Here is a 72089-nt window from a genome sequence, read left to right on the forward strand (position 1 = left end):
TCTGACTTGGCCCCGCCCTGGGGTACCAGAATTTCTATATACTTATGAAGTAAAATCTTTAAAACTCTTTTCTGAAACCGCAAGGCACAGTCCCGTGATATTTTGCATGTAGCCTTATGAAATGAAAGGTCCTTTACCAAGACTGTTCAAAATATGTTCCTAAGGTCAAAGCTGGCCCCGCCTCCGATGTCCCAGGTTGTCTATATACTAACATAGTAAACTTTCGAAAATCTCTGAAACTGACTGGCCAAGACCGTACGTATATATTTGGTATGTAGCCACATGTAGTGGTCTCCACAAAATGTTCAAATAATACCCCTGTGGTCAAAGCTAGCCACGCCCATGGGGCTATATTCATAAGACATAAGTAGGATTTAAAGAAAAATAAATATGAAGTAATGTATATTTCATAACATTAATGTAAATAACGTACATGTGTCTAAGACTTCATTAAGTTGATATATATTATGACCAGTGAGATACTATGCACCAGTCAACTGTAACTACGCCCCGCCTCCCCAGGTCCGGGGAATAGCGGGGATTTTGACTTTCGGTCCAGCCAACCCCGGCTAAAATCCCAGCACTGCGGGGACGAACGGATGGTAAAATCCCCGCCAAATGCCCCCGCACCCCAGGGTCCCTAGGTAAGGCCCATTCCCCGCTATATTTAAAGCGCATTCACCCGGCACTGCGGGGCCACCTGAAAGGTAAAAACACGGCCCATTTCCCGGGCTATCCCCGGTATACCCCCGGACCTGGGGGGGGGGGGGGGGCGTGGTTACAATTGACTGGTGCATTCAATTATTAGCAACGTGACTCCAGTTAAGAAATAACTAAGATGGTTTATGGATACCAGCACAGGTGTCCCAGGTTTTCTATATACTTTAAAGTAAAATCTTGGAACATCTTTTCTGAAACTGCAAGGCCCTGGAGCCATGATTACGAACAGTCTCAAGTCCAAGTCTAGACTCAGAAAAGCATTTTTATAAAGGAAAAAAAATCATATTTATTTCATTTCTTTTACAAAAAAATATATGTAAATAATAGTTAAACATTCAAAAACTGATATATTTCAGCAAATTTTCACCATCAATGCTTTGATAGAAGGAAAATTACAATGAAATGAAGTTTTGCGATAATGAGTCTTGAGTCTGAACTCTGACTTGAGACTGTTCATAATCATTGCCCCAGACCCTTGATACTTGGTATGTAGACTCAGGTAGTCGTTATTCTATCTACATCCATAGCAACCAATGATTTCCTTAGCAAACAGTGACTTCCTAAGCACAAAATGGCCTTCTTTCCGTTCCCTAACTGAGCATTTAAATCAAAGACCGATTTCACCCTTTATCAAATACACCATCCGGAACTTTTCAAGTGAAAAAACAACAATAAAATGAATAAGCACAAATCTGCACTTGCTTTGGATACACGAACACTTTCGCGAGAAACACATGTTTATACTATTTTAATGTGTTTTACAAGTAGTTCATCGGATCCACCATGGCACTTTGTCGTTTTTTCCCTGCCAGTTAAGTAGGTTTAAAATGCACACTAAACAAGAATCTGACACGGCCTTACAAGAACTCCCAATGATGTATATGTAACTTTATATGTTAAACCAAGGTGTCCTCAGACAATTCAATCAAACAACGCAATTTACAAGATTCAACGATTTTAATGGAAACATATCGTAACAATTACAAAATGAAATATGTACAGCTATATACATGCATATTACAAAATCATGGTTATCAAGTTAAAAAAAATCAAAACAAGCACGATTGAACAGTACATCTTAATTTGTTTCGTCAAAATATATTAATTATATACATAAAAATAATTTCCTTCAAAAGAATAATTTTAAATAGTTATGACAATGTAAAAACGCTCAGAAATCTTGGTCAGTTTCTTTCAGTGATTTGCATATTTGCATAAGAACTTTTTGATAATTTTGTAGAACGTGAACTGAGACACTGTAAGAATGAATAAAAACAGTTCTTTTGAAATAAAATCCGTAAATATTTGTCATATAAACTTTTTAAAATCCAATCTAAAGTGTTCAGCAGGACTATGATTGTAGTGAGTTGAGACTTGCAGACCAGATCCAAACTGTCTTGGTTAGAATCATTACATTCAGTGTTGTAATTTGATTACTCCAGAAATATGCAAATAATCAATGTAAATATAAACAGTAAAAAATGAAAATGGCCGTTCCTATGTGTTTGAAATGAACTGGTAAATCATTGTGACTTTATGCACTAGTCAATTGTATCCACGCCCCCCCGGTCCGGGTGTATACCGGGGAAAAGGGCCGTGTTTCCGCAGGGCGGGGATTTTACCCGGGGTTGGCTGACCAAAAGTCAAAGTCCCGGCTATTCCCTGGACCTGGGGGGCCGTGGTTACAAATGACTGGTGCATTTCTTACCCAACACTGGCTAATTGCTTTCATACACCGCGATGCACATTCAAACATTCAATTCATAATTGAAAGACAACAGGTCAGTACTGTATCATACAACACAACACAAATAGCATCACTTTTGATACGAGTGCAATGCCTACACATATGAAGACTAAATCTAGCTTTAAGGATCAATATCTTTCAGAACATAATACAAAAAATACATTAACTTAGTGCAATTAATCGTAAACTTCATGGTCCGATTTTCTACAATGATCAAGTACCTTGGCCCCTATTCAGAAAAACAACACAGAGCAAATCCCCTTTCCCAAAATAATCGTTACCTTTACATGTTGTTTAGGCCTTCTATAGTACATATACATGCTTATTTATTTTTTATATGTTGCAATAAGCCATAATAGGCTGGCCCTAATTTATCGTCATTAGTTTAGCTTTAGACGTTTTAGTAGCATATTTCATTCAGCCAATTTTTTCACTTAATTTTGATTTTATTAAACGAAAAAACAACAACAGTTTATCGTGATAACCTCACGATAATTTCCTTGAGAAGTCCAGAAACTATTCAGAACATTAATATAACACAACTTTTACCAAACGAAAAAGAGGGGTAAGCTGAATCCATTTATAGAGAAATTAAGTTATTTCCAGAATTTGGGGCTTGAGTTGTCGTGAGTGATGATGAAGAAAAAATGGTATGCAACATGCCGTGAGTTAGTTTTGCGGATTGTGTTGACTTGGGTCAACTTTCTTGAGTGTTTGGCAATGTTTGATTGTTCGAGACACTCTCTCTGTATGACCTTCATCCCATAAACACCATCGTGTGCAAAACTTTTCTGTTGATTTTGTGTTCAAAGTCCTGGATAATTTCATCAATTTCATTGTCGATATCATCGCATTCAGACAACTGGAACAGAAAAGGGTTACATGAAAGTATGCAAACCATTGAGAACAGCTTTTGTACTTTATATAATATTATTATTATTATTATTATTAGACCAGATTTGTTGAGCGCCCTTTTCATAAAAAAAATACGTTCAAGGGCGCTTTACAATTAAACATGTGACATATCGCAGATATGTGGAAATCACCAAAAGTGACATATTTTAACATATTAAACCAATTCAAGTGAAACTCATATGTTGTCAAAAAAACACACACACATAAAGTGTCTAAAAATGCTATATGCAATAAAATAAGCATAAAAAAGTAAAATAAGAATAAGAAATCAACAACATGAAACCAAATATATATATATATATATATATATATATATATATATATACATATACATATACAGTTACTGTAGTTCTGTATCGTAAAAATAAGTAGGGATAAAAACAGTCACAGTTGTTATCTATACGTTGTAGGAAGTTTTGAACTAATATAACTAATAGTTTTCTGGCGGAATTTTACGGAAAAGAAATGAGTATCATAACTAAGTCATTTACTGTTGATAGGGTTTACAGCGGCTTATAGCTATCACAGTATTAGTACTCTAACCAATTTTGAGCAGAAATTAATCCTTTAACCGATCTATTTTCTCAAATGTAACAGAAATAAATTAATAGGGGATATATGATGCTTTCAGTCTAAGATAGTTTTCACGAGTGTCATTAAAAACATATTTTCACGAGTGACAATGAAGAGACAGAACATAAGAAAATAGGTTGATAAAAGAAATCGGGCCCTAAACCGTTTTATAGAAGAGTGGATGTATTCTTATCTCATTTTATTATCCTTTCTGTCCAGTTTTAAAAGCATTCTTGTTCATGGATAATATTCAGGGGCGTAGCTAGCCCTCCATTCATATGGTTTCATACTTGTGGTAGGAGTTCCGGGGGCATGCCCCCTCGGAAAATTTTGAAAAAAAACATGGTACAATCTGGTGCATTCTGATGTGCCTTATCTAGTACTGGAAAATGTGACAGTTTTTGGGTTATGATGTCATATTTTTGTCCAAATTATGTGGAATCAACCGCGTACTTGCGGCCATTTCTATAATAAAACTTCCAAAACTGCACAGCAGGATACTCAGGTCGGAGATTTGATAAGAGGGCACAAGGCAATTGGATTAAGATCAATACACAGAGGTTGTGTACTGTACACAGATTGGGGGGGGGGAGGGGGGGTTCACTTATAGAAGGCTTAAACTAGGCCTTAAATCACCATAAAACCCACCTCGATAACAAGATCCTTGATTATGAAAGCCCCTAATGTTGCTTCCTCGTGGTTGTCTTGGATGTCAATGTTGATCACGTGCACGGGATGAGACTCGTCAGTATCACGGTTTGCAAGGTCTGTTGTGAACAAATAAGTAAAAGTGTGCCTTTTTTCTACTCTTGACTTATATAACATTCGGTAAAACTGCGTTATTCTTTGTTTATATAATTTCCTGATGTTTGTTTACTCGGATTACATTGAGTGTATGGATAATCTTTGAACTTTGATATGAATACTTCGTTACACTTTTCCAGTTATGGCAAACATCGATTTTGCACGACGTCAACGTCCAACATTCAAACGCAACAAACACATCGACTTCCATAAACAATCGTATTGACAAGTTTCTATAAATGATGAATCATATATGATGTGTATATTAAAATACAAACCCTCAATAATTTGATCGAACACGCGCTCTTCGCACGCGATGATGACGTCAAATGTATCCCGGTTTGACTGGAAGCGTTCTGGCATCTGCTTTATCCTTCTGTTCCTGTCGAGCATGTGTAGAATGCCGTTTGTTTTATATCTGAGGTCAATGGTTAAGGAAATTTGGATCCAATTTTAAAATTATTTGTATTGATCATATTTGCTGTACAACTACATATGGCAACTACATACATACCCGTCCGAAGCTGCACCGACGTAAACAAAAGGTACGTTACGGTAGTCAGACGTCCGATTTATGTTATATTCTTACGTCGATTTGCTTGCTTTTGCAAGTCGCCGTGCTTGACCCCTTCTGACGTCATCATCTGAAATTGGAAATTAATATGACGTCAGAAAGCAGATTATATTTACTGTTGAATTTAACTTAGAAGTAATTAAGTCTCCAGCAGTCGTATGTACATACTTAAGTAATCACTCAAATCACACGATGGGATAAGAATTTAAAAATTGGAAATCACTTAATGTCGAGGATGTAAGCAATCTTTGAAACATATCCTTTAACAAAGGCGTTTTTTCCCGTTAAGCTCTGAATGCAACAAACTGTCATCATTATTGGCGTAAATCTATATTTCCATAACGTGACACGTAGACCCACGGTATACTTTCGGTATATATAACTGTCAAAATCCACGACCCCTATGTTAGTTATGCACCAGTCAATTGTAACCACGGTCCCCCAGGTCCGGGGAATAACCGGGACTTTAACTTTCGGTCTAGCCAACCCCGGGTAAAATCTCCGCCCTGCGTGAACGAACTGATGGTTAAATCCCGGCCAAATGCCCCCGCACCCCAGAGATATAAGGCCCAATCTCCACTAAATTTGGCGCTATTTTAAAACCAGAGCGGTCACCCGGCCATGCGGGGGCACCTGGAAAGTAAAAAAACGGCTTCATCATCACTGCTCCAATAATATTAACATGGCCGAATAAATGTGCAGTATCTCGCCGACTACTGGCCATACAAATGCACCGTGTCTCGCCGACAACTGGCCATACAAATGTGCCGTGTCTCGCCGACTTCTGGCGGTACAAATGCGCCGTGTCTCGCTGACAACTGGCCGTACAAATGTGCCAGTGTCTCGCAGACTACTGGTCGTACAAATGCACCGTGTCTCGCCGACTACTGACCGTACCAATGTGCCGTACCTTGCCGACTACTGGCCGTACAAATTTGCCGTGTCTCGCCGACTACTGGCGATACACATGTGCCAGTGTCTCGCCGACTACTGGCCGTACAAATGTTTCGTGTCACACCGACTACTGACCATACACGAGCCGTGTCTCGCCGACTACTGGCCGTACAAATGTGCAGTGTCTCACCGACTACTGGCATTACAAATGTCCCGTGTCTCGCCGACTACTGGCTGTGCAAATCTGCCGTGTCTCGCCGACTACTTGCCTTACAAATGTGCCGTGTATCCTCGACTACTTGCCTTACAAATGTGCCGTGTCTCGCCGACTTCTGGCCATATAAATGTGTCGTGTCTCGCCGACTACTGGCTGTACAAATGTGCCGTGTCTCGCCCACTACTGGCCGTACATGTGCCGTGTCTCGCCAACTACTGGCCGTGCAAATGTGCCGTGTCTCGCCGACTACTTGCCTTACAAATGTGCCGTGTATCCTCGACTACTTGCCTTACAAATGTGCCGTGTCTCGCCGACTTCTGGCCATACACATGTGCCGTGTCTCGCCGACTTCTGGCCATATAAATGTGCCGTGTCTCGCCGACAACTGGCTGTACAAATGTGCCGTGTATCCTCGACTACTTGCCTTACAAATGTGCCGTGTCTCGCCGACTTCTGGCCATACACATGTGCCGTGTCTCGCCGACTTCTGGTCATATAAATGTGCCGTGTCTCGCCGACTACTGGCCGTGCAAATGTGCCGTGTCTCGTCAACTGCTTTCCTTACAAATGTGCCGTGTCTCGCAGACTACTGCCCGTACAAATGTGCCGTGTCTCGCCGACTACTGGCCGTACAAATGTGCCGTGTCTCGCCGACTACTGCCCGTACAAATGTGCCGTGTCTCGCCGACTACTGGCCGAACACATGTGCCGTGTCTCGCCGACTACTGGCCGTACAAATGTGCCGTGTCTCGCCGACTACTGGCCGTACAAATGTGCCGTGTCTCGCCGACTAATGGCCGTACCCATGTGCCGTGTCTCGCCGACTAATGGCCGTACCCATGTGCCGTGTCTCGCCGACTACTGGCCGTACCCATGTGCCGTGTCTCGCCGACTACTGGCCGAACACATGTGCCGTGTCTCGCCGACTACTGGCCGTACAAATGGGCCGTGTCTCGCCGACTACTGGCCGTACAAATGTGCCGTATACATGTGCCGATCTTGCCGACTATTGGCCGTATCCCGCCGACTACTATATTCACCCACAAAATCCGGTTTAGTGCTGCATAATTGACAAAATCAATGACAAATTACGAGTTAAAAAATGCCATTTACAAATACTTCCTGTAAGACAATATGTACACATATTTTACAGAGTTCAATAAATTACACTGGAGCTAATTTTAAATCACTATGTTCTACACATGTAGATCCTTCTTCTGCCAAGGTAGTTCAAGGTTGGTTACAACCTTTAGCTGACCCTTGAATCTCAGATATATGTAAACTACTTTTCGAAACATGGTTCACGGGTAGATTAAGAGCCAGTAACACATCATTTCAACATATTTATCAGCGCGGTATAACCAAAGGACAGCTCCTGTTCCGGCAAAGCAGAGTATGCTAATATTTAAATATTTATACGCACGCTACATTTTGAACGATGTCATTGAAAGTATAATAATATGGTATTAAACAGTGACTATATCCACCATCGTGTCAGACTATCTGATGATACGGGATGTGGAAGCAGCAAGTAATATAATTTCGATTTTGCAATATTAATGACGTGCCCCATGACGAAATCGCTCACATGATAAAGGGGAATAACAAACATCTACTTAAAGAAAAGAAATTACGTTCGCCTCCCTTGAATTAATGTAGAACGAGCGTGCCCCTCTCCCTGCCGAAAAGATGACAAAAAGGATGTTGGAAATTTTTTTTAGAAATTCTACCCCAATTCCTGCCTAACGCATACTTAAACTACACACTGGTGTTATCACAATTCACGATTGCAAATCCATTTAAACAATTAAAATAACTCGGGTCAATTGGCATTACGTTCAAATTTGACGACGCTCTACGTCAACCCTCGCATCTGACTATTTCCTAATACGTGATGAGACAGCAGCTAGTTAAGTTCGAGTTTTCCAGATTACGTTACGTGCTCTGTGTCGAAATCGCTCACATGAGATTTACTTTTACCAAGAGGAACAACCAACATCTACTTAAAGAATGTAAATTACGTTAGCCTCCCTTGAATGAATTACGGACGTGCGTACCCCTCTCCCCGATGAAATACGGGATGAAAAAAAATTGGATATGCTAAGAAAACTAGAAACTCTGCCCTATTCCAAATCTGATTCCTGCCAATCTACACACTGGGTTAATCACAATTTTCGATTGCAATGTCACCATTAAAAGTCAATTGTAATAACTAAAATAGCGCAGTCAATTTTGGCAACGTAAAATTTGAACCACGTGCTACAAGAGAATCTGAACGTACACGTGTAATCCATCTGACACTCTAATAAGAAACATGCCCCACAATTGAGCATCTCGAAACGTTTTCAATGTCTAAGACTTGGTAGTGTTGCAACATATTTGTCCCTTGTGGCAGCTTGAACTTGAGAGGGCTTAAATTGCATTACGTTGATTTAAAGTTGGTCCAAAAGCTTAACCTTTTTCAGCCATTTTCTTGTTTTCATAGGCGAAGGTAAGTTATGCCATAAACGGTTTGATACACGGTTGATATGATCTTGTGAATCGCTGCTACTGTCTCTCAAATCACTCTCCGGTCCATTATTTCCAGTGTCAGTTATTTCTCATTGACATCACTGGTAGTCTTCACCCACCGCATATCCCCTTCCCCCATTTCTATAAGCATTACCCCGACTGCCCCCGCTACTTCTCCTTCCGTTGCTGCCCCTCACGTCGCCGTTTGCATACTTATACAACTACCCAACCGGTCTTCATTTACAGCCCATGGATTCCGTCTTCATACTAATAATTTCAACTCACAACCCGCCCGTCGTCGTAACTACAACACTCTGCTCCTTTAATATTAACGACTACCCGTCCGTCTGTGTAACTACCTCTCCCTTATCCGATTCTTAACCACTCGACTCCATTACTACAGCAAATACCCGCAGTTACTGGCCCTCGCGTCTCCTCCAATTTTTCAGTCGCCATTAACACTACAACTAACCGCTTGCCGGCGTTACTGCTCCCACTTCTTATACTGCCCGCCCAGCGCCATAAATACCTGATAATACCAAAAGATGCACTTTGTTTGCCGTTAACACAACTACATACCGAACGACATAACTGTACCTCACTTCGTCGTAAATTGTTCTCCGATCGACCCTGCTGTCGTCGTTACTGCCCCTCCCTTACAAATACAACTACCCACCTGTTGCCATTACTGCCGCTCACATCTCCCTTAATGCTGCAACTTCTCGCCCGTCGCCGTTAGTTCTCCGATTGCCCCCCCCCCCCACCCGGTTACTACTGAAACTATCCGCTGGCCCCGTAACTGCCTCTCACGTTTCCCTTAACGCCAGAACTAGCCACCCGACGGCATTACTGCCTTTCACTTCGCCGTTAGTACTTCTCTGGTTCGCTTTCCCCTCACCGTTACTGCCTCTTTCTTATTACTACAACCAACCATCTGTAGCTGTTACAGCCCTTTCTATCAGTTTCTACTACAACTACCCTTCAGTCTCCGAAACCGCACCTAACGATTGGCTTTCCCGTCGCCGTTACTGCCCATTTCTTTAGTTTCTACTACAACTACTCCTCACAACTTACGTCCATCACGTCACCAAGTAATTCTCCGATTGGCCCTCCCGTCGCCGTTTCAACTACAACTACCCTCGAGTCGCCGCAACTACTACAACTACCTTTGGGTCGCCTTTACTGCCGCTCCCGTCGCCGTCACTACTTAACTACCCTCGGGTCGCCATTACAACTACAACTACCATGAAGTCGCCATTACCGCCGCCGTTACAACTACCCTAAGGTCGCCATTACTGCCGCTCCCGTCGCCGTTACAACTACAATTACCCTAAGGTCGCCATTACTGCCCCTCCCGTCGTCGTAACAACTACACTTAAGTCGCCATTACAACTACAACTACCATAAAGTCGCCTTTACCGCCGCCGTTACAACTACAACAACCCTTAGGTCGCCATTACTGCCGCTCGCGTCGCCGTTCCAACTACCCTTGGGTCGACATTTCTGCAGCTCCCGTCGCCGTTACAACTACAACTACCCGAAGTCGCCTTTACAATAACAAATACCCTTAGGTCGCCATGAATGCCCCTCCCGTCGCCTTTAATGCTTCTTCCGTCGCCATTTCAACTAAAACTACAGTTCAGTCGCCATTCGTCGTTTTTAACCTTCCCGTCGCCGTAACTGCACTTTCCTTACTGCTAAAACCACCCACATATTAATGCCCCGAAAGTCTCCTTTACAGCAACAACAATCCTAGAAAATGCTTCTTCCGTCTTCTACAAGCCTTGCCTGTCGCCGTTCCTGAACCTTCCGTCGCCGTCAATACTACAACTACCCGCCCAACGCCATTAATGCCCCTAACGTCGCCATTTCTCAGATTGGTCCTCCCGTCGCGGTTACTGCACCTCATTTACGACTGCTCCCCCATAGCCGTTACTGCCCCTCCCCAACTTCAATCACCCGCCCGTCACCCTTACTGCATCTTCCGTCGCCGTTATTACCACTGCTATCCAATATGAAACATCACATTTAAACAAGATTAAACTTTGCCAGAAAAATAGTAAGACGGCCTAAAATTAAATAGAACATTCTTTTCATAACACGATAACCGTTTCAAAACGTTTGATGGCCAAAATTTAATTTAAGATTTAACTATAGCAACAGGCAGTATTATACAGAAACAACTAAAAATTAAAAGACTAGCTACCCTGATGGTTAACAAGAATTTCGCACTCGGATTTAACTCGTAAGGCTATCATTTAAAATATTTGCAAACAATATAGATGTTCATGATCACCTATAGGATAGTGGCAACGCCGTGAAATAGGACATAGAATAATATAAAAACAGAGCCAGTGATTTCCTCAATGTAGGACGAGAACGATTGGAATGTTGGTCACCATCAGTGGCTAGTGCACAAAGCTGTGCAACTTGAAAGACGTGGCGACTTTTCTGCTAATTATATTTTTTCTGCTATAAGTGGACAAACTGATTGGTTTTCAGTCATGGATATTCCAGTATAAAAGCCAACGGTTGCAGTAAGTTTGTCATTGTGAAACAAGTTCATAAATATACCCTGCCTTTTTGTTTTATCGTCAGTGTACAACATGAAGCAAGTCTCGTTTTAAACACAAGTTGAAACGATGCATTGACAATATGCTTAATCTAAAAGGAAAATTACCAATATCAAGATGTGATTTCCTTTCGCATCTATGACGGCATTTGAATTGTAGCGTTATATTAGTGTTTTGTTTAGAAGATTGTATCAAACACATTTTGTGAAAAAGAAGTTATATATTTACACCTCAACTTCCATTTCTTCAGTGAACGACCTTACGGCAACTGCAAATATTTTCCAATGAACACAACATCTTTGGATATGTTCGAATCGCGAATCATCGCGTATTAATATAAAAAGCGTACTATCCGCAGACGAAATATTTAAAAAAAATTGAACATCAGCGTTTCAATTTTGAATTAAAGTGTTTTTAATTTGGAACTATTTTGTCCGCAGCAATGAAATGTGTAAACCTGTCTGATCGGTCTTTTTACCGCATGGTTGAGGAAGTTTTCTTAAATTACTTTTGATTAACAATTCTAGAAAGAAACAATCAGTTATTGGTGTAAATATAAGCATTGAATTGCATGACTGATGTCATTATTGGTGATATGAACGCAGTTGGGCGGGTTCAAGTATGCGTGAACCCGACACACTTAAACCGATCTACTGCGTTCATACGCTGATAATGACATGAATCACGCATTTTATTGTTAAGGATTTGTTAATAGTTAAACTGCAAACAGTCCTCTTATTTAACAGAAGCTAATGCAAAACTGGCTCCTTCATGGACGTAACAAGCATTTATTATGTTCATTGAACAGACAATAGCATTAGCAGAGTTGCAACCAGGTTCAAGAACAGATTAATCTTCAATATGAGTGCACCATTTCTAAAATAGAGGGGGCCACACACACACACACACACACACACACATATATATATATATATAGTAGTTTGCATTTTGTTGAAAAGCAAGACTTTGAGCATGGTCATCCCATAAGCATATCAATGCAGGTTCAAACGAGGTGCGAGGACCCCTGGGCTTATGATGTGTGCAGTAGTTCTTGGCAATAATGAGGTTATATCATTAAATAAAAGTTTATGAATTCATTTCAGTAATTTATAATTACTTCTTTTTTTTCTGAAATCCAAATCTAGTTTGCTCCTCAAGTCCAATCAGGTGTACCTAATATCATCTGAAATGCTGCCAAAAAGATGGCCCGGATTCCATCGCACCAAAAGGGGGAACACCAGTTTTACCCTACAAACATTGAACTGTACACATTAAATACTGATAAATAATGGATACTTTTTCTATTGCTTGAATTAATTATAAACATTACCGGCAACATTTAAATATAGATAATTCTTGCTATACCACTGATGAAGACCAACATCCAATTCCATTGTTTTCCTATCAAAATGGCGTACATGTTATGTAAATTGGGAGACCTAGATCACTGAAAATGGTCTCCAATTCGCATGGCCACTGTTCATAAATCTGAATAAAGTTACTGCCCCATTTCTGATAAAGTTTAGTATGTATCAAGACCGAAGAGAACAAAATAAATGCATATACTGTTAAGGTGGTCGCCATATTCATCATTTTACTAGTCATCAGATAAAAAAACCATTTAGATTTAACAATCATGTTTTGATGCATGTGTATAGCAGCAGTTTAAATTCTTCCCGAGCTGTTTGAAGTCATCAAATCTTCACCGGTGCCCCAAATTGTGTTCACCTTTCTTCAAAAATGTCTGCACACTCGGATGTATAAGATTCCAAACCTTTCAATAAAATATCTCCTTCATGGGTGTAATCGACACCTTCAAATAATGCATGTTGTAAAACTTTTTTCTTCAGCAAGAAAATTATCAACAAGGGGCCAAATCCTTGATCACTTTGATGTAGTGATCTCCCTTTAATTACCTAAAATATTGCATTTTCCTAACATTTGAATTCACACATTCAACTTTATACCATAAATTTCTTTCAACATATTACCCATCTCGTAAATACCTTATTGAAACTAATATTGTTTTCATTATTACTAAACATAAGTTTATACTCGGAAATAATGTATCCATGTTGCGCACCAACACATATACAGGACAACGCTGCATGTAATGGAACCAGAGTGTCATTATACCCCGGACAAAGGGCGATCACATGTACCTGCTCAGGTCTGAACCAAAACAGGCTCATAATGGGGCTTGAAACACTGACTACTACTACAACTACCACTAATAGAACAGAAGACTCTATCCTTGCTCCACAGAGCTATGGGCTTGGACTCATCAGCAGTCTCTTCTCTACAGCTGGCTGTTGCAACTTTGTGGCTCTCACTTGCAGTTACATTGTTCTTGACAATACATAGGTTGCCATATAAAATATATGGTAAACCTAGAACAGCACCAGCCTACGATTTTCATTCTGAAAAGACAGTCTTAAGCACATCCACACGATTAACTACATGACTTTTTGTGAGCTCTTCAATAAAATGAAATTGAAGTCATAAAAAAGATGCTCATTGAATAACTAAAACATATATACCACTTTCATCACCAATATGGCTTTTATATAAGTTTCACTATAAACCATTAAATGAAGCAAGTAAAAGAACTTGTTACACGTCTATAACTGGGAGAGAAATTAATCAAGAACAACAATTCAAACATTTTTTTGCGAGTTAAAAACATATTTTAAATAATGTTACCAGGTAGATATAGTAAAAAAGTACTAAGTAACACAATGTGAATTTAACTACGCACGTGTTAGAAATAAAATGTTAATAGAGGACTGTCAAGCCGTCTGATCCTTCGCAATCAGTCTTAAATGTTTGCAAGCAGCACACCAATCTGAAATATATGCATGATTTTTTTTCTAATAATTTATACATGACAAAACCAGAGAACAACCTACAATTCCAACCAACAAAATGGCACATCAGCCTTCAACAAGTACCTGGCATTGAAACCATGTTGTTGATTTACAATTTAAAAGATGTCAAAATTTGGTTCACCCCCTCCTGAAAACTGGTTACAATCCAAGACATTTAAAAAAAATAGGGAAAATCACCAAGAGGGGCTTAGCCCTTATGATATATATCATCATTAAGATTTTACTTAATGCATTTTAACAATTACATTGTCCATTCTGTCAATAGAAAATATTTATTGTTATAAATCTTACTTTATGCACCGGTCAATTGTAACCACAGCTCCCCCAGGTCTAGGAAACAGCGAGGACTTTGACTTTCGGTCCAGACAAGCCCGGGTAAAATCCCCGCCCTGCGGAAACAAACTAATGGTTAAATCCCCGCCAAATGCACCCGGAACCCAGGGATCCTAGGTAAGGCCCACATGTCCCCACTATATTTGGCGCAAAGACAAACCACTGCATTCACCCAGCACTGTGGGGCCACCTGGAAGATAAAAAACACAGCTCATTTCCCAGGTATACCCCTAGAGGGGGGGGGCTGTGGTTACAATACATTTGACTGGTGCATTTCATGTATCGTGTTTCAATGTGAAATAATAAAATGAAATTGTAAATCAAAGAAAAAGTATAAAAAAAATCACAATATAGTCAATATTCTTTGATATCCAAAATTCAATTCAATTTATAATGACCAATACATGATCCTTTTATAAATTCAGTTTATTTTTCAAAGATATTAGCACTCCTTCAATATCAAGTTGGGTAAAATAATGCATTTCTTATAGGATACAATTCAGCATCTTTTCGCATAAGATCTTTGTAGATCTCATCATATGTTGTGTTGAAATCATAAACGTTTGGCATATTTGGAGCAGGTCCTGGCAACTTCACTTGGTTTCCAGTGCCATATGACTTGACGTTGAAGCCCTTTTTGCTGAAAGCAGGAAACGATTAATAAATTATGTATCAGACAAAACCAGTTCATGCTTACATAGTTGAACAGGTACAAATAGGTGTATGTCTTCCAAATGTTTTGAAATTGTTCAACTATAAATGCAGACATATTCTATGTCCACCTTTAACTGATGGAGACATGAGCACCAACACTAATCATTGAATAAACCGTATTGAAAAGTTCATTAGTAGAGCTTATTTACATTTCAGACCATCCCTTAGCTACATCAAATTACAGAATTGCTTCCCTTAAATGTCATCAAAAAGGTCAAGGTCAACTAATGATAAATCCCATTTTCTATTGTCACTTGTGTGACCGATTTAAGAACAAGTAACACACAAATCAGAATATAAACCTTTATTTTGACATATATACACCGTATAGCAGAGAAAAATAACAACAATTTTTCCATGATTGAAACATTTACCTTAAACAGCTGTGGGCTTCCATACTTCTATTTTGATTGCTAGAGCAAACAACAGCGATTCGCAGATCAGACATTTTTAAGTAGAATGACTAATTAGCTGCAAAAATAGAAATACATAGAAAAGTGTAAAATAACAGGGAAAGTTTTCATATAAAACTTTGTTGTTTATTTTGTTTTGATGTTATTGATATTGCTCGATATATTTTCTCGGTCTCAGATGAAACACAGCAATGAGTTTTATGATTTCGTAAAGGTATAAGATTGTTGTTGTAATAATAAACGAAAAATGTTTCCAATGTAATATTTTTCATATAACCAGTGAAAGAATTTACTAGTCTTTACTATAAGACGACCTCTTAATCATAGTAATATAGTAATGATTACCTTTCTTTTAAAAAGGGAAAAAATATTATGGTATCTTTTAGAAAACTATCTCGAATTCTTCTTTAATAATTTCGTCTACGGAATTTTGTTTTTTGACTTCATCTTCAAAAATTGTTCACATGGCGTCCTTCCGGAAAATTCATTAAAAACCTTAAAATGGATTGGGGAATATGAGATCTTCTTTTACAAACAGTAAGTTTATACAGAGGAGAGTAAATATTTTCTTTAACTTAAACATTATTGGGATCTTGACATTTCGTAACCTCTCCCGTTCGTACAGTATCAGGGGCCCAGTATTAGCTACAATAATGAGCGATCAGGGATACTTTTTTTTTTATTATTTTGACATTTCTTATGTATCCCTGTAACGCTACAACTCTCTACCATTTAACAACGGGCGAACTGATATACTGTAATAATATGCATTGATGTTGAATAATAATGACAAAGTTTTTCAATTTTTATCAGACAGTGATCTGAACTGGATTTAATTTGTCATTAGAGTTGTTATTTTCACATTAATATATTATGGGTCACGAGTACTCTTATATGTGTACACAACCAGTCAGATGGATGTCACGAGTCTGCCATATTAAAACCAATCGTCAAAAGGCTCGTTGACGGCCATTTAGGTGGACTAGGACCCAGTATCAGCTGGTAAACCTTTAAGTTTAACTGTTGAGGTGGTCAATTCCCGTCAATTTGTTACTAATTTCGTAACCATTAAGAAATCAGTTGTCATATCGTTAGCATCAGTCGAAAGTCATGAAAGCTATTTCAAATACTTAACAAGCTGGAAAGTGTGTGGCTGTCATTAACACCTTGTTCAACAATCCACCTTTATAAGTGTCAAAGGTGTGACATTCCTAATTCACATGACACTGCTAGTCTAAAATAATAGATATGTTAGACGGGATTCTTCCAATCCCTAATGTCTAAACGGGTTTGTGCATAAAAAGGGGGTGTTTGAAATATATTGAAATTGTATTAAGTAAAGTATTTTATGGTTGAAATTGATCATAAAGGTTTATATTCATATTTTACCATGTAAGTGAAAAGTTATTTTGCACAAAACAAGCATTTAATGCATTAAAACACTGTTAACCTTTCCAATAAAACGAAAGTTTACTGACACAGACAACAATTATGCCAAGCGGAACAACTCGATCCAGTCGTACGCAATCGCCGCCTCTGACAAACTTCGAGATAGACCTCGTAAATACAATCTTAACAACTCGGCCATGGCCGAAATGTTTTGATTGTTTTAAAATTGTGCCCTAAAGTGCTTTACAGGTGCCCTTCATGTATATATCGTTAGGTTTTGACAGAATGAAATGAAGAAAACCCGTCAAACTCATGATTATTCGTTGGATATTTATTTTTTGTGTACGGAACTAATATAAAATCACATTATCTGGTAATATTTCTTGTTTTTATGATATTTTATAGATGCAGTATGCTTTAACCCGGAATCCCGATCAGAATAACTACCCAATTTTCGTATAAAACAATTTGTACGTGAAGGATTTGCCATATTTAAAAATCGTAAAAAAAAATCTGTCAATGTACAATTATTTAGACTAATGACGCGGCCTCTCAGTCAAACTGGCCAGACGATATCATACCCAACCAGGCTTACCAGTTGCTATCAGCCATGACCTCCGACAATCTGCACTTATCAACAGTAGTGTGATTACTGTCAATAAAATATTTAATATGTTTTTTTTATAACTGAGACAGTGCTCCAGCCAGGATTTGAAAAGGGCAGGGTGGAGTTTTGAAAAGGGCAAGCTACATGAGTCATGTAGGAGCGATTGGGGGTGGTCGTGGGAGGGGTCCACCCCTGTCACAAGGTTTTTTTTTTGGGGGGGGGTCTCCCCCTAGAATTTGTTTTGTTTACATACTCAATTTCAATCATTTTCCATGATTTTTAGACTTATACAAAATGGTGTTGTTTTTTCTCTAAAATTAGAAGGGTGTGTTTTAATATCAAAATTAAAATTTGTCTTTTTGTCTGTGGTAGTATGATTGTACTTGTTTGGCATCTTCTTTAGTGCAATGTCACATATTTCTCTTAAAAATTATGTAAAATGAAGAAAAAAACAAACACAGTTAAACATTTGAAGCAATAAAATAAATAGATACACCAAAAAAAAAAAATGTAGGGGACGAATCTTAGTTTGGTACGATCGGGATTGGGTACGAATGTTACATTCAGCCTGGCTGTTATTTAATTGTCTTTGGTAAAATAATGTTTAATATGCTGATGTTTTAGAATAAAATGACAATAAAAATTACTTCCCTGGTTTAAAAAATCACTTATAAAACATAGAGCATTGATAAAATAACTCCGAAAATCGTTCTGACAAAATGACGGTTTCCGCGAATTTTGACAAGATCGTGGACATGATAGATAAATGCTACATAAAACATCAACATATTTTTGTTGGTAACAAAGAAATTTTCATCATGAATATTTTACAAACAAACTTTCAAAACTTTTACTGAAAAGGTGATGTATTTGATTATGTCAGCGCCACCTTTCTTATGTTTACAAATCGGCAGTGACCGTCTGCTTCAAATCAACAATTTTTAATTAAAATGGCGAGTATCGTCAGTACAATACAATTAACATTTATTTTTAAAGATTTGTGCTTGACAACTTTTTTCACCATCCCGTTACATTTTCTATCGCATTTTACGAACTTTCATGATTGAATGAACGAGTTCTCAATGTATATTCTGATTGGCTGACATTCAATTGCCCCGCCTCCCGCCGATGTTTCCGTATTTGGCTCTACCTAATTATTGGATTAGAAGATGACCGATTATGAATACACAGGTCGTCTGCTCACTACACAAATACACACTTAGCTGTCATATGACTTGGACAAGGCACATAGGAAGGTGAAAGGGCAGTAAGGCATATTTTGAGCAGACAATGGGGGCATGGTGACACCTAGCTGGAACACTATTATTACGTAATTTGTCTAAATTATGACAGCGGATTAAGGGCTGCTGCTCTTTCATAATGATTTCAATAGTAATGGAATAATTGGCTCTAACATAGTATTTGTCAAAAGGGCACTACTCAAAAAAAGGGAGCAGTAAGAAAAAGGGCACGGGCGCTGCGCCATTGAAAAACAGGCTAGCTGGAGCACTGTGAGAGATCGTAAAGACCATTAAGGAAATCCATAATACTGATATTTTTCCTCAAATTATGACATTTCGGTAGACTATTTCAACCCTCCAGATTCTTAATGTGACCGTAAATATGATAACATATCTTTTTCCTTATAGTCTTAAGTGATTTTTTTCGTGAAATTTACTGCCGGATAACGTCATATTTTCCAAAGAAAAAGGTAATCAATTCCCCTCAGAAATGAATAAAAAATACAAATATGAATTGTGCTTTTTGTTTTTATTAGCTCTACTGGCCAAAGGCCAGAAGAGCTTATGCGATGGTAATGTGTACGGAGTATGTGCATCCGTGCGTTCGTGCGTCTGTAAACAATTGCTTGTGAACACGATACAGTCTTCAGTTTTGATTGTATCTCGATGAAACTTGTACAGTGTCTAGATATCCATTAGAGCTGGGTTCCTTTCGAAAACCAGCCAGATCCGCCCATGCATGCCTAGATTATGGCCCTTGATAGTATCAAAAAATGCTATTGTGTAAACATTTGGTTGTGAACACGATACAGTCTTCAGTTTTTATTGTATCTCAATGAAACTTGTACAGTATCTAGATATCCATTAGAGCTCGGTTCCTTTTGAAAACCAGCCAGATCCGCCCATAAATGCCTAGATTATGGGCCATGAAAGTTTTAAAGAAATGCTTTCTATTTTTATCCAGGTCTGCCTGAGCGAATTCTATTTTTAGCCAAGTTTACATGTACATGTAAATTCAAGTCTAGAGTTAAGGGAGACAATTTGCAAGTCTAGGATTTTGAGAGACAATTTGCTTTTTGCTTCTGCAGTTGGTTTTGTGAATTACTCTGCCTTGTTCTTGTTGAAAGCCCAAAGGCCATTTTTTAGCTTTAAGTTCTGTAGTTTGCGCATTCATCTTAACAAAATTGCTTGTGAATGTTTAAGTTATGCACCTGGTGTCATTACTGGCCACACCCAGGGTTCACAGGTTTGGTAAACATAAATCTGGAAAGGTTTGAAAATCTTTTTGTGTGTTCATGCATCCATCTCAGCACAATTGATTGTGAATGTTTGTTCAAATTGATCAATGTTGTCCTAGGATGCCCTTGACTTTGACCTTTTGACCAACCTTTTTTAACTTTTTAAACTACAGAAATTTTTACTATGAGTACAGTTTTGAAAGCAATTTTTTTTTGTCAGATGACTTTTACTTGGCACATATTAAAATAGTTCATGGAACTAATCTGCTTACAATACTTTCTGGGCTCAGATGTAGAACGTGCTACGTTTTCAGGTAAGCCAAACACAAAACATAAACCATATGTCTGTTGCCTTTTACCCATACATACATGCTCTGGATTGATATGACCACAAAAGCCATGCCAGTAGAGCATAGGCCTTTTGGGCCTCTTGTTTCGTAAAACGATGCATTTTAAACACATTTAATCATAAATATGTCACATAATACATTTCAGTATTATTCTTTGTTTCTTATGTATGATTTTAATGTTAATTGAATTTGTATTTTACAAGATGAGTAGCTCATGTTTTTATGATAGTAACTGCAATTTAAGAGATTGTATTATGCTGAAAGTACAATGTTTTTTTGTTACTTATGTATGATTTCAGTGTACCTTTGTTTATTGTGTTTTTTAAGATCTTGCATTTAATTAACATATATCACAAGACCAGAAAGCTGAAATTGCAATTTGTTTGGTGAGAAAGTGATAATGCTTAATAGGGATCATTTGGCACAAAAATCATGTTTTGATGATAGTAACTGTCATGAAAAAGAGTTGAAACAGTTTTAATAGGTGTCTTTGTTACTGGTTATTTTAAATGACCATTTTAATTTTCATTGTATTTTTCCAATTTTGGGAATTAACGCGCTTATTTTCCCTATTGTAAAGCCACAGGTGTATTTGAAAATTTAATTAAAAATCACTGGTCATAAACATATTACTTAAAACAAGAAATATCATGAGTATTAGTGTATAATAGGATATCTTGCGATTTTTTTTAATTTTTTTTTCTCCTGACTTGTGCGTAAAGTTTTAAATCCGAAGCATATACCGTCGCATTATACATTTGCTTTTAAGTTTGTTTGGACAAACTGTTAGTGAAAAGGACACACATAAGGATAAAACAAAATCATGTTCGTAAATGATGCAAATCAATGAATAAACCTGTGCATTTATAATGACTATGATTCTAACTCCTACATGTATGTTCCTTGTAGGAACAGTTTCGCATTTCATTTAGGTAATACGGATATTAATTAATTCTTTGAGAGAAACATTACGGTAGTTATATCAATAATGATAATTCACTAAACTTGTATGAAGGTGAATGTAATGGAAAAAGGAAGAAAAACAGCAAAATCCATTTGATATAAACAAACATCAACAATAAATCGTTTTTTTGTTAAAAGGAAATTATTACATGTTTTGTTTCCCTAAATTTGAGGTTTACAAAAGAGACTGCCTTTCTACTGAAACTAAATTCCGATGTTATTGAGAAATTAATTATTTTAAAGTTTAGACATTATTTCTACCTGAGTTCAAGCATTGAATTTAACTTATTATAATAATTAACTAATTTAATGTTAAACTAGCCTTTATTGCTTTGTTTTACCATGTTCCATGCATTTTTGTGTTGCCTGAAAAGACGACATATAGGGGTTACTTTTGTCGGCGGCGGTGTCGATGGCGGCCGCGTCCTATTTTCGCTTGTCCGGGGTATATCTCCTAAACTATTAGTGGTATCAACTTGAAACTTCATATGTACATAGATCTAATTGAGGGCAAGTGCAGTGCACAAGAACTGTTACTCTTGCTTCCATATTTTTAGAGTTTTGCCCTTTGTTATTTTTCATGCTTAAAGTTTTGTCCGGGGCATATCTTGTAGAATATAAGAGTTATCAACTTGAAACTTCATATGTAGATAGACCTCATGGAGGGCAAGTGCAGTGCACAATAACAGTAACTCTTGCTTTCATAGTTTTAAAATTATTGCCCTTTGTTAATTTTCATGCTTAAAGTTTTGTCTGGGGCATATCTTGAAGAATATAAGAGGTATCAACTTGAAACTTCATAGCTAGATATATCTCATTGAGGGCAAGTGCAGTGCACAATAACAGTAACTCTTGCTTTCTTAGTTTTAAAGTTATTGCCCTTTGTTAATTTTCATGCTTAAAGTTTTGTCCGGGGCATATCTTGAAGAATATAAGAGGTATCAACTTGAAACTTCATAGCTAGATAGATCTCATTGAGGGCAAGTGCAGTGCACAAGAACCGTTACTCTTGCTGCCATATTTTTAGAGTTATTGCCCTTTGTTAATTTTCTTGCTTAGGTTTTGTCCGTGGCATATCTCGTAAACTATAGGAGGTATCAACCTGAAACTTATTCCGTAGGTATATCTGATTGAGGGAAAGTGCAGTGCACAAAAACCGTAACTCTTGCGTCTATATGTTTAGAGTTATTGCCCTTTGTTAATTTTCATGCTTAAAGTTTTGTCCGGGGCATATCTTGAAGAATATAAGAGGTATCAACTTGAAACTTCATAGCTAGATAGATCTCATTGAGGGCAAGTGCAGTGCACAAGAACTGTAACTCTTGCTGCCATATTTTTAGAGTTATTGCCCTTTGTTAGTTTTGTCCGGGGCATATATCGTAAACTATCAAATGCCACCTACACTTGAAAGTTAAATGGCAACATCATTGTCTATAAATGAATAAAATGCCAATCTAACAGCTATAATGTCGACAGTAAATAATTTGTCAGGCGACACATCCGACTCGCGGAGTTCTAGTTATCCATGTAAATAGTGAGACAAAATATAATTATGACCATTGTGATGGTTAAAGAAAAGGTGCGCTTTTTCCTCAGAAAAAGTGCTAGGGTGTCTTTCCCGATAATTGGTAAAAAGGCCCTGGATATTCCCATTTTGAGTAATGAATATGTGGATGATGGTCCAATACCAATCTTTCTACCAATCAATGCAATCTTCATGGAAATTCAAATTATATGTTTTTATTACAGGTGTTATACTAGCAGAGCTCCTAATAAATAAAAGAGCGGTTCCTGTGAAATTCTAAAGATAGCACCATGGCTGGGACAACAGCAATGAACCAGGAACAGGGCTTCTTCCACATGCCCAAATTACAGGTAGTCCATCTATGACCTTACATTAAATCAGAGTTATTTACAGTTGGTCCACCACAATCAACCTCTTTATTATGCTTTTTGTCCTTATCCTGTTGGCCCAACCAAATAGTCATTAAAATTATTAGGCTTTTTGTTGAACATGCCCTAATTTTTATTATCAAGTTTTTAACAAGCCATAGTTTTTACATCAAATCCAGAATTAAAGCAAACCCAGAAATAATTATACCAATGCAAGGCTTTGGGGCTTAATTGTACTAATTTCGACCACTCTAACATCTCAAAACAAAATATGAAAAACCACAGTTGATAACAAAGGCTAGAGTTACAATACTGCTTTACCAAATAAATTTCCTTAAGAAGTATGTATAAAAGTAGAAATTTGGATGGTTAAGCAGTATTGTAACTCTAGCCTTTGTTATCAACTGTGGTTTTTCATATTTTGGTTTGAGATGTTAGAGTGTTGATTAAGCAATTATTGTGGTAAGATTTACATTTACCCATAAATTTTATGTAAAAAAATTGAGAATATACTGCAATTTTGTTTTTAAAAGATAAGATTTCCTTCATTTTTCAGACTTGTAAAACTTTAAATATTATATTGAATAAATAATCTATAAATAATTCATGTGTAGTTAATGGTTAGATGATATGTAATCTTCGACTGAAAGTATGAATGTATGTCCATATTGCAAACTTAAGCCTCTGTGTTCATGTTCAAATATCACATTCTGCAGGTGCCTAACTACCAGAAACCGCGAGTATTCCTGCCAAACTTCAACCAGGGTCAGGATGGGGACAAGTCAAGGGTGCAGTCAGGTCAGAATACATATATATATCGGTTATTAATTAAATAAGAACGTTCATTTTGCTTTTCTTGTTATAGAGATAATAGTATATCATGCAGTAATAGCATCTTTCGCTACAGTACACTCAACGAATTAGACCCACTTTCCTCGCTCACTCCGAGGGATAAAGTTGATGATTGCTGGTTTCCTCCGAGGGTAAAACTGTTGCCCTCGCTTAAATCCCCCAGAGTTCCTACGAGTGGCTGGCTTACCGCCGAGTTTAATATGAACGATAGCGTTGAGAATCGTCCGATTTTATGATCCCGCGGCGGAACTCCCAAGTCTAATCAGATAAGCAGGAAATCATTCTTGTTTATTTTAATGCTTATGCACATTGTTAAGCGTAAAAGATTCTTACATGTACCAACGTTTAATTTGTATTTATGTCTGTAAGCGCCAATTGAATATTGTATTGAATAATAAACATTGAATCATTAAAGTATTGCCACTAATTTAATTGCGTAATAAAGCAGCTGACTATTTACACGAATCTGAACCATGACCTCTGACGTCAAGCGCGTGATCAATACAATGAAGAATATACTATTTATTATAGGTAGTTAAAAATAGCTATGACGTTTAATGGAATTTTCAACAGAGAACGTGGTAAGAAGGCCTTCAAAACCATGCACTGTGAACTTTGAACGCGTGTTTGACCTCCTGATTTTCCGAAAATGTGTAACCTAGAATTTCTCGGATGATTTGTGTTTATCAGTCATTAGCAAAAACACGTTTATAATATGCATGTGCAACTAGTGAAATATGACTGCATTCTTGTGGTAAGCTAACTTCATGCAAAACGGGCAGAAGAAAAAGAAAAATAGCAATTTACTGGAGCCGTCGTAATCGGTTGAAAATTTTAATAGAATAAAATAACTTTAGCGTAGATTCTTATTAAGTGTCCGCAGAGTTTCGCGGAGTTAACTCTCCGAGGAAGGCCTAGTTCGTTATTCTTCGGTCGACTGTTCACCCTCCGAGGGCCTTAAATTCAAACTCCGAGGAACGCGGACAGTCGATAAAATCATTGTGTTGGCCGCGATAGCAAAAATCCACGGAGGGAAACGGAAAGTGGGTCTAACTTGTTGAGTGAACTGTACTTAAAATTAGGCCGAAATTTGGGCGCATTCACAATTCTAATATGTTCAGAAGTCTGAAATCTATTATTTTACGTCCATTTTGTCCATTCTTGTGTTAAAATTTACATAAGTTTTTGTTGAATTCTATTTCAGTATACAAATTACAAAGTGGACTTTTGTGACTTTTTATTGTTGCCTTTTTTGCTCTTCATAGGGTTCAGAGTTACAAGAAATAAATCCTGGTTACAGGCACAAAAGCTATAATTTGTCTAGAGAAATAAAAATTTACTGGATGAGAGCCTATTATGAACTTTAACTGGGCCACCATTTTCCTGGGACTTGATTGCGTATGTTTTTAATTTAAATGTATAGTACGAATTTTCCATTGAGGTTCTCATTTTTGCTGATGTGGACCCCTTCACAACCACTCCCAATCGCCCCTACACGACTCATGTTGTTTGCCCTTTTCAAAACTCCACCCTGCCCTTTTCAAATCCAGGCTGGATCGCAATGTTTAACAAACATCTCTTGTTGTATTGCATTTCTATATCACAATTCAAAGGGTCCAGGCCCCATTTACAATTAGTTGTCAGCTATTTCTTATTTAATGATATTGATTACAACTATTTCTTTATTTTGAAGAGTTTTCTTTTTCTTTTGTTCAGGACCTCCTGTCTACAATGCAACGAAGTTCTCCGGGGGAGGTATAGAGATTGACTTTGATGGAAAACGAATTCGAAAGACAATGGTCCGAAAAACAGTTGACTACAACACATCTGTGATGAAATATTTAGAGGTAAATTGAGAGTTTATTTCAGGCTAGCACAGGTAGAGCAATGGAAACTACAGTGACAGGCCTAAAAGCCAAAACATAACGAAGACCATGTTTAAAGGCTCAACGGTAACCATAAGGCCTTACAGACACTAAATAAGATCTTCATGACATAGTATCTACAGACCACATATGCATCAAAATATCCCTCAATAAATGCTTGACACACAGCCCTGGAATGGTCAGTATACTGCAGTGAACTTCATCACAAGGTTGGGAGTGGTCTATTGGCATAGATGTATGGCTCTCACTCCCAACAGGTCGTGGGTTCAAGCCTCGCCTGACCATGGCCTCTTAAGATGGACATCATGAGTACTGGTTTCTACCAAGAAAATGGACTGAAAAGTGATTCATTAAGCAGTCAGCCCTAATCACAATCAAGATTAAAGAAATTGATATTAACTTATAAATACTGTAGTAATTCATTTATAGAGACAAAGTTAGCCTTTCAAATGTTCATGTATGTCTTGTACATAGTATGTTGATTAGGTAACTTATTCGATTTTCTTATTGAAATGTCTGTCTTAAAGTTTTGAAAAGGATCAATATTGTGTTGATGTAATCAGGTATTGTCTTGGGAAAGATTTGGAAATAATAGTTTTTATAACCTTATTCATGGTGTTTGGTCCTTGACCAGCTTTATCTTTTTTTGTAGAATAAAAGACGTTTGATTCTTATACTGTTATTTTGTGTTCTGCTAAAATTCAGAATCGTATCTGGCAGAGAGATAAGCGAGATGCACGGTCCATCCAGCCTGACGCCCTCTACCAGTTGGAGGTAGACCTGCAACCTATAAATTGCTTTATCTTGTTTCATTTTTCACAAAATGGGGATTTTTTCTATAAACATTTTTTATCAACTATTGTAAGCTTGAATATATAATCAAATAATCCTTTTGAACATCTTTTTTTGTGTATTTTATAATCTTATCAATAAACTATAGTTTTACAAACTGGATTTTTTATTTAAAAAAACAACAGCAAACAAACAAGAATTCTTAAAGAAACATTACCAGATGTTGGTTATTAAATTGCCAGAAAAAAACACGCTGCCACTACATAGCCTGTTCACCTAGGAATAGAAAGGCTCTTTTCTGTAAAAGATTAAATGCAGCAGCTGAATAAATTATAAATAAATGTGTTGAATTGCAAAAAAGTCGGCTAGAGTGAGAGGAAAAATGATGAGCCTTTGTGTATTGTGTAGATCTGCATTCTTGTGTCAACATATTGCATTCTTTTTCAGGTGACGCCACCCTGCGATTTGCAGCACAAATCGATGAATTGTATGACTACCAAGTTTATGAGGCAGTCCACAAACAAGTTCCGATGCCCAATCTTCTGTATATCTGTATGTCAAGACAATGTTCACACTTTTTTTGAGGGGGGGGGGGGGATTGATGTGTTAAACTTATATTATCTTCTAATTGTAAATTAATGATTTTCTAATATTTTTTAAGTCATCTGAATTAAGGTTTTCTTTGACCAGCCCAAATATTATAAGTTCAAGAAATAGTGTGATTACAAATAAAACCACAAGGCAGAATTCATAAATGTACCGGTATGACAAAATCTGGGTTTTCTTTACCAGCACATGCTTGCTTTGTGAATTTGATAATGTTTAATTTCTGATTGCCAATTGATTATTGAGAAGAATAAAAAAAATCAATTGGTTAATCTATGTGCTTCAGTAACTCCAAAAAAGGACACTTTAAATACAGTATTACGACACTTTAAATACAGTATTACGACACTTTAAATACAGTATTACTGTATAGTTTAACCTAAGTAATCTTGGTGTAGTGATAATGTATCACACAACATCATGTTTTGACGGTGGATGGCTGCAGTTGGTTGCAGGCTGGTGAATTTACACTCTGGAACAATCTTTATTTCTATGTTGAGTCTTACTACATTAATCTAAAGCTATGATAACAGTGTTTTTTTCTCCCCTTTTAAGGGGATGGCAGCGGGGTCCTATAGGGGAAATCAGCATCATTTTAGCAAAAAGGGGGAAAATACTAACATGATTAGTATATGTTCAACTTGTTTTCAAACCAGATGATCATGTACCACATAACAGATTCTTGTTGCTGACAGTGCACACCAGAGGATTGCAGGCTGGTGAGAAGGGTATCAGATACATGCTTACAGTATGTAGTCAAACTTGAACATTGAATGATAGCTATAGTGAGAACGTATCACTTAACATGCCACATCATGTTTACAGTGGACCCCAGAGGGCCGTAGGCTGGTGACTGGTGCATCAAGCGGGGAATTTACGCTCTGGAATGGCCTCACATTCAGCTTTGAAACTATCTTGCAGGTACTTGGTTTGCTTGGTGTTCTCATTATTATTTTTATAGAAAGTCTCTAAATCCACAGTTAACTGGAAAGTTTGAAATAATCAGCAATGATCGTAATTGGACTTGTGTATGAACAAGCCTGAATATTTATATCATTGCTTGGCATCAAATTTTGAAAACAATACCTGCTATATAAAATACAAAATTTAAGCAAGCCGGACAAGCATTTTACCAGTGTAAGGATTGTGCTGATGTCAATCACTGATTAGTGGCATTTAATAAAAGTATTCTTATATTGCATTGTTGTAGTGTTGGTCTTGGCAGGTCCAACATGCATCATTCAGAGCAATGGTGTATGATCTTGAGTAATCAAAAAGAAGATTAGAAATTGTCATAGTCTTATTGTGCCTGGCAATGTTATTGTTTGGGATAAATAATTGAAGAAAAATCTAATTGGAATATCTGAAATAATCAGAGAGGTCAATTGGTCTTAGAATTGATTGAGCATGATCAAACTAACTTGGTCAACAATGTTTGGTTTGTGATCTGAAATTTTTAAATATGATGGTCAAGCTTGCTGCAAAAGGTCTTACTATTATGATTCGATTCTTGTTTTATTATTGAAATACCAAAGGGAATTGGTAGAATGTATTCTTACATGTACTTGATCAATATCTTGCCTTATTTTGGATTGGTTCCTGACCTAAGTGATGTCCAAATTAGTGAAAAAGGACACCCACCTATACACTATTTAAATAATTGCCTTCCCCCCATTGGTTATATGTTTTAATGGAACTGAGGAAAATAAAATATTTTAATTTACAGAATATATATTAAATGGACAAGTAACTGCTAGATGTTATCTTTCTCAAAGATATGAACAATGTTTTTTCGACTATTTAAGATTAAATATTTGTTCATTTCTATATATGCTTGTTCAAATATACGGATAAAAGCCCCAAAGGCATAGTTTAAACTTTAATTATTTTGCGATTGTGAGAAAGTTATATTTACTGATAACTAAGTCACCCAGGTAGTCATGATGTTGCGGGAGAGTGTGGTCTTGTGTTGTGGGGGAAACTGGAGGAAACCAACCTGTGCGGCTTTGCGACCACAAACCAAACCTCAATGCGCCCAGGCCGTGAATCGAACCCAGGTTGCCTTGGTGAGAAGCAAGTGCGCTTACCAGACAACCGAACACTTGCTGTTCCAAATCCGGATTTCGACAACTGGGAGACATAGTTATCAATGGATGTAGACACAAGACTGTTCTGGCCTTTTCAACTGTCTTTAACATATATATTGAATCACTGTTTCACATCATTGCTGTTCTTTGTTAGGCCACCAGACAAAGTCTGACCAAAGGCACAACAACGAGTGAGTGATAAATGGTATATTAAATCCATGTTAAAAATTTCATTTGGCCTTTTGTTAAGGACTTTTTTTTAACAAATTTTAAAAGCGACATTTGTGTTCTGTAGTATTTCTAAAATCTATTTAGACATTCATGTCTAAAAATAGTGCACATTAAATAACAAGATTCAGCCAACAGTATTGTTAACTTTAAGAAAGTTCTGAAAAATTGGCCTAATGTATCAAATTTTTTCAGGCCCATGAGACGTCAGTGCGAGCAATGGTGTGGAGCCATAACGACCAGTGGATGGTGACGGGGGATCACGCGGGCTTCATCAAGTACTGGCAGACAAACATGAACAACGTGAAGATGTACCAGGGACATAAAGAACCCATCCGTTCCATCAGGTGGGAAATAACTCCACTTCAGTGTGGTGATCACCTTCGTAGTAAGGTTTATCTAACTTTTCTTGTGCAGTCAGAGATTGGCTCAGCTTTTTGGGAACTTGGTAGCACTGTTTTATGTCTCGTTTGTGAAGTGGAATGGGTGACCTGAAAACTTTGTCTCTTTTCAGGAGTTTAGGTTGAGAATGATTACTTTATTTGACATAAACATCAAATAGCTCTTCTCCAAGCTATTTATATTCACGTAGTGACTGGCTCGGGAAAAAAATGTTCATGAGGAACAAGAAAACAAAACCAAGTTCTTATAAAGCTGAGTCCATTGGTGCTAAACTACAGTGTTGTGCTACAATTTGTGCCGTTATTGTATCTGAGCTATAAAGAAAGTAAAGTGGTTTTGAAATTAATCCTATCTTGCGTATTGCTGATTGCCATAAAGGCATATATTTTACATAGGCACATTTCAATGTTAACATTTGTGCCATAAAGGCGAAATGGTTTTATAAAATTATGTTTATTAAATATTTTGTTAATATACAGTTGACCCTAAAGGTCATTGTATTTATATATGTTATAGAAGCCATAAAGGCATGTGCAATATTTCTATTATCTTTTGTGCCATAAAGGCAGTTTTAGTTAAGTTGAGAATAATATTAGATAAAGAAATAAAACTTAAATAAATATTTATACGAAATAAAAGAATGAAAAGCAATTTTTATTGCTTCTTATTTTTCCAATGGGTGATATACTGATCTGTCAGCCTAAAATGGGGTACTATTCAAGCTGCAAGAAATTTCCATCAGGAGCACAATTGCAACACTAGTGCTGGTTTATGTTAATATAATGTGTATATTTAATGGGCAAAAAAATAAGAATCAAGACAGTTAAGTAAAAATAATGTTGCCAATGAGAAACGGTGAAGAAAAGTTCTCCGTTTTTTATGCGAACATTTAAGAAATACATTTTAATATTTTGTCCGTTGTCAGATTGTTAAGAAGTAAACACTCTAGCCCATGTGAAATGCAAAAAAAAATCAATCTTAAGCCCATGTGAGAATGTTAAATACTAATCTCCAGCCATGATGGCATGTAAACAAGTCAACCCTAGCCCTTGTTAGCATGTAAAATAGTAAACTCCTAACTTATGTGACCAAGTTAAGTAGTAAACTCTAGCCTATATGTGAAGATGTTCAATAGTTGCCCATATAATGCGAGAATGTGTGAGAATTTTAGGAAAATAAACAAAAGCTATTTTAATCGTTCATTTTTTAGCATAATAAATAGTCGGACAATGAACATTCAAAATTTGTGTGTAATGAAAGTACCTGAAGTTACCCAACAATGGTGAATCATGATCAGAATTTAAAAAGACATCAAGTGTTTATAAACATTTGAAAACTTGACAGAAACGCTTCATTTTTTTCCTGAAAAGCTTAAAAAACTTCTAGAACATTTAATGATTTTAGGCTTGAATTTATAAAACAACTTCTTGAACAAGAAGCTACATATTGCTGTTTGGTGTTTACAAATGTCTCGATATGAACAAATTCTAAAATAATTACAACGTGTAAAAAATATGCCCCTGACAGTGAGAATGTTGAGTAGTAAGCACTTAGCCCATGGTCAATTGTAAAGCTATAAACTTGTTTGCCTCTGTGGAATCACTTGCTTCATTGGAGAAAGGCGTATAATAAACCTTTGCTCCAGTGAGGATATTAAGAAAAACACTTGGCTATGTGAAAATGTTAATATTCATTTTAACAATTGTACACATTTGCCCCTTTGAGAATGAAAAGTCATAAAACTTAATAAGCCAATAATGTTTCTTGTTTATGTGTCAGAGATGTTTTCTTGCTTACGAGGGAATGATTCTTGCTCATTGGGGAAAGTGCCTTACTTATGTAAGAAAGTGTCTTGTTCATGGGAGAATGTTTCTTGCTCATATGAGAAAGTTTCTTGCTAATGGGAGAATGTTTCTTGCTTTAATATGTGAGTGTCTTGCTTATGTGAGATTTTTTCTTGCTTATTGTGTCTTACTTACTGTATGTTAGAATGTGTCTTGTTCATGGGAGAATGTTTCTTGCTCATATGAGAAAGTTTCTTGCTCATGAGAGAATGTTTCTTGCTTATGGGAGAATGTGTCTTGCTTATGTGAGAATGATTCTTCCTTATGTAAGAATATGTCTTGTTCATGGGATAATGTTTCTTGCTCATCTGAGAGTTTCTTGCTTGTGGGAGAATGTTTCTTGACTATGGGAGAATGTGTCTTGCTTATGTGAGAATGATTCTTCCTTATGTAAGAATATGTCTTGTTCATGGGAGAATGTTTCTAGCTCATCTGAGAGTTTCTTGCTTGTGGGAGAATGTTTCTTGATTATGGGAGAATGTGTCTTGCTTATGTAGGAATGATTCTTCCTTATGTAAGAATGTGTCTTGCTCACGGGAGAAGTGTTTCTTGCTTATGGGTGAATGTTTCTGGCTAAAAGGAGAATGGTAATTTCCCCTGTGAGAAAGGAATGCACATTTTGTTTGAAGGCAAATGAATAAACACTAACAGAACTGATTTTTAGCCAATGTTTGAACTTTAAAAATAAACATTGACCTATACAAGCAGTGTCCAGTTAGTGCCATCAATTTTTGCCATCATTTTTCATATTACAGGACCTTCATAAAAGCACATATATTTTTAGGAACATATATTACCTGAAGTGAATATTTTCTTATTGATTCTATACAAAGGATGAGTTCAATTATTCGAGGAGCTTATTTATTTCCCGTGTTCTGACAGCATGGGCACATGCAACATAGAAATCATTACTTGGTTAAGTAAAAGACCATCAGTATCTGCTATGTTCCTATTATCGTTAAAGAAAACCTGGATAAAGACACCAATATCAGAAAACGATGGGTGTGATCATACACATTCATCACCATAACCCATAATACCGAACACCCACACGATGTCACCCAATAAAGGCACAAGCCCATTATTGACATCTGTGTAATTCTTTTCATACATTTTGTTAAGTGATATTTTGAAATAAAAGTTAAAGAAATAAAGGCATTAGCCCAAGAAACAGAAAATTTTGCACATGTTTATATGAATAAAGTATATTTTAAATATGTATGTTTATTTTTGTATTATGTTTTTGTTCACTCACGTAAATCCAGCAATCTCTACAAGCAAGCTGATCCTGTAAGCTGGCAGATGAAATGAACATAAAGCTCTTTGTTGGATTAAAGAATTGTGCACGATAATCATTCATCATTTTCAGGACATGAATTTATAAAAAAATAAAGGTATTGGCCCAAGGAACAAAAATAATTTTTGTTTACCATGCAATGTTTTTTTGTTCCTGAGAATTGGGCGACCCAAGATGAGTTACGGATATGAGGAGAAGAATAATGCTGTTTGTTAACATGTGTATGCATAATAATCAATCATTTTCAGCAGAAATAAATTCCATAAAAACACTCCTTTTGAATGTCTATATGTATGTATGCATACCCTGCTATGTTCCTTTCACAACAGTTTTTGCCCCACCGATTCAAAGTTTGCCACCAGTTCAGATGACGGCACTGTCAGAATATGGGACTTCTTGAGATGTTATGAGGAGAAAATACTTCGAGGTAAGATGTAGTGGTAGATTATCAAGATGCCCTGCTGTATAATATGAGCCTTTATTGTCAGAAGCTCATAAGAAAACCTATGTTTTATAGGTAAAACAGTTGTTTCTGGCAACCGTGACCATCTCCTTTTTTTACTGCAGACCCATTATTTTTTTATGAAATTTTCTTCCATATTTCGCTCAAAGACCCGTTAAGCCTATTGATGATAACACAGTAACTCAACCGATATTTCAACGATCTAGGCACATAGGCTTGATGAAATCATCTGAAACATGTCCTGATTGAAAATGGTTATGCATTCCTTTCCAGTTCATTTATTTCAAGACAAGCCATAAGCAATCATGCAAATAGTTAATGGGGGTATAAACCAGATGATACACTTTCAAGAGAAAAAGAAAATTGTCAGAAACATACATAAAATTGACATGATCTTTTGTACAATGCATTTAATCTTACTGTTGTATCACTACACTTAATATAACAAATTCATCTTTTGCAGTTTTTTGCTTATTTTTCCACTTTCAAAATTAACTAGGGTTGTCTACCATGTACCATTAAGTACCTTATATATTTATCTGTACAAATAAACAGATTTGGTTAAAACCAGGATTTTTTTTGAATAAGGGATACACAGATGAGACAGCAACATGATTATTGTGTTTATTATTTTAACAATGAAAATTGACCTTATCATTGATCTCTTACTAGCTTGCATGGTCATATCTAGGATCGTCTTTAGGAAATACTGTTTTTTGCTCGTTTTTGGACCATCTGGTGTCTAGCCCCTTTAAAGTTTTTCCAATTGCATTAAACTTGGTACATATGTTCAGTTGTTGCTAGAGACAATGTGCAGACTTCTAGCAGTGTCCATAGCTCTGACCTTTATGATTGTTGAGTTATGCCCATTTTTAATTTAAAGAAAGCCAGGCTAGTGTAGCTGTTTGCTATGTGGTACTCTTGTTTATTCAATAAAGCCCCGAAGTCAAGTATGGGTAATGTTATTGTAAGTGAAAGAGAAGGCTACATTCTCGACCTAGCTGTCGTATAACTTGTGCAGAATAAATGTGTTAATAAAAACCTGGTCAAGGCCACACCGATCACAAAGGGTGAAAATATTGGCCACTAGCTAACCAAGAAAACCTTGTTTAATTACCCTTTAATATTAAGTCCAAAAGAAAAACCATAGTTATTTTCCAATTCACTGCCAAAAATTACAGGGAAGGAGGTTTGGGATCTTTTTTTTCAAGCTGTGTCTAAATATCATTTTCACATTTAAGACCATGGCCAGGGGTCTTGATATGTTTACTAATCTTGGTAGGTTGGGAAGCCAGAAACATCTTTTTGTTACTCCTTAGCTCAGACTGTTTAGGTTAAACTCAATACTGGCTGTCACTGTGTCAGATGACAGAAAGTTAGTAGTTTCTTGTTCTACACAATATTTATCAAACATGATGGATATGCTTGCTTCTATTTTGTAAAATCTCTTCAATAAAAAAAAACTCAGTCACTTGGTCAGTTGTAAAAAAGTCTTATGAAAGCTCAAGGCATAATTTGTTTTGAATGAAGGTCTTTATGATTTCAGTGTCTCAATTTCTGATCAAGAGTTCAAGCCATAACTTTGTGTTTGTCTATTTTACTGGTTTATCTCTGTCGTGCATGAAATTTACTAATGAAATGTTGGTTATAATGTATTTGTTCATCAAGGCAACTTGCACTTTTCATGTTGGACTCCTCCCAACTCAAAATCAAGATTACAAGACTACAACTAGGTAAAGGATTTGAGCCCCTAATTCCATGTCGGGTTTCTTTGTCCTGTTGTTCCTGGTGAGACGTCATGCAGAATGGATATATGCTTGCAAATGTACATATTAAAGCATCAATCAGAGCCTATGTTGGAATCAAAGTCAAGGTCCCATTGCCATGTCCAGTGTTTTAGCTTTGCTTGTTGTGTCTGCTTCATATGTGTGTACCACCTCAACCTATGAGAGGTTATACATGAAACTTAAGTCACATGTTCCAGTATGGATGGTAACATGCAGAACCCATTTTTGAACTACCAGCACATGATCATGCGTGCTATGCTCTGTCATGGTTTAAGTCTTGTATTTTGTGTCCCTTCCATATAACTTGAAGGTTATGATTAATCTTGGCTTATGTGCAAATACTCACTTTTCATGACTCTTTATTTTATGTTTTGAAATAAAGCTGTTGTTTGGACTGCCTTGTTCTACATATTTCTTGCCCACTAGACAGGCATCACTGGACAGGCATTTCCGAATTATTTAACAATGAAAATTCTATTTACATACATATGTGTCGGGTCTTTGGGTGTTTTTTATTCAATCCGACATGATATATATTGTCACTGTAGGCTTTGATGCACTTAGAATGTAATGCTGGTAGCTATATGTCTGACAAGGCAAATTTCAGCTCATTCCTGTGACAGCCCTTGTTTATAGAAACCAGATGGCCCTAATATCACAAAAGCCAATGTCAATTTCAACCTTAATTAAACCACATAATAGCAAAGCAGGAATTGGAATCATTACATAAACGAAATTTTATATACATAGTTATGCATATACAATGTAGTACAACTTGTCATGTTTAATGAAATTTCCCAATTACGTTTTTTCTTTAAAATACTGACAAAATATGTTTATGAACATTTTCTTTGAAAGAATACAATTTTAAAAATAGTTAAGCATATAAGATTTTGAGTCATACTATGCTCTTATGTGGTAAAATGAGACTGAGAAATTATGTCTTAAAGTAGTTTTGTGATATTTGGGCTAACTAAAGGCAAACATTGATAACTGTCTCAAAGCTTTGTTTATCGCAATCAAGTGCAATGATACTTCGGTGAGCCATGATGTTGTATTCCAGTTAGTGACAAAGGAATCTGGAGATTATCCCATATATATGTATATTTTACAATATTTGTCCATTTTGAAGATTATTACTTGACTTAAAAATGGCCACTCAGGTTTTATCTTTGTAAATGTTTAAAAAAGCTTGAATAATTATTATAATCATCAAGTGCTACAAGCAGAGCATATTCTTCTTTCAAAACATGCTAAAATATACATAATAAAAAGAGATATTTTTAAGCCTGAGCAAGGGGGCAGGCTTATTCCGTTCACAATTTTATAACTGTTCATCCAATCTTTAAGAAACTCGATGAAAATAGTTTTCAGCATATTTTAAGGACCAGTGTGAATATGGGTCATTTTGTGTCAAACACTAGGTAAGAGCAGTGTGGTTGTTCCAACAGCGTTTTCTTTCTCCTTAATGTATAAAAGAAAAATCTGGCTTTCCGCAATTTTCCCTTGTTTTGTCGAAAACAAAATGCTTATCATAACCCATTTCATTTTTCAGGTCATGGAGCAGATGTAAAGTGTGTAGACTGGCATCCCTACAAGTCTCTAGTTGCCTCCGGTAGCAAGGATAACCAGGTCCCTATCAAACTCTGGGACCCAAAGTCTGGCCAGAGTCTCGCCACACTGTAAGTCTTGAGTAGCACACATCCATTAGTCAAAATACATCTTGTGTCACTTTTTAACATTTATAAAAGTAAGGGTGTTTTTTTCAAAGTAAAAAAGTATTTCAAATATGATGAAGTTATTGTATTTTATGGTCAGGGAATAACTTAACTTATGAAATGACATACATGATGTAAGAAGTTTAATGAATACTACCCAAGAACTATACTTAGGGTATCAGAGGTTTAGCAAGTATCATGGATCAGTATATATCATGAGCAGCACAGTGCTATCTCATGAGTAGCACAGTTCAATTCATGGAAACCGCAGACCCTTATCATGGGTAACAAAGGCCCTTATTGTTGGAAACAAAGGCCCTTTTTATGGTTAACACAGCCCAATTACATGGTTAACTCAGGCCAATATCATGGTTAACACAAACCAATATCATGGTTAACTCAGGCCAATATCATGGTTAACACAAACCAATATCATGGTTAACACAACCCAATATCATGGTTAACACAACCCAATATCATGGTTAACACAAACCAATATCATGGTTAACACAACCCAATATCATGGTTAACACAAACCAATATCATGGTTCACACAAACCAATATCATGGTTAACTCAGGCCAATATCATGGTTAACTCAGGCCAATATCATGGTTAACTCAGGTCTATATCATGTTTAACACAGGCCAATATCATGGTTAATGCAGGCCTTTACCTACCCATAGCGAGGTTAACACAGGCCCATATCATAGGTAATACAGGCCCATATCATAGGCAACACAGGCCCATATCATAGGTAATACAGGCCCATATCATAGGTAACACAGGTCCATATCATAGGTAATACAGGCCCATATCATAGGTAATACAGGCCCATATCATAGGTAACACAGGCCCATATCATAGGTAACACAGGTCCATATCATAGGTAATACAGGCCCATATCATGGGTAACACAGGTCCATATCATAGGTAATACAGGCCCATATCATAGGTAACACAGGCCCATATTATAGGTAACACAGGTCCATATCATAGGTAATACAGGCCCATATCATAGGTAACACAGGTCCATATCATAGGTAATACAGGCCCATATCATAGGTAATACAGGCCCATATCATAGGTAACACAGGCCCATATCATAGGTAACACAGGTCCATATCATAGGTAATACAGGCCCATATCATAGGTAATACAGGCCCATATCATAGGTAATACAGGCCCATATCATAGGTAACACAGGTCCATATCATAGGTAACACAGGCCCATATCATAGGCAATACAGGCCCATATCATAGGTAATACAGGCCCATATCATAGGCAACACAGGCCCATATCATAGGTAATACAGGCCCATATCATAGGCAACACAGGCCCATATCATAGGTAATACAGGCCCATATCATAGGTAACACAGGTCCATATCATAGGCAACACAGGTCCATATCATAGGCAACACAGGCCCATATCATAGGTAACACAGGTCCATATCATAGGTAATACAGGCCCATATCATAGGTAACACAGGCCCATATCATAGGTAACACAGGCCCATATCATAGGTAACACAGGCCCATATCATAGGTAACACAGGCCAATATCATAGGTAACACAGGCCCATATCATAGGTAACACAGGCCCATATCATAGGTAATACAGGCCCATATCATAGGTAACACAGGCCCATATCATAGGTAACACAGGCCCATATCATAGGTAACACAGGTCCATATCATAGGCAACACAGGTCCATATCATAGGCAACACAGGTCCATATCATAGGCAACACAGGTCCATATCATAGGTAACACAGGTCCATATCATAGGTAACACAGGTCCATATCATAGGCAACACAGGTCCATATCATAGGCAACACAGGCCAATATCATAGGCAACACAGGCCCATATCATAGGCAACACAGGTCCATATCATAGGCAACACAGGTCCATATCATAGGCAACACAGGTCCATATCATAGGCAACACAGGTCCATATCATAGGCAACACAGGTCCATATCATAGGCAACACAGGTCCATATCATAGGCAACACAGGCCAATATCATAGGCAACACAGGCCCATATCATAGGTAATACAGGCCCATATCATAGGCAACACAGGCCAATATCATAGGTAACACAGGCCCATATCATAGATTATACAGGCCCATATCATGGGTAACACAAACCATGGTTAGGTCAGTATAATGGGGGACACAGGCCCATATCATGGTCATGTCAGTATCATGGGTGACACAGGCTCCTATCATGGTCAGGTCAGTATCATGGGTGACACAGGCCCATATCATGGTCATGTCAGTATCATGGGGGACACAGGCCAATATCATGGTCAGGTCAGTAACATGGGTGACACAGGCCAATATTATGGTCAGGTCAGTATAATGGGGGGACTCAGGCCAATATCATGGTCAGGTCAGTATCATGGGGGGACACAGGCCAATATCATGGTCATGTCAGTATAATGGGGGGACACAGGCCAATATCATGGCCAGGTCAGTATCATGGGTGACACAGGCCAATATCATGGTCAGGTCAGTATCATGGGGGACACAGGCCAATATCATGGTCAGGTCAGTATCATGGGGGGACACAGGCCAATATCATGGTCAGGTCAGTATCATGGGGGGACACAGGCCAATATCATGGTCAGGTCAGTATCATGGGTGACACAGGCCAATATCATGGTCAGGTCAGTATCATTGGGGACACAGGCCAATATCATGGTCAGGTCAGTATAATGGGGGACACAGGCCAATATCATGGTCAGGTCAGTATCATGGGTGACAGGCCAATATCATGGTCAGGTCAGTATCATGGGGGACACAGGCCCATATCATGGTCAGGTCAGTATAATGGGGGGACACAGGCCAATATCATGGTCAGGTCAGTATAATGGGGGGACACAGGCCAATATCATGGTCAGGTCAGTATCATGGGGGGACACAGGCCAATATCATGGTCAGGTCAGTATCATGGGGGGACACAGGCCAATATCATGGTCAGGTCAGTATCATGGGGGGGGCACAGGCCAATATCATGGCCAGGTCAGTATCATGGGTGACACAGGCCCATATCATGGTCATGTCAGTATAATGGGGGGACACAGGCCCATATCATGGTCAGGTCAGTATCATGGGGGACACAGGCCAATATCATGGTCATGTCAGTATAATGGGGGGACACAGGCCAATATCATGGTCAGTATCATGACTGATACAGATACATATGAGTACCACATAACATTATCATGTGATTTCATTACTGATTGGAGAGCAGTGTCTGGCAGACTTGACAGGTATTTAAAGATTTGCTTGCTAGAAAAAGAATTGACTGAAATAATACTTGTAGTTACATGAACTAGGTGTTAATGGGGTATGATTGTTTATTGTGAAAATTTGTGATGTCATGAAGACTGCGTGTAATACCAGCGTCAAAAGGGGAAATCAATAAGGCCTTATTTAAAGCTTTGTGAGAAGCAGTACCCAGCATTTCTTACATAAAACCAAATAAATGTGTTCGTTTCATTCTAAATCCAACCCAATATGAGCTTAAATACATATGCATTATAAAAACAAGATAAATTTGTGTGAGTGTGTTTTCATGAAAAATGATACAGTTTGATAGCAAAGGAAAAGACCTCTTGAAGGCTGATTTCCTTTCAAAATTCTGCCAATTTTCTTGTCAAATTAAATAATACAGCACTATATTTTCATTTGAAACATTTTGAAACATTTTCTATTTCCCCCAGATGAATTAACCTCGCAAGTTCAATATAACTAGGTGAGCATGTGTTTGTACGACTTTTCTCACTTGATAAATGAAATGATCAATAAAAATCAGTGTTAATTTTGTATTCAGGGTTTAGAAATCAGTGAACTTGCATTTATACATTTTTGAAGTGATTAATGTGATTAATGAAATCCCATTAAAGGAGTTTGTTGCACAAACAGAACTTTTTTTGATGGAAAATTGATAGCTATGATTTAATATGCAAATTGGTCATTAGGCATGCACAGTAAATATCACTGTTCCATGCCCAAAGTGAGAATTTGCGTAATTTTGTGATTTTTTCATATTTTTGAAACATAAATCACATAGTCTGCATAATTCTTTGATTTTTTTTAACATTTGAGGCAAAATTACACATTTTACGAAATAACACTTACAATTGCCATGAAAAAGATAAATTAAATGAGAAAATGACCATTGCCGGCTACTGCTTCCCGCTATATACTGCTCCCCAACCAGTAGTCTTTACATGTTTGTTTTGATTGTGGTGTTCTGCTGTTGGGTTAACTGAATAAATGTGAGAAAACCCTCTTTTCTGGCCTGGTGATGACAGAGCAAACTTTAAATGCACTATATGATTTCCAACTTTGCAGGCATGCCCACAAGTTCACAGTGATGGACATCAAGTGGAATCGCAACGGCAACTGGCTTCTTACAGCTGCTAGGGACCATCTTGTGAAGCTTTTTGATATCAGAAACCTGAAAGAGGAGCTGCAGGTCTTCAAGGGACATAAAAAGGAGGCAACTGGTAATAGTCTGGTCATTTATGGATATTTACATTTATTTACACATAATGTGACTTATGTCTAAAAACTAGGGATGGCAACAAGTAATAAAATTGATACTCGAGTACTCGGACAATCTTTCGATCGAGTATTCGGGTACTCTATTCCTCGAATAACTTGAATTTTTTTTCTGGAAAACAAGTTTGTGTATACATGTATCGTTCATGTTTATTGTATGTTGGTCGTAATATTGGCCATTTTCATCTTTAAATAGCACTATACATTATGTACCTTACCAGAAAAATCAATAAAAGAAAACAAATGTTGTTTCATGCTTTAAATTTGTCCTTTTCATTTCATTCTATACATACACATGTACTGCAATATAAATGGAAAGTAAAACTTGGATCATATTCAATTGTCTAAATGATCGAGACTACACTCAATAATGAATAACATTACAATGAATGAAATTTATTTATAAATTTGTTTAGTCGTTACTCTACGAAATATTATTCACAATGACAGTTTTTCATACTGAAATATTGTTGTTTAACTCACTAATTTGCATAATTCCTGAATTAAGATATCCACCAATCAATTGTGATAATCGTTGCAAAAAATACGCCCATTCATTAATCATTGCTCGTAACTGTCGTTACTGATTCGCTCGTCAATGTCCATTGCTTGGTGAAAACTTTATAATTGGTAAACAATACAATTGTGTAAGAGATATACCGCTTTCAAAACTTCCCTAATTGACATCAGTGCCATTTGCAAATTAGGGCCCTTGTTAGCAGTTTGCAACTCTCAATTAATTTATTAGGGTCAATTGTGTATACAGCGGGGATAAGAGGGACCCTAAATTGTCGTCTTGGAAGTGCGCCATATCTGATACTTACATCTATAAAATGTGTATTTGGTGAATTTTATATAAAAAACAACAACATTTTTTTGTAGTGATTTGGTACTCGGGAAATCGGTTCATTGATCGAGTACTGGAATACTCATTGCCATCCCTACTAAAAACATTAATTTTTTATAGACCTTTGAAAAATATGCCATTGATATGTTGCATTAAGGCCCACTACATTTAAATGTCATTACATCATATATCTTATGTTGTCCATAGTATCTCCCCTTTACAGTCGATAATCTTAATAATCTATCTAGATAAATAATTTACTATTCAAATTGTCAAAAAATCATGAAAGGACTTCATGAATGAAGATGTATGCTACAGAAGTACTTAAATTTTTTAATTTAAATTACTAAGTACTGTTTTATCTTTACAGCTCCTCCCTGTAGAAATGAAATCTTTAAATACTTGAAAATATAAATAGCAAGCTCAGCAAACTGTAAAAGAACAGGAAAGCTTTAGGTACATAATGGTCTGACATGTTATACAATGAACTTTAATGTGAAGCAGTACTAGGCTTTCTATTAGTACACACACTTTTTAACTATGACATGATCAAGGTATTTAACATGATTTTACATATTAATGACCTGTGAAGTTGTTATAAAATACTAAAATGGTCATTCATGTGACAAAAAGTTATATCTGTAAGTCAGGCTATTTGTTTAAAAACCTACATCCTGATTGATGGAGTGACTCTGCTAGGTCAACATGTTAAACTCACACTCGAGCAAAGATAGTTTATAGTCTGAAGAAAGAGATGTCTGATTGTTTTTTTGAATGAATTAGTATGTCTGGATGTTTTAATACTGTGTCTTTTTTCCTGACACAGCAGAAATATTTTTAAAAATGACTCGTGAGGTGAATGTAGAGTGGTTATTCGGGAAGTTTTCAGAATTTCAACCTAAGATGAGAAATCCATGTTGTTCAGAATCGTTTTGTACTAAAATGCATGATGCAAAATTATTTTAAAGTCATGTCATGTCTTTATGTCATTTCCTAAAAATTTGAAGATGTTTCCTAACAAAGTGTACATTATTCAGGCCTTTCAGTAAGTATGCCTCTCAGATTTAACAATAATATAAGTTAGTGCTGGACACTAAGTTATAAGATACATATTTTAATCATTGACATTTCATACTGAGTTTATTGAATATCCGAAAAGAGGAAGAAATCATGCTTGACATCATGAGATAAAATCAGATTTTACTACTGACTTGAAAATACTCCATGACAACTGAGATAAAGTCATATTTTACTATTGACATGAATTCATATTTGACAACTGTGATTAATACATATTTCACTGCTAACATAAATTAATACTTCATAACAACTGAGATAAAATCATATTTTACTTCTGACATAAATGCATTATTTATGACAACTGAGATAGAGTCACATTTTACTATTGACATAAATTTAAACTTGATAACTGAGATAGAACCATATTTCACTGCTGACATAATATCATTCTTCCTGGCAACTGAGATAGACTCATATTTTACTGCTAGCATAAATTTATATGTGAGAACTGAGATAAAGTCATATTTTACTGCTGACATAAATTCATTCATACATGACAACTGAGATAAAGTCAGATTTTACTGCTGACATAAATTCATTCATACATGACAACTGAGATAAAGTCATATTTTACTGCTGACATAAATTCATACATACATGACAACTGAGATAAAGTCATATTTTACTGCTGACATAAATTCATTCATACATGACAACTGAGATAAAGTCATATTTTACTGCTGACATAAATTCATACATGACAATTGAGATAGTCATATTTTACTGCTGACATAAATTCATTCATACATGACAACTGAGATAAAGTCATATTTTACTGCTGACATAAATTCATTCATACATGACAACTGAGATAAAGTCAGATTTTACTGCTGACATAAATTCATTCATACATGACAACTGAGATAAAGTCATATTTTACTGCTGACATAAATTCATTCATACATGACAACTGAGATAAAGTCAGATTTTACTGCTGACATAAATTCATACATGACAACTGAGATAAAGTCATATTTTACTGCTGGCATAAATTCATTCATACATGACAACTGAGATAAAGTCATATTTTACTGCTGACATAAATTCATACATGACAACTGAGATAAAGTCATATTTTACTGCTGACATAAATTCATACTTGACAACTGAGATAAAGTCATATTTTACTGCTGACATAAATTCATACTTGACAACTAAGATGAGTCTTTTTTGACCATATAGATACATGTTTGACTAAATAGATAAGCTTATTCTTCACCGCTCAACCTAGTGGATGTTTAACCACTGATATAAATATGTGTTTGAACTTAAAATAAAAGTTGTTTGCCTTTAATACGTCTTTTTCTTTACATTCAGCCGTAGCCTGGCATCCCATTAATGAGCCAATTTTTGCCAGCGGCGGATCAGATGGAGCTGTCATGTTTTGGGAGGCAGGGTAAGGGCTCTACTCCTGAAAATTAATATACTGGTAGATGTTGACTTGCACAACTGATATTCAAATGAAAAATGAAATATACACACATTGGCTGTTCAAGTCTTTGCATTTTTATTGTTTACCTTGATGCTTGCTTTAAAGACCTTTGTACATGAGTCTTAAGACTGGTAGACAACACAGTATAATTAATATTTATAAGCAACGTTCTGGTTTCACATCATTTTATAGCCTTTGTTGGACAAAAATTGTGGTTGCTATGGCAACAAAATTAGTTTGTGTAGACATTGTCTCCATGTTTATTTGTATGTAGGACGGAGAAGGAGATTGGAGCCATGGAGGAGGCCCATGATGCCATTGTGTGGGACCTGGCCTGGCATCCCCTGGGACATGTACTGGCATCATCCTCAAATGACCATTCCACGTAAGTCTGCAATTATTAAATAGAGGGTTAGAAAGTTAAAAAATATATATAAAGAGCTACCTACCATCACAAAACTGAAAATGAATTGAGGGCAATTCCAAAACAAACTAGTTATTTATTTTGCTCAAAGTCTGATGTTTAAAGATGAATAGTAGAAGCATAACAATGCCTAGAATTTAATAAAATTGTAGATGGCACTTTCCATATTTTTAAAAAAAAATTAAAGTCTTGTTGTGTTTTTTTTTTTTTTTTAAAGAAAAACATCAAGATATTCAGTTTTGGTTGCAGTGGCTATGTTTTGTTATGTCTAAACTTAGATGTTGGCCTTAACTTGTAAACAGTGAAGATATCAACATGCAACTTGATACATACTGTTCACTGTGACAGTAACACATATGTAGCAAGTCCTATAACTTTGGCTAAATTATTTGTCAATTAATACACATTGATCAACAGGGGAAAATGGACTATCTCTATATATATAGATGATATTTTGTTTATATATTTTTGTAACTGTTATCATTCAGGAAGTTTTGGACAAGGAATCGCCCTGGGGATCCAATGAGAGACAAGTACAACCTGAATATAGCTGTGATAGGCCCGGATGGGGAGCCAATTGACCTAGGTAGAGAGAATCCATCCATATAAACAAACCAGGCAGTATTTGCAAATAACTTGTATTTAGGTTACCAATAAAAAGGCTGAACAAATTATTCTATGAATAACTTACATATGTTTTTAAAATGTTGATATTGATGAGTCATGACTCTCAGTAAATTTGTTTCTTAATTTATATTAATTTCATTAAGCTCAATTAATTAAAAGATGTCAGCTTATACAATAACTATTGAGTCCATTTTCTTGATAGAAACAAGTGTCTATTGTGAGAGGCCATGAGAAAATTCTCCTTTTGTTAACACCTATACCACAAGACCACTCTCACCCTGGTGGGGCTCAAACCCACAATCTTTTGGATGAGAGGCAGACACCTTTACCACTAGACCACTCCCACCCTATTGGAGCTTGAACTCTTTAATCTGATCTTTTTTTTCTAAAACTTAGCCCTGCCATATAAGAAGTTTTTGATGGTGATTACTTTTGAGATATAATTTCTTGTAGACTCGAGTGACGTCCACCTTGGAGAGACGAAGGGAGCACTGCCGGGAATGGGCCTAGAATATGGCCTGCCTCCGGACAAGGAGGAGAAAATGGGTATATGATTTACAGTTACTGTTATTAGTCTGGTAGGCTTTGTTCATATTGAGAGAAAAGGATGATCCATGCAGTTTACCAGTATATGGTTCATTCAACTTGTCTCCCAGTCCTTCCGTCCGTCCGTCCATTCGTGTCCGTACGTCACACTTCGTTTCCGCTCAATAACTAAAGAACGCTTGCACCCAGGAACTTTATACTTGGTATGCTAGTTGGTCATGACTAGTAGATGACTCCTATTGATTTTGAGACCAGTAGGTCAAAGGTCAAGGTCACCGTGACCTTGAGGTGAAGAAACGGTTTCCACTCAATAACTAAAGAACGCTTGCACCCAGGAACTTCATACTTGGTATGCTAGTTGGTCATGACTAGTAGATGACCCCTATTGACTTTGAGATCAATAGGTCAAAGGTCAAGGTCGCCGTGACCTTGAGGTGAAGAAACGGTTTCTGCTCAATAACTAAAGATCCTTTGGGTCCAGGAACTTCATACTTGGTATGCTAGTTGTTCATGACTAGTAGATGACCCCTATTGATTTTGAGATCAAAAGGTCAAAGGTCAAGGTTACCTTCAGGTAAAAAACGATATGTTGGCGGTGACCTTAAGCTTAAAAATGGTTTCTGCTCAATAACTAAAGAACGCTTGTACCCAGGAACTTTATACTTGGTATGCTAGTTGCATGGGTGAAAGTTTTCAGTATTGATACTGAATTCAGTATTTTGGAAAATATTTATCCTATATAATTTATTGTAAAAATGGCATTTCCCTATGTAAACACCCTATTTTCAGTATTTTAAAAATTCAAACTTTCACCCATGTAGTTGGTCATGACTAGTAGATGACTCCTATTGATTTTGAGACCAGTAGGTCAAAGGTCAAGGTCACCGTGACCTTGAGGTGAAGAAATGGTTACCGCTCATTAAATAAAGAACGCTTGCTTAATATTCATAGGATCACTGATCTTATGCAGAAGATTTTGGTTCGTCTCCAGTCCAAAATTACAAATTTCATGTCCATTATTTATTTTTTCTCATCTACGACCACACAATAGGCGAGACAAGCGCTTTTTCAAAAAAGCAATCTCTAGTTAGACTATTGTATTTATTCTTGATTGAGAATTACTTTGGACAAAGTGTGTATAGGTCAAGCACACAAATTCTTACATATGCATAGGCATGACAACACTTTCACTTTTAGTTGGTCTGTATTTCGGAGAAATAAAAGTTCAGGAATTGTGAGAACCTTGTTGCAATAGTCGCTTACATTGCCAGTGTGGTTGAACCGTGACCATTCCACACAAAACTTTTCAAGATATTCAGATAAAAATTAGTTACCGTTTTCCATATTTTTTAGTAGGCAATACATATTGCATGGCTAGATCTCTTGCATTCATATTTATTCAGTAATATCCCTCTTTTGCCCGGATTAGTGAATCTAAATGGTAACTTCTCTGGACATAAAATGTTTGAAATATTTTAGGATTATTATATTGTAATAAATATTTTAGGGATACATTCCTGTTTTTCATGCTTTAAGTTGAGTAGGAGTTGTACACTTGTACTTGATTATAATCATGAAAAAAAAACTGTCAGAAAACAGTGCAATCCATGCAAATTGATCTCCTATTTTCTCTAACAATATAAAAGAATTGTAAATATTCTCGCTTCAGAGCCCCCAAAAAAACTGTCAGAAAACAGTGCAATCCATGCAAATTGATCGCCTATTTTCTCTACCAATATAAAAGAATTGTAAATATTCTCGCTTCAGAGCCGGCTGAAGAGTTGCCGGCCATCCCTGGTCTCGATTGGTCAGCAGACGCAGAGTTCTTCAAGGAGGAACGTTCACACCATGATGACCGGGGCCGCCGGAAGGCCCCCTATACAAGGCCCATTCCACGGTCCTTTGAGCAGGCCTGGGTCACAAATCAGCAGCCTACTATCGTCAAGAGAGATGGTGCAATATTTGTCTTTTTTTTATAATTGAAATTTACCGATGGCCCTAAATCTGCTCTTTGTTTGGGGTAAACTCTAGTAAAAATTAGGCCCCATCTCCTATTAAAGGACAGTAAGGCCTTTCCCTGTAAGAAGAGTGAGGGCCCTGTACAAAAAAATAAAAAAATCTTATTTTATAGCATCTCAGGTCGGCAAACAGTTGGTAAAACCATTAGTCTGTTTGTGGATGAGTGAATGTGCGTGAGTTTGTTTCCCCAGCAAGTTTCATGTAAAGGTCATATTTTACATATCCATTACTTCTTGGCAACACAAATATCAGTCTAGTAGGCTGAACAAGATTTGTAGGTTTTAATACTTTGGATAGTTGGATTGATATATCTGGATGCCATATAGGAGTTGTGGATGTTGAGTCCTGTTGCATGTACCTCCAAAATTATTGCACCTACACAAATGAAACTTCATAGGTATATTGTCAAGCATATACTGATGTGCACATGCTGATTCTGTCTCATTTCACTTCATATAACAAAATTTATGACCAATAACCTAAAAAGGAATTGGTCTGAAATATCTTCTGGCGTATGTTGCACATTTACCCGTATGTATTGCACCTACTTTCATGACTTTTCATAAGAATGTTAATTAGCATTGGCTGTTGTGCACCTGCCATGTCATATTTCACTCCTTGATAACTCAATACAACATTAGACCATACCTGTCTCCAGGCAGCGTCTGGGGGTTTCCTTCATGACTGTGATGGACCTAGTTGTATTTGTGTATAGGATATGTTAATACCGTAGTGGGGGTACACTCAAAAGCCCCCCCTATCAAAAGCCCCCCGTTCAAAAGCCCCCCCTATCAAAAGCCCCCCGTTCAAAAGCCCCCCCTCAAAATGGGCAAGTGGTTCAAAAGCCCCCCCACTAAAAAAATAAATACATATATATATATATTTTTATAACATTTTTTTTAAATATTATGATGAAATTTAATATAACCATTAATATATATATATGTTTTTTTCAATGGTCACTTTTTTTAGTTTACAAAACTGTTCAATACCGTTAATTAATGTATAACATGTACAGTACTTTTTTACTTTTAAATTTTCAAGCAATTTTCTTCGAAGCAATAAAAAATATATTTGTTTTATTGTCATTTTTTAGGCGATTGGTTTACTCAATTTGGCAATATTTTATCATTAATTACGATTGACATTTTAGCTAATAAATATTCATGAGGTATCAATTATTTCAATAATCAGTGATGAATGTGTTAACTAAGCTTTGAATAATTGCTGTTTTATGATTTTATGTTGTTAGCTGTGTCAGATAATGATATTGATTGTTTCTTTGATCTGCTATTGAAAGTAGCCTAATTTATCGAATTAGTGCAGGAAATTAACGTAAAATAGGGTTAAAATGTCTGATCTGGATCTACTCAATAAAATATGACAACATTCTTCAATTGGTTTAAACTTATGGAACAAAATTATATTGAGGGGGGGCTTTTGAACGGGGGGGCTTTTGATAGGGGGGGCTTTTGAACGGGGGGGCTTTTGATAGGGGGGGCTTTTGAACGGGGGGCTTTTGATAGGGGGGGCTTTTGATAGACACTCCCGTAGTGGCACCTAAACTGTCTCTCTTTTGAGCTAGTTTAAATAGCACTCAGATACACAGAGCAATTTGTGTAGTATGTAATATTACATTACATTGCTCTTCATTTTATATTTATCTTTTTCAGACGCAGCCAGGACCCCAAAGATTAAATCATTATTGTCATTAGACATAGCACCTCCACCAAAGAATAAAGGTAAGATGATAAATTAGTTCATATGACCATGCAAGACTTTGTCCTTGTAAAATTACATATTCAGTTTGAAAATTTAGCTGTAGGGTCATTTTCGATAATGATGAACTTTTGTCATTTTTCAAATATGTCCTAGGTGCAAATTAAAAAAAAAAAAATTTCTAATACTCTATTTTTAGCTTCTCTGTTGTACTCTTTTAGGAGCGAAATTGAGATATTGTCATAGCCTTGGTGTCATCGTGGATTTCGTAGTGCAAAAACTTTGTGCATAACTCACAAACCGTTGAACTGGCCTCAATTTCTCGAAACTTCTTAAGTCCTTTATAACAGGAGTAAGCTCTCATTATTTTTGCTTTTCAATAAATTGCATACTATTGACTTTAAGAGTTTTTATACTGTAGATAGAAATTGTCTTTATGATAATCACAATAAACCATTTTTCATTTATCAAAATTGAATTTAAGTATGTATTTTGGCTATTTGAAATAAGCTGATTAAGCCTGTTAAGCCTAAGATGTTTCGAGAAATTGGGGGCTTGAAGTTGTTCAAATGAAACATGATACACATGTTGCCGGAAACAAGATTTACATGTATAGCAAGGACCATCACTCTGATTATAATAATTGTTGCATTATGCACATTTATCACCTGAACAACAAGACAATCTTAGGCATTTACTCTACTGTCCTTGAGTTTTTCTTGGGTTGTAATATCATGCTATTATCTTAATAGATGATGATAAACATGTATTTTAAACTGTGATTTTATATTTTTCCTTTCAGAAATAGACAGGGACTCTGAAGAAAGAGGTAATACTTATTCAATAAAGATTGGTACACGAAAGATGGTCAAAAATAACAAAGATTTGTTGAACAAAATCTACATTTTAATAGCTATGGTATCGCAAAAGGATCATGATAAATCAGAATCTTTATAGAATGGAATAAATATAATAATGAACATGTATGTAGAGGAAGACAGTGGTAATGCATGTTCGCTTATCTCAAATTTCTGGACTCTTAAATTAGTTATAGAATATAAAAAAGTTTGTCCTGACTTACATGTTACAGTTGGGATGAAATTATGTGCAAAAGGACCAATGACTTTTTAATGTTAATTTTGAAATCATTGGTTATTGAGAATTACAAATCGGGTCAATAATTTAGATATATGACATAGAGGCAAATATACTTACATGAATGACGAAACATTTCGAAATTATTTAGTTAAAAAAGAATCAGTATATTTGATATGAAGGGTTTATTAACAAATACATTAATATTTTTGTTATTAAAAATGTTTATAGTTTCATTTCATATTTTAAAAGCAATAGATCTGCAAGGCCTTGAACACTTACTCTTAAACCACACATTTTTGTTAATGAATTAAAATTTTACTTTAGTAACGATACATCAGTTACATTTAAGAGATAGTATTGTCAAACTTCTATGCATTGTGCAGAAAATGTAAAACACCAATACTTTAACTTTATTCCTAATAATTCCTAATGGAAGTGAAATGAGATACACTGAATGTGAACAATGTCAAGATTTTGAAACCACCATGTGCTTGAACATGTATCATGACTGTAACTATCTGTAACTTTAAATGGGTGATGGTAGATTACTAAAATTTGTTGTGCATAAAGTGAAAATATTATGCGTTGAGATGCATTATAACTATAAGTGCTTAATAGAAGTAAATGTGCAGGGAATACGAAAGTCTACGTTATATATATATTATGCAACACTAGACTAATTACCCTGGCTTTCACAAAAGCTCTATCCATCTTCAGTCATGAAATTATTGGATGTTTTTCCCAAATCTAAGTGTGTGACATAGTTTTTGTTGCACCGTGGTTAAAATGAATAATTGAGATTTATTGATTTCATGAACTTGCTCGCACGCCCTCCAGCTTACAGACAGCATGATCACACTTAACAATGCAATTAATCTTTAATAATTGACACATTAAATTCTTATCTGCTACTGTCAAATGAAAAATAATGGGGTTTTATTATCATTAAATCATATTTAAATAAGATGAAGAACCTATTTTTCCAATGTCTAATTTCAAAAGGTGATATATTAATTTATTGCAATATTTGTCATAATCAAGTGAAGGACTCATCCACTTGATATTTTCATCATTTATGAGATCTTGTTTTTTTCTTAATTTTTACCATTAAATTATGATAACATTCTTTGATTGTAATTTATCTTAACATTTAGAAATAACTGTTTTAATTGGGTTTCACCTTAAGGGGCACCTCCACGATCAGTAAAATTGACAGCACTATCTACTTGATACAATTGACACCAGCAGGGCAATCATTTTACAATAATACAAAAAAACTGTACTCCGACAGCCTTTCTATATTAGTATGATACTTTATAATATTGACACGTTGTTAATAGATTTTTGTGTTCTATGATTTCCTCAATCTATTTATCAGGTCTTCAATATTGTCCACTTATGTTCAATATTATTGTTTATTTCCATTATTGATAGTGTATCACAGCTTAAGATACTGGTACGCAATCTAGGGGATGTTTTTTCAAGAGCTTTCCATGGAAAATTCATTGCATGAAAAGAAAGTCTTGCCAGTATTTTGGCGCCAAAATTTGACCTATCCCTAAAAAGTATTTATTTTTCCCCTTTTTCTGTTTTAAAAACCCCCTCTAGGTTATCATGTTTAAGTTGGTGAAAAAATAGCACACGTAGAGGCATGTTTTTAGCTCAACTTCTCCTAAACCACTGGGGATATATCATCCAAACATCACAGAAAGTCTCTTGGGAGGTCCTTTTCCAGATAACTTCGATAAAAGTGGTTCCATGTTGAACTGGTTGCCATGGCAATTCTCTTGTTCTGAATTATGCTGAATGTCGTATCCAAAAATATATGCTTGGATTAACTATTATTTATAATAATAACATGAAACAGCAATACATTTATACTTGATATTATTTTATTATAGCTATTGTTCTTGTTTATTCGAAATTCCCTTTTGATGGTGAAATTCTCCTTTGAAAGGGAACCGACCCCATTTCTTAGGGGCTGATGTGGTCTTGTTAATGCAGTGGTTTAAGCACTCGATTCGCACCAATGCATCCCAGATTCAATTCATGGCCTGGGTACATGTGAGTTTGGTTTGTGGTCATAAAGCCGGTCAAATGAGATTCCTCAAGTTTATATTGTTTTCCTACAATCAAGACCACACTCTGGCGTAATATCGTGCCATTAAGGGTGATTTAACCCTTTAGCACATAGACAAGTGGCCAGATTACACCTCCCAGTCAATAGCCATCTTACTGATAAGCAGTCCTTATCTGCATAGGTACTTTTCTGGATATTTGAAAATGAGAAAATGAATACAGCAGTATGACCTTAAAATCAATGTTACTCCAAATAATTGTGTCCAAATCTTTTTTATGTGAATTCATTTTTTATAGATAATTAAATTATCTAATAAATGGTGTCAATGATGAAATATTAAATTATTTTATTTCAGCTGTGAATGTATTTTCAAGATGGATTTGTAACATTTCTTTGAAATGTCATAATTGCATTAAATCAAAGGGTAATAAAATGCTGGGATCGATCTAATTTTTATTACCCCTATCATAAAAAAGACCCATCTGGATTAAAAAGCGGACAATTTATGTTCTTGTGTATTAGTACACAGAAATATGTCAGGAATATCCGGTGTCATCCAGCTGAGAGATCCAGTCCAAGGTGTCTGTTTAACTTTATTACCCCCTCATAAAATTGTTTACAAAAAAAGAAAGCCGATAAATGATTTTCCGGTATGAATAAAAAGATCTAGATCAAACAAAACGCTTGCACATGACCTATTTTACAGCCAAAACTATGATGGACATTATATAAGCTTCACAGAAAATTTACCCATCATTTTCTCATTTACTAATTGTTTCTTTTGTTTGTAAACAAAATATTACCTTTAAGTAAATATAATCTCAATTGATTTCAATGGTAAAATGAACTGACGTAATATATTTAATGATTTACGCATCAATGAATTTGGGGGAAATTCCATACAGTACTTAGCTCGTGGTCTAATTACGTCACAATGGGATATCACACCTGCGATTGGGAGTATAAACACCTTCTCAACTTAGCAGACGATATTTTCAAGGGAAAATCAATACACAAAAGGTTAAACTTTAATTTTATAAACATCCGGGATATTGTTTACAAAAAGAAAGATGCAAAATTGAAATATTGAAATGACCCTATTGAAATATGCGGGCCATGCGTTTACATCCAGTAATGGATACGGTCGGCCAAATGCGTATACATCTGGTAATGAGCTATGTCGGCCTATCTCGTATACATGCGCTAAAGGGTAATGTAGTAATAACTGTTTCAGAACCATTGTTAAATAAATAAGTTTAACTCAAACTAGCTGAGAGACAGCCCTGCATAGAGATGGCAATTGTCGGCTTAATACTTTGTCAGCAGTAGTTTGAAAAATTTGAGGTTAAATTTCCAATTTATTTAGAGGATTTCTACCATGCAAGATGATTTTAGCTACCTCAAAGGTAAAGGTCACACAAGAAAGTTTAAACCTCCAAAACCCTGTGCATATGCACGTAATATTTTGCAGACTGATACTATAATGGTACTTTGTTTGATTAAACACACACACACACAAATTTTTAGGTACTTTGTTTGATTAAACACACACACACACAAATTTTTTAGGTACTTTGTTTGATTAAACACACACACACACAAATTCGCCTTTTAAAGATGGTGTAACCCAAGTTTCATCTACCTTCATTTAGTTAGGTGTTTGAAATAAGTTATGAAAATTTAAAACATTATATAAATCATGCTTGTCCTTAGTTTAAGTGACAGCATAACATTGTAAGTCCCAGCCCTGTAAAAGGTGATCAGTGTGTGTATTACTTCCCCGATATACTCACAACAATGGTGTTAAATGTCATAAGGGAACCATTAATAAGTGTAAATTACAATGCAGTTTTGAAGTTTACTGCTTTTCGTCACAAGATCAATTGTTTAAGTATAATTTAAGACCTTAATTGGTTTTTAAGTGTTTCTAAATGTATCATGTTTTCAACATGTGACATGTTATCAGTGGGTCACAGTTGTCTTAAAAGTTTGTCTCTATTGGTGTCAATGTCCTTTAGCTTTATTTCAGATAGTAATACATAAATCATTAGCATGAAAACTCATAAAAAAAAATTAACAATTGAAACTTGTATAGAATACTGCTAATAACAGCATACATCTACAGAATTAAGAAGTAACCAAAAAAAAATTTCTCTCTTCTATTTTTGTTACCAGTGTGCATTTATTTTTTCTATTAAGCCATTCTCGGAATAAGTACTGCACATCTTAAGGTTTTTGCAAATTATATTTTTGAAATGAATTATAGGCACTGCTATGATCAATCTTCTATCTTCTAGCTCAATTTTAATTCAGATAGTAAGTCACCAAGTCGGCCAAACAAATGCAGACTCTTGCATTAACCATAAGATCCTGAATAATCATTATTTGTCCAAAATGTTCACCCTTGTTTTTGTATCAACATGATTGTTTCCTGCAGGTACTTCCCTTAACAATTGATTACCACAAACTCATATCATACCAGTGAACATGTTTATACCATTGTTGGGAAGTTCTTAAATTCATGTGAAAATGAAAAATTAAATTTAAATTGCACTGTCCATTTTCAGACGACCCATACATTGGTTACTATGGTGAGGAAGATGAAGACTTCCGCCAGGATGAGGACATGCGGGGGGATGAAGATTACCGTGGTGACCTTGATTTCAGAGGAGAGGAAGGGCCTCCATCAGAACCCTTCAACCCGGACCCCTCAAGTTTTTTGCCTGGGGCTCCCAGTGCTGGTCCACAGACATCAAATCAGGGTCCTCCAGGGGTAGCGTTACAACAGGGACAGAATATGGGCCCAAATGGCAATTTCCCACCCCATGGAGGACCCCCTGGTTCTGGCCCTGGAATGGCGCCTAATGATGGTCAACACATGGCTAGGGGTGGCTACCGTCAAGGGGCACCAGATCACAGAGACCAGGGTTACCATGGAAATGATAGTCAGGGATCGTATGATTCTTTTGACCATGATTACAGAGGAGACATTAATGACAGGGCAGGGTCATATCATGGTCAGAATAGTGAGGAATATGAAGACAATGACAGAAGATATGGGGACTATGATTCTCGTGGTCGTGGGGCTAGGAACCAGGATGGATACCGGGGTAGAGGAAGAGGGAGGGGGAGAGGGAGTGACAGTTACAATGACAGAGGGGCTGGGGGTAACTGGGACAATAATGATTATCATGGTGATGGGGAAAATTACAATGAAGGCAATGACAGGGGTGGCGGAGGGGGATATCAAAATCAGAACAGGGGTAGAGGCGGATATAGGGGTGGAGGTGAGAGAGGAGGCAGAGGGGGTGGGGGAGATAGGGGAATAAGAGGGGGAGATAGGGGTGTAAGAGGGGGAGATAGGGGAGGTCGAGGGGGTGGGGGTGAAAGAGGGGGCAGAGGAGGTGGTAGTGACAGAGGGGGGCGAGGGGGAAGGGGTAATCGAGGTGGACAGAGGGGTGGATATAGAGGGGGTGGGGAAAACAGGGGTGGAGGAAGAGGACGGGGGAGGGGTAGGGGGTTCAGGGGAAACTGAATGAAATTGCATTGGTTAAGGTTTTCTTTGTATCAATATGTTGTTGCTCTTTGGTTATATGTGCACATTGAAAACTGGAAAAGAAACCAAGGGAGTACTGAAAAATGGAATTGAAAGTGGCGCAGAAATGATGTGTATGTAAATAGGTTAAACATATATTCAAGGATTAGAAACTACTTGGATACTTTACAAATGGAGATGATAAATTGCTCCTGAAGAAAAATAACAGATATTACAATAAGGCCATACACAATTGTTTTATGTTAAGCGTCAACCCTTAGTACAAAACCTATCTAGCTATCCTAAAAGAACACCCCCTCCTCCCCCCCCCCCCCCCCCCCAAAAAAAAAATATTAAGTGAGGGACATCATTAGTTCATTCTGGACCATTCCCAACTTATAGATTTCCACTGCAAAATTATAATGTTATTAAGGTGTGTTGATGATGGGTTTAAAATATAGTAAAACAAAATTAAAATATTCCTCAAAATTGTTGATCATATTAAATGTGTTTCTTTTATTATTTGACACGAAACATAGAAATGATTTGGTATGGCCTTAACTTAAAATATTCATAAGTGGCTTTCATTCATTAAGATGATCTATGTTTATGTACATTCTAATAGACAGTATAGACAGTGCTATGAATGATTGTGCATATCTCTGTAAATACCATTAAATTGTAAAAAGTTAAATGACAAATGATTTCTGGGTTAAACACGGAAGGTTAGGACAATGAATTGCATTCAATTTGTACAATGATAGAGAGCTGAACTTTAAATTGTTCATGATTGACATGAACAATTTTGCATTTGTAAATATTTTCTTGCTATCAGCTCATTTAAATGTATGATACACATGTTTATGCTTGTAATATGTATGCATGTCATTTTGACCTACATTTGTATTTCTTTCAAAATATTCATCAAAATTACAGACAATATCAGATGATGTGTTGTCTACAAACTACTATTGTTTTTATGTGTCATAGTAAAACAGCATAACATGTCAACATTTGTTTGTTTGTTTTATTTTAATGTCTTAAAAAAAATATTATGTTCATCGCAAGCTTCTGTGTGTCAGTCCATACCGCTGTCCTGTTTTCCGAACTTTTTGTGTCTATCAACACCTCTGTCCTGTTCTCTGATCCTTGTGTGTCTGTCCATGTCGCCGTTCTGTTTTCCAAACTTTGTGTGTCTGTCCATACCTCTGTCCTGTTTTCCAAACTTTGTGTGTCTGTCCATACTTCTGTCCTGTTTTCCGAACGTTGTGTGTTTGTCCATACTTCTGTCCTGTTTTCCGAACTTTGTGTGTCTGTCCATACTTCTGTCCTGATTTCCAAACATTGTGTGTCTGTCCATACCGCGGTCCAGTTCTCCAATTTTAGTGTGTCTGTCCATACCTCTGTCCTCTTTTCCGAACTATGTGTGTCTGTCCATACTCCAGTTTTGTTTTTTGAGCTTTTTGTGTCTGTCCATTCCTCTGTCCTGTTTGCTGAACTTTTTGTGTCAGTCCATACCACTATCCTATTTTCCAAACTTTGTGCGTCTGTCCATACCTCTGTCCTGTTTTCCAAACTTTGTGTGTCTGTACATACCTCTGTGCTGTTTTCCGAACTTTGTGTTTCTTTCCATACTTCTGTCCTGTTTACCGAACTTTGTGTGTCTGTCCATGCTTCTGTCCTGTTTTCCAAACATTGTGTGTCTGTCCATGCCTCTGTCCTGTTTTCCGAACTTTGTGTGTCTGTCCATACTTCTGTCCTGATTTCCAAACATTGTGTGTCTGTCCATACTTCTGTCCTGATTTCCAAACATTGTGTGTCTATCCATACCGCGGTCCAGTTTTCCAATTTTAGTGTGTCCGTCAACACCTCTGTCCTCTTTTCCAAACAATGGGTGTCTGTCCATACTCCAGTTTTGTTTTCCGAGCTTTTTGTGTCTGTCCATTCCTCTGTCCTGTTTGCTGAACTTTTTGTGTCAGTCCATACCTCTATCCTATTTTCCAAATTGTGTGCGTCTGTCCATACCTCTGTCCTGTTTTCTGAACTTTGTGTGTCTAGCCACTCTTTTGTCCAGTTTTCCGAACTTTGTGTGTCTGCCCATACCTCTGTCCTGTTTTCCGAACTTTGTGTGTCTGTCCATACTTTTGTCCTGATTCTGAACTATGTGTGTCCGTACATCTGTTCTGTTTTCCAAACATTGTGTGTCTGTCCATCTGTCCTGTTTTCCCAACTTTTTGTGACTGTCCATACCGCTGTTCTGTTTTCCGAACTTCGTGTGTCTGTCCATACTTCAGTCCTGTTTTCCGAATTTTTTGTGTCTGTCCATACCGTTGTCCTGTTTTCCAGACGTTTTGTGTCTGTCCATGCCGCTGTCCTGTCACCCAAACATTGTGTCTGTCCATACTTATGTCCTGTTTTCCAAACTGTGTGTGTCTGTCCATACTTCTGTCATGTTTTTCAAACTTTGTGTGTCTGTCCATACTTCAGTCCTGTTTTCCGAACTTTGTGTGTCTGTCCATACTTCTGTCCTGTTTACTTTGACACAACGTTGTGTGTCTGTCCATACATCTGTCCTGTTTTCCGAAATTTTTGTGTCTGTCCATACCTCTGTCCTGTTTTCCGAACTATATGTGTCTGTCCATACCGCTGTCCTGTTTTCCGAACTGTGTGTGTCTGTCCATACCTCTATACTGCTTTCTGAACTATTTGTGCCTGTCCATACCTCGTGTCCGAACTATGTGTGTCTGTGCATACCTCTGTCCTGTTTTCCGAACTGTGTCTGTGCATGTATGGGTGTTAATTATACCCCAACAAAACAAAGTTGGGCATTGAAATTTAGGAGGCAGTTTGTTGGTCAGTGTGTTAGTCTTTTGGTTTTGTCCGGATGATAACTTATAAAAGGATCAACGGATTTAAAAAAATATCAAGGCACACATGTTTAACACCACAAAATACAAGTCTATTGAACCTTGGTTATAAGTATTAAATGAAAGCGGGGGACACTGTTTTTGCCCTTCCCGTCAGTCAAGTCAGTCCGTACGTCACGCTTTGTTGCCACTATATAACTTGAGAACGCTTAGATCAGGAACTTCCGACTTGGTATGAAGATTGGCCGTGACCAATAGATCAGAAGGTCAAAAGACAAGGCGACCTTGAGATGAAAAAACGGTTTCCGCTCAAAAACTGAAGACCCTTTAGTCCACGAAATTCATACTTGCAAGTTTGTCTTGCTCTTTACGTACATGACCACTATTGATTTTGAGATCAGAAGGACAAGGTCGCGGTGGCTTTCAGGTGAAAAAAGTTATGTTGGCTGTGACCTAAAGCTGAAAAATGGTTTCCGCTCAATAACTAAAGAACGTTTGCACCCAGGAACTTCATACTTGGTATGCCAGTTGGTCATGCCTAGTAAAAGACACCCATGGGTCGGTATGTCAAAGGTCAAAGTATGGGTGACATTGAAGTGAAATAACGGTTTCCACTCAATAACTCTAGACCACTGGCACACATGATGTTCATAATTGGTATGCCAGTTGGTCATGACAAGTTAATGACCCCGATTGATTTTTGGATCAGTAGGTCAAAGGATGAAGGTGACATTGAGTGTAAAATAAGGTTTTCGCTTAATAACTAAATAACGCTGGCACTCAAGAACTTTTTTTCAAAAAAGCAATCTCTAGTTTTTAAAGATATTAATTTAAGTTCAATAGTTGCCCTATCAGTTAGGGTAGTCATCACTTTTGTGATAGCACTAATTGTATAAGATCAAAAACCTAACGTATCTCAATCGCTAAAATAGCAGCATTTGTGATTCTGCTCACACTTTGCATGCTTATGAGCCAGCCGGATTTTTTGACGAATAACACGAAAATACAATAAGGTCAATAATTTGACCTTTAAAATGGCCTGTATGCATGCTGGCTAGCTAGATAAGATGAACTATAGCCAGCGATTAAAAAAGGTATTGTTTCAAGTATTTATGAGCCATATACATGTAGGAGCTGCGCACAATATGTCTCAAGTTATTATGATGCATGAAGTTTCAAAAGTATTGTACCAACACCCATGAAACTTCATAGGTAAGTTGGTCACATGCCGACGTTTGTCATGTGCCGACATATATTAGGCATACTCTAGACATACGTTAAATACGTTCGAGGTTGGTTCCTTAAAGGTCGAGATACGTCGTGTACCGTACAAATAACTTATTGATAAGTACCTTACTTTAAAACTTTATCTTACTTTTCTGCGACGCATATTGACGTATTAAACGTTCATATATATCAAAAGATGGAGACACTTATTGAATGTGTTTGTACCGTACAACTTGGGTATTATTTGCGTTTTGCGACCCCTGTATACATGCACGGTCATTCGAAGGGAGTGAACTCATGCTTTGGTGTCATATGACCTGTAAAAAGGGTTTGTTTTTTTATCAAAGGTGTCACTCTTACAAATAATCTAGCATAAACATTTTAATAACTGCAGTTTTAAAATGTCAGAAAATCTCGATAGCCTTAATAGCACTTCATTAAAAACTTTTATTTCTCTGACAAAAATAGTTTTTTTAGGAGGATATTGATGTCAATGCATTAAAATAGTTCTTGAAAAATAAGAGTATTCAGTCTTCTTATGGAAAGCCTAAATCCGATATTTGGTGAAAATTTTGAGATTTTTTAACATTGTTTAGGGCACTACACAGTGCAGTGCAAAAAGTCTTTTAAAGGATCAAAACAAAAAAATACTAAAAAACATTTTTATTTAGTTTTTGAGGTTTAATAGTTAGCAAGTATACAACCGTTGCAACTTGTGTAGGTGTAATGAGGTGTCGAGCAAATTTTACCAATTTTTTTTTATTCAGATTTTCAATCAAAAAAGACTTTCATTCTGTTTCGGAATTGCTTTTATGTTCTACAAAATAAATACGTGTTTGAGTCATTATAGTCAATACTACCCAATCAACAATGTCTTGTGGTTTGTGTGGTTATTGCAGCTATTTAAGAAAGATATTTGCATTTTTATAACCAGAAATTTTATCCACTATTTTTTACCATTCTATTGAATATATTTCCTGTTATCATCAAGAACCTACAAAGCATTGTTGATTGGGTAGTTTAAGGCATTTTGACACAAAGAATGGATATATTGTCATTAGTTAAAGAACTTCAGCGAACACGTTTATATATAACCATTTGGGACCACAGACATTCGGCACATTGTTTGTGTTTAAAATGTTGATTAATATCATTTTGAGTAAATTATTGAGGTAAATAACACATCTAAAGATATTTTATGCCTTAGATATGAAAATCAGAGACTCCAAGAATTACGCCCATTTGGGCATCAGTTTTATAACAAACATGTGCAAAGAATAAACACAAGGATATATGGGACCAATGAAAACAAAACAATTTATTGTGTGTCTTACTTGTTTAATCAATCAGGGGCGATAAATTTTTAAAATGTTTAGTTTCTTAGTTGTGAAGAATCGTTACTTATTTTTCAAAATGACGCTTCATTATTAAGTAAATTGCTATAACTGCTTATGCGGATAGCCACGAATTTTGTTTGAATATAAATAGGCGCAATTCCAGTGTTATCGCTGTCGCATTGTCCCGCCATGCACATGGTGCAGTGATTGACGGAGCTTTTTAACAGGTGCACTGCTTAATTTCAAAGCTGATGCAATTTTGGAGGGCATAACACTTAGCCGGTTAGCATTTATCAAGTAATTTCGTCGTAAGAGAAACCACTATCGCTTCGCTCCCATAGGACACTCATACACGAAGAAATTACGCTAACCTATACTAAGTGATACATGTATCGGAAATAAGAACACGCATATTTGCATACAGTGAGGTAGGACAAGCATTATGTTGATTAATTATTATTGAATTAGGAAGGTTCATAGTAGGGATTAATTAAAAGCTTGCATTATTTCTCTGACAAAAATTGTTTGTTTGTTTGTTTTTGTTTTTTTTGTTGTGTTTTTTTGGGGGGAAGGATATTGATGTCAATGCATTTCAATAGTTTTTGAAAAACTAGAGTATTCTGTCTTTTTATGGAATAGGGAATGCATTTCTTTCATTAAATTTGGTTAACTCGAAAATGTAATGAAATTCATCACCAAATGCATTTTTAGAGCACAATTACAATATCCTATCATGATATTCAGTTTTATTAAATCTACTTTTTCAATAGGCAACTTATGGCGACAGCATATAAAACGACATATACACCGAGCAAAGTTCCTCGGTAAGATTTTTAAGTTGCTCTCAAATTTGGCCCCCTTTCCCAAAGAAAAGTGGGCTTATTACCAAGTCTCGCTTAAACCCACTTAATAGCGGGGCTTTTTTCTGGGTTTTTAGAATAAAGCTATTGTGTTTAAAGCTTCTTTTTTGCATCAAGCAGGTTTTAAGTGTGTTTTTTCGCAGCAAATATGAGTTTTAAACACAATAAGTAGGCTAACGTGGATCTTTTCCTTCAAAGGTGACCAAAAGCGGGTCTTTAACAATAGAAGTGACTCTGTATGTCTCTGAAGCGGGTCTATATACTCTGGAAGTGAGTTTTATTCAGATACAGAAGTAAGTCTTTTAAATTGGTGATTGAAAAAAGTGGGTCTTGTCATAATAAGTGAGCTTTTCACAGAAGTAAGACACCATAAAAAGATTCACTGTAAACTCTTAAAAAGCGGGTGTTTTTGTAACGCGGGCTTTTAGAGAATTCAAACACTTCGATGTACTGTTTAACCATTCTATTTCATTCTTAAGTGTTGATTTTTTACCCTGCTGTTTATGAAAAAAACAAGATCAAATAACATCATTAACAAATATATTTATTAGGAAATGTAATATGATATTGTGATAAAATATTTTTATCACTAACAACAAATAGACATTCCTCAAAAAAAATAAAAATGTCAACACAATTTATTTTTCTAATTTTTCTGGCAACATTTGTACATGAACATGACAATACTGAAACCGAAAATAATTCATTGCTGAACAAATTTCCTTTAGTAATGTATAAAGTGTATATGTCTCAGTCAGTTTTATGAATTAATTGATACTGTATGTTCACCTTTGTTTAAAAGAAATGTTAAACATGAAAACAAAGATAATAGCAATAAGCACAGTCAAGAAAATTGGTTTGATACTGAATGTAATACAAGTAGAAATGATTTTTACTATTTTCTAAATATTTATAGAAAAGACAAATCAGATACAAATAGATCAAATATGGTAAAGGCTAGGTCAATTTATAAATGTTTGTGTACTAGTATTATAATAATATTGGAAAATGCTGAAGAGTCTATGCAATGTGAACACTAACAATAAGCATATGCCAAGCTCTGATAGTCTGATAGTTTTGCTGATTATCTTAAAGCCATTAATAACCCAGAGACTCCTTTTTACCAACCAGGTAATGACATATTGTATTTTAATGAAAGGTATGTGAATGGAGAACTTACATGTATGTTTGATGAACTAAGTCAAGAGATCTTGTTAAAGCTTGTAAAGAATTGAAACCTGGGCGCTCAGGAGGTCCTGATTATGTCATTAATGAATTCTTTAAATATGCTCCAAATAATGTACTTGAATACCTACATAAGTTGTTTAATAAATTGTTTGATATAGGATATTTTCCAGACTTGTGGACTGAAGGCTATATTGTATCAATATTCAAAAAGGGAAGTAGGGAAGACCCTGGAAACTATAGGGGAATCACTCTTCTTAGTACATTGGGAAAATTATTTTCCAAGATAATAAATAACAGACTAACATGCTGGGCAGAGAATTATAATGTATATGTTGAAGCACATGCTGGTTTTAGACAGAAAATGAGTACTGTGGATAATATTTTTGTTGTTCTTCACTCTTACAGCATATGTTAAACAAAAATAAAAGGTTATTTGTTGCCTTTATAGACTTTACAAAAGCCTTTGATTATATTGGAAGACAAACTCGTTTTTACAAGCTTATCAAATTAGGATTGAGAAGAAAAATTTATGATATTGTTAGAAATATGTATAAAAATGTTAGATCAAGAGTTAAAAGCAATAATAAGGTTAGAAATAAATTTAGTTGCAACTTAGGTGTAAGGCAAGGGGAAAGCCTTTCCCCATTTTTATTTGCTATGTATCTAAATGACTTAGAAGAAACTTTGATTATGAAAGGCCATGATGGCATTGATATTGTTATGTTAAAACTATATCTCATTTTATATGCAGATGATATATGTATTTTTTTCTGAAACGGAAAAGGGACTGCAAAATGGTTTATCTATATTGGAAGAATATTGTAAAAGATGGAAGCTAAAAGTAAATGTCAGTAAAACTAAAATCATGATATTTAAAAAAGGTGGACGGAGATTAGGTAACATTATATTTACTTGAACAATGAAGAAATTGAAATTGTTTATAAATTTAATTATTTGGGAATTGTGTTCACCACAGGTGGGTCTTTTAATACGGCCTTTGAAAGTATAGCTGGTCAAGCCATGAAAGCAGTTTATACGATGAAGTCATATCTTGTTAAATTTCCATACATCTCTGATAGTCACAGGTTAGATTTATTTGATAAACTTATCGACCCAGTGATATGTTATGGTAGTGAAATCTGGGGATATTCTAATGCACCAGTCTTAGAGAGATTGTACCTATAAGCAATTACTTGGAGTCAAATTGCAGACACAAAATGTCTTTGTCTATGGTGAATTGGGCAAGATGCCATGTAAAAATAGAACTATGTACAATGTCTTTAGATATTGGACTAAGATTATATGTACATCAGATATAAAATATGCTAAACTTGTATATAATATGATGTTAAATGACTTAGATATATATCCAAATAAGCCATCTTGGGCAAAGCATGTTAGAAACATATTACAACGAGGACTTAACGATGCATGGTTATTCCAGACCGTAGGAAATGTGAATTTGTTTTTATACCAAGTTAAACTAAGAATAAGTGACCAATATAAGCAAGAACGGAATGCAGATATACAAAGTTCAAGTAGAGCATTAACGTATAGACTGTTTGCTGAATTTAAATTTCAGCCATATCTAGATATTGTTAACATTGAAAAGTATAGAATCTCATTAATTAAATTACGTGTTTCGTCACATAGACTTTGTATAGAAACAGGTCGATGGAACAAACCTACACCTATTCCAGTTAATGAAAGAGTCTGTTTATTTTGTAACTCTTTAGAAGATGAATTTCACTTTATTTTCGAATGTGAATGTTTCATTGAACTAAGACAAACACTAATAAATAGATATTACCGTACCAACGCTAATGTTGTAAAGTTCAAAGATTTATTACAATCAGAAAGTTGTGTTGTTTTGAAAAAAAATAGCATTATTTTGTCATAAAGCATTTGCTGCAAGAAACTTACTATTTTACAATTAGTAATATATGAGCAAATATATATATATATATATATATATATATATATATATATATATATATATATATATATATATATATATATATATATATATATATATATATATATATATATATATACTAGTACGTGCGTTGCTAAAACTCAAACATTGAGTTCTGCCTGAAATAATTATTATTTATTGTATTGCAAGTTACTCTCCTTTCGCTGTATCTTACTACATGTACAAAATACTCATCGCCAACCATATGAATGTATTAACCATTGTATTTGTATACTGTACTCATGGGCTTATGCCTACTGTATATGTTTTTCCACAATAAACAATAAACAATATTTGTATATACGTATGTACATAACAACAGCACCTACTGTCCAAACAGTTACCCGTCCCTATTTTAGGACACCAAGTTTGGTAATAAGTGGTTGTACATTAAGCCAAATTTACAGGACGGACTCAGTAGACAGTTTTTGCCAATTTAATTGTCATAACTCTGCACAACATATCTGTTAAACAAACCGGACCAAGATATTTGGCCACACATTCTGACCAATTTTGGTGATCTTTTAAAGTAATTAATCAGACAAGACCGATTTTAGGTAATTTATATAATTAAAGGGCGATTTCACTTGAGTGACTCAAGTGATCTGGCTGGTTGCCGAACTTATTAAAAGATATTATTCCCTATTGGACAATGGCTTCAAAAGTTATTTTACGGACAAGACCAATTTAATGCCATTTCTATAACTAAAGGTCTATAACTCTCGAATGACTTAAGCAATACAGCTGGAAGCCAAAATGTCCGAGATATTATACACATTCTAACCAAATTTGACGGTACGTTGTTCTTGGACAAAGGCTTCCAAAGTAACTAAACAGACAAAACCAATTTTAGGTAATTTATATGATAAAAGGGCATTAACTCCAGAGTGAATATTGTAATATGGCTAGTTATTGAACCTGTCCCAGATATTATGCCCTTAAACATTCTGCGTACACAGATGAAATGTGTTATGATTGACACAAATCATGGATATCAGTGACTACTTTGCGGCACTCAAGAAATATTTTTGCAGAACGTCAAGTGAAGGTCAGCAACACGCCGCGTTTCTCATACGTTATTCATACGTTTGGCACAAATCTAGAACTTTGAATAAGTTAGTCAAGAATAAGTAAGTAATGGGTTACCATCAGGTTAGACACACCATACGTACATGTTTATCAGGTTATGCATACGCGCAATGTAATGCTGTAAAATATTTTATGCTTTTTTGGACGGCACAGTTTGACTGCACCATGATCAACAACTAGTTCAATTTCATGGATACAGATGCTTTTTGATGTATAGGTAGTTTATTTGAAAACGGAGGTAGGAATTGCTTTGGGGTTGGCGGGGTCTAGGTTACCGCCACTAAAAAAGTAAATGGTTTCCGCTCAATAAATTGGGGATGAGGGTTAAGCTTACTTAATGAATAAGAAGAGATCCACGAGGGCCTATCTCTTCTGGCATATATTGCTTGGTTTATTTCTATCCAAAGCTTGAACGAATGAGTTATATGCAACATATTGATAGTTCATTTGGAACATTTCGTGTTAGTTAATGGACGCCACCGTTACAGACTTGTAAAATACATGTATAACAATGTGAATATGGATGCTCTATTGATTACAGAAATGTTGCCAATTTCAAGAGTCCTAAACCATTAATGCAGGGATAGATCTGGCTGTTTTTCGAAAGGAACCGATCCTCATGGATATCTAACAAATGTCCAAGTGTGGTAAAGATAAAATAAAAATTGGGGGCTCTTTTCTGTCCACAAGCTCAACAATGACAATTTTGCCAATTTCAAGGGACCAACGATCGGGCAGATTTTCAAAACTCTCTACGTTTGGTAAATATTGGATATGAAATGGAGGCTCTGTTTTGTTCACATGCTGCATTACAGCAAGTTGGACATTTTTATGGGCCACACCACAGTCATGCATCAGCGGATCTAACTGGTTTAAGAAAGGTACCGAGCTCTCATGGATATCTTACAAATGTATACGTATGATTGAAATACAATCAAAACAGAGGACATTATCGCGTTCACATGCAATTATATAAGGACGCACATAGGGTCGACTTACACCGCACCATCGCAAATGGTGTCCTAGCCTTAGAACTGAAAAACTGCTTCTGTACAAATTAGAAATAATTGATTTAAAATGAAGACACTTTAATGTGAAAAGCTCATATCTTGGGATTGCATTTTGGGTAAGTTGGGTTCACTAAAGAAACCCGCCCAATAACTCTATTTAGGATTGATATGTAGTGATAAAATATAATTTAAACAAAGCACAAGTGGAGACGTACCGGGTGGTTACTATTGGGTTGGTAAGGTCAAGGTCACTATTATTCAGAACATAGAAAAATATCGTTTGATCAATAACTTGAATTAAGAAAGATTTGTTACGATGAAAATTAGTGCATGTATGTCAGGACAAGCATGTATCATTATGTGAAATGACGGTGTTTCTAGTTTTTAAATGTATTCCCTAACAACGAGAGTGATATTGATGCATATTGAATGCAGTCGGCACAGAACCCATTGTAGAAATATGTAGCAAATAATGAGTGCGTGTTGATAAAGAGAGGCTGTGCGTTTACCAACGTCACTGCAGAAATCGTAATCGTACATACTTCTTCTTAAGTCATTTTCCTTAAATGATCATAGTTACTTTAAGGAAAAGTAGATGTGTTTTAAAGAAAAAAGTATATTTTTTTAGATAAGATTCTTTGTAATCAAGTATTTCACATCAAATTAAGGTATTACGTATTATGTTAAGTTAAAAAAATGACTTAAGTTAGGAAATGACTTCAGATGTTTTATGAATACCGGCCCTACAGGACAGTAAATATTAATTAGTACTTATACATAAGTCTATTGTTTGAAGTTTGAACTAAATTGATGGGTTAGGGGATGCTATAAATTACAGATACAGGGACTGTTTGCGCCAAGGAATTTTGTCTTTTTTAGCACTTTGCCCCTCGACTCAGCTTATTTCCGTTTCACCATGTGAAAGGTTTTCGCGTTTCGCCTTATAGCCCGACAAGGCCCTACACTTTAAGACAAAAAATGAACTACCATACATGAGTATTTACATATCGTATGTCTTTAATTTAATTTCATCGTGTTCAATTGTTTCAGCGAGATGGTGTTTCAGATATACGAAGAGCGAATAATGCATTAAGAACTATAATATGAAAACAAATCAATTTATTTTGCTTAAACCTCATTTTGCGCAATTTAAGGTGTCGATGAAAATCACAAATTAAAGACTTACATCCTAGTGTTAATCATTGTATCATTTTAAGTTCTTTAAACCAAGCTATGTCTGTTAACATGAAATTATGAGAAAAACAAGTGAACGTTATAACCCATAACGAGTTTTAACCTATTTTAAAACGTGACGAGATGAATAAATTTACGTACAAAATTTGCTCATGTTTCAACAAGTGAAATAAAAAAGATTTATAGCCTTCAAAAATGGGAACATAAGTTGAGTATCATTTGTGAGGATTTTGTCCGCATCTTCAGGAAATGGTTGGGATATTCCGTGCGTTTCGCGGTAGAAAACTGCGCATTTGAAAGCCCGGAGTACACATGACAAAACACATACCATTGTACTTAGTTTAGATTTATATCTGGCTTCAATAATAGGTCGTACCCGATCTTATTTTTTAGATCATACCTTAATAACAAGTAGTTAATGTCAGATGGTACTTAAACCGCCTATAGTTCCGGTCTCATAAACCCCACGAAATAAAATTGTGATGAGTCACACGGATTGAAATATTCAGTCATTTTTCTCGAAATGGGTTATTGGAAAAACATTGTGCCACCAAATTGAACATTTCCTGCTATGATTTACATTGATGTTTAACTGGCGACCTGAATTGCGGAGCTGTGGCCATGTGGCCATGTGGCCGACGTTGCGATTCAGCGTCCAAATTCTAGGCACGCCCCAGTTCAGTCTAATTAACATTGTAAAATAATATTATCTGTTGCGGTAAACATATATGTCAATCACGTATACTAGTTTACGAAAAAAAATGCAAATAAAGAGCTGTAAGATAATTTCATGGAATAATGCATGGCCTTCCGTTTAAATTAAATCAATCATACGTCTTAAAAATGGTATATAAATGGCCCATGTTTTAGGCATTTCACAAGTGTTCTCTGCTTGCCCACCAACCACCATGAAGTCGATCTTTGCAGCTCTCGGACTGTTGATCATCGCTGGCTTGATCCACGACTCTGACGGTAGGCTTATTCTTTTTTTGTATCAACTAACTAATGGTTATATAATAAATATTGTTAGTATGTACTTAGTAATGTTTAAAGATTGGTAGTATGTCCTAAGTAAGGGTTAAATACTGTGCTTATAAAATAAATGTCTTGATGCGAAACAGTCGCATAACCATTTATTTTTTGTAAGTCTATACAATATTTTGCCTTTAAGTGGTCTTCAATAAGTTGTTAACTATCGAATAATTTGGCCAGCCGCTGTATTATATCTAACGCTTCACCTTATTAAATTAATGAACGACTAAATGCAGATTTACTGAAACAAATGTACAGGCAAATTTGTAGTATTATGTCTGATATCCTGTCGGGTATTGCGCAGTTTACACACTCAGAAAGAGTTATGGTTTAAATCACCAGTAATTTTAATGAAAATTTCATTAGTGATCTTTTTTTATAATAAAATGTAAAAATATAATTACACCGAAATTTTTAAAGTAGCTGTGATACACTTGCTTAAGACACAATAATTTATTTTTTTCTGTTTGGCGGTTCATTACCGAATAAAATTTTAGGTAAGCCGAAGTTTTTTTTCCTTTACTTGAAATTTTATGCGATAAGTCGGACGTACTCTATTTATAAATTTGGCGAAGCCTTACACTTTGTTTCAATGTATATTTAAACAGGTAGAACATCTTAAACTTAAATAGTAATGCATGTTTACTAAATTACACTGAATCTTATTAAGTCAAAAAGTACAAACGTAGAAACTTTAACATGTTTTGTCAATTATCTTTACGCAAAAAATACATTTGGAAACATACACGAGTTTTTAATTGTTTGATTATTTTTAAGCTTAAATATTTAAATGGTCAATGTTCATCC

The 72089-nt window shown here is 36.0% G+C and overlaps 3 protein-coding genes across 3 annotated transcripts in view; 2 read left to right on the forward strand and 1 right to left on the reverse strand.

The window, feature by feature from the left end:
• Window positions 1-1664: 1664 nt before the first annotated feature.
• On the reverse strand, window positions 1665-16079 carry LOC128246532 (RNA polymerase II subunit A C-terminal domain phosphatase SSU72-like). Its single transcript, XM_052964776.1, has 5 exons — window positions 15838-16079; window positions 15246-15389; window positions 5038-5177; window positions 4604-4722; window positions 1665-3329 (listed from the first exon to the last, which is right to left on the reverse strand). Exons 1-5 carry the CDS (start codon window positions 15909-15911, stop codon window positions 3225-3227), a joined length of 582 nt encoding a protein of 193 aa, XP_052820736.1. The 5' UTR covers window positions 15912-16079; the 3' UTR covers window positions 1665-3224.
• Window positions 16080-16288: 209 nt separating this feature from the next.
• Window positions 16289-57503, forward strand: LOC128246200 (pre-mRNA 3' end processing protein WDR33-like). The gene is made up of 19 exons (XM_052964389.1): window positions 16289-16413; window positions 23414-23539; window positions 24274-24355; window positions 26126-26256; window positions 27001-27069; window positions 27535-27639; window positions 28519-28614; window positions 30204-30355; window positions 33881-33978; window positions 37357-37483; window positions 41887-42041; window positions 45341-45419; window positions 45730-45840; window positions 46368-46465; window positions 46960-47052; window positions 48820-49005; window positions 50745-50813; window positions 51593-51619; window positions 56536-57503. Exons 2-19 carry the CDS (start codon window positions 23480-23482, stop codon window positions 57501-57503), a joined length of 2706 nt encoding a protein of 901 aa, XP_052820349.1. The 5' UTR covers window positions 16289-16413; window positions 23414-23479.
• Window positions 57504-71140: 13637 nt separating this feature from the next.
• LOC128203697 (uncharacterized) overlaps window positions 71141-72089 on the forward strand; it is a 3141-nt gene continuing 2192 nt past the window's right edge. Inside the window, exon 1 of the mRNA XM_052905222.1 lies at window positions 71141-71222. Within this exon, the coding sequence (XP_052761182.1) occupies window positions 71159-71222 (64 nt within the window). The 5' untranslated portion in view covers window positions 71141-71158. The remainder of the gene's footprint in view (window positions 71223-72089) is intronic.

This window comes from Mya arenaria, chromosome 9 (genome assembly GCF_026914265.1).
Source record: "Mya arenaria isolate MELC-2E11 chromosome 9, ASM2691426v1".
In the NCBI taxonomy this organism is placed as follows: Eukaryota; Metazoa; Mollusca; class Bivalvia; order Myida; family Myidae; genus Mya; species Mya arenaria.

Bases quoted from the DNA above. Each gene is read 5' to 3' on its own strand.
- LOC128246532 (XM_052964776.1), bottom strand. From the start codon at position 15,911: ATGTCTGATCTGCGAATCGCTGTTGTTTGCTCTAGCAATCAAAATAGA. The intron at 15,390-15,837 runs GTAAATGTTTCA...TCCTGCTTTCAG, and splicing joins GAAGCCCACAGCTGTTTAAG to CAAAAAGGGCTTCAACGTCA. The intron at 3,330-4,603 runs GTGGGTTTTATG...TTTCTGTTCCAG, and splicing joins TCAAGGATCTTGTTATCGAG to TTGTCTGAATGCGATGATAT.
- LOC128246200 (XM_052964389.1), top strand. From the start codon at position 23,480: ATGGCTGGGACAACAGCAATGAACCAGGAACAGGGCTTCTTCCACATG. The intron at 33,979-37,356 runs GTAAGATGTAGT...TTCATTTTTCAG, and splicing joins TGAGGAGAAAATACTTCGAG to GTCATGGAGCAGATGTAAAG. The intron at 45,841-46,367 runs GTAAGTCTGCAA...GTTATCATTCAG, and splicing joins TCCTCAAATGACCATTCCAC to GAAGTTTTGGACAAGGAATC.